Consider the following 72,089-nt stretch of genomic DNA (forward strand, 5'->3'; position numbering starts at 1 on the left):
AAATTACCAATAACACTTTCGTGCAAAAAGTTCATGCGCCGTTGACATACTTTGAAAACGCGACTGACGTATCCGCTTGTATCAATAGGATCGCTGATAGTATGATTAGTTCCATCAATATATGTAGCTATTACACTTTTCGTGGAACAGAAATTCCACCGTGATATTTCACTATATATTTTATATGTAGTTTCGTACACGGCATATATTGCATAAAAGCCAACAAATTGTATTATCGAAATTTAAATTAATTATCAAACATACATAAAAATCATTCTTAATTTTTAAAATAATTCCTTCAACTATTGTTGATTTAAACATTGTTATTTCATAATTTAAAAGGTATACGTCTTTTAAGCTAATTATTTAACACCTTGTACACTAGCATATAATTTTCTATGCATTATTATTATAATTGTGATACAACAAAAAATTCTTTTTCTTTTGTCATTATGTTAATTTTATTATGTATGCTTAAATAAAAATAACGAAATTAATATATAACGATATTAAATATGTGTGTTGCAATCTATAATATATATTGCAGCGAAAGATGAACGTAAAAATAAATGCTTTTCTTAGATGTCGATGAGTATTTGTGTCTTCGAGCTGATCCGCGCTTCGAGCTAGAAACCGCACGTATCGCGCAAGCCTTTTTAAGTATATCTCTCGAAAGTTTTATGCGTATTCTTCGTATTCTTCGAACGATTCCCTTCGCATTACTTGTTTTCTTATAATTCGTATTCCCGTTGCCTTTAGTCGAAGTAACCACGTCGCTCGAGCTCTGGAGTTACTTGCATTCTCGAAGCATTGTGTTCAAGTAGAAATAGTTTCGATTTTCAAGTAGAAATAGTTCGCGATAGTATCGGTTTAGATGAGTATATATATATATATAAATAAATGGGAAAAGATATTGAAGAATATATTCACGCAACGCGCAAAATAGGCATTTGCGTGGATCAGATAATAAATATAAAAATAATATTCTTGAGTACCTGAGATAAATATTCATCGATATCAAAACGGTTGATGCTATTTATGTTATTGTTATGTTATTGTTATTTCACAATTTTAAGCTAGCTTTTTGTTTTATATTTAAATTTACATTTCAACGATCCTCCAAAATTTTATCCGCTAAACATCAAAAATTATAAAAAAAAAAATAATAATTTTCCTATAAAAAATAAATAATATTAAACGCGTAAAAGGATAGTTTGTAATTTATTAAATTCACTCGGTGACATTGTTTGATGTACTTTTCGAATCGATTTGGTGACATCAAATTGAAATCTTAAACATCTAGAGACAAAATTGTTTTTATTTGTTCTGCGTACAAGTTTTATTAAAATTGATACACAGATATACCAACATTTTTATTTATTAATTAACGGCAAATCTTAGTTCAGGAATTCAGATTTTGAGATATCAATGGAAGATTCTTTTCTTCTAAGATTTCATTCGTTTGCTGGAACTTTCTGCACGTTGCCGAGAATAAATCTCTAGGAGATCGGCAGTCAGGGGTTCGCCATATTCGTGATTGGATTGACAAGTACGTGGAGACGCGAGTAAATCTTTAAGCCCATCGCAACATCTCTAAGAGCACCGTAGATTTCGTGCCTTGATTCTGCACTCCTTGCACGCCCTGCCACAGTTTCTGTCCGTGACACACAGTGCCGTACGTCCTGGAGGATAAGGAGACAGAGGGAAGAGAGAGAGAGAGAGAGAGAGAGAGAGAGAGAGAGAGAGAAGAGGGGTATGAGAGAAAGAGGAAGAGTGGAGTAGGAGGAGAGAGGGAGGAAGATGGGAAGAGAGGGAGAGGTTTCTCTTATCACACATACACAGTATGTCGTGTATGTGCGTGCGTACGCGCTCTTGGACGTGTGTCGACGTCCTCCCCTATGGGGTGAATGTGTGTTCATCGGTGTGCGTCTTGGTGTGCGTGTATCTGTGGACCCTCTGCGCGCTTCCATCGTCACAGGGGGTGGATCGGAAGCGCGCATGCTCCTACGGCCGAGAATCTCCCCAGTCAGGGTAAATCTGCCACCGAAACAAGACGTAGTGCGTGCCGTCATGCTATATACAATGTCGCGTACGCGAACGGTAGTCGTGACAATTTCTTAAAATAACGCGGCGTAACAGCTCGCGGGGCCGGAAGATCATGGAGATTCGCGGCGGGTGGAGTTTCGCGTCGATCGTCGAAACGTAGCCGGAGCGCGGAGGCAGAAGACGAGAGGAGAGAAAAACAGAGAGAGAGAGAGAGAGAGAGAGAGAGAGAGAGAGAGAGAGAGAGAGAGAGAACGACGGGAAAAGAAATAAAAGGAGGAATGAAACTTCGGGCGATGAATTATTAACCGTAATCGTAAAAAGGGGGGGTGGCGACGGATGCGGATTGGTGACGAATGCAGTTATGCGGTAAACGGAGAACATTTCTGCGACCGGGCCGCTGCGCGATCTAGAGCGATCTCGTGTAGAGCGACGGAACGAAGACGAGCAGTGTGTCCGGGTTTCTTCCGAGTTTACTGGTGAATCGCGCGCGATCGATCGGTCGCTCCGAACGATCCGGCGGCACGCAGTGTCGATCGCCGGCGCTTTATCGCTGCAGTCTAAAAGACTTGTAAAAAGAGAGTGAAAGAAAGAGAGAAGTGTTGTCTCGAGACATTCGTGTCTCGCTATATGTCTCGCGATACCACGGCGATCTTTGATTCTCCGAACGTTGCCGACGATGCGGAAGGCGCACGTTCGCGCGACGGAAGCTGGGACCGCCCTGTGAGGGGATTCCCCGATTCACAGCCGGAAAAATCATCTCGAAATCGTCGCGCGAGGTGTGAATCGTCAAGTCCTCCTCGAAACGATTTCGGTATTTACTACAGGACTTACCGTTCCAACAACCGGAAGATTTAACTCGTCAAGTGCGAAGACTTTAGCGAAGACTCTCTGGAGCTGGACGAGAGTATAGGTGAAAAGTTTCGTAGTACGCGGCACGTCGCCCGTCGAAAGTTTCGCCATAATCATTTCCGTGCACGTTATCGTATACGTGGCGGCTACAAAGAGATAGGCGAACACAAAGTGCGGAAAATTGTGCGGTGCACACACGTTATTTCTTACGAGGGAAATCTAACGCCGTCAGTAGTTAAGATAAGCCATTTAATATAATCCCGTGAACTTCGAACCTCATGACGAACGAATTAAAAGTCTCAGACTAATCGCAAATTAAATCGTTGTTTGTTTCGTTCTATCGCGGATAGAACGGCTGTGTGGGTCGTGTGTTAAATAATCGGCGTAAAAACCGGAACAAAACAACGTGATAAAGCCTGGTGTCGCCTGGTGGGGTATGTCAGTGAGTGGATGGTGATGATTAGCGATCTTGCTAAGAAGGATGTGAATCGTTTCAGTATCGAAGTGTAAACGTCTCCCGAAACAGTCGCGGAAATGGCTCTGAGATGGCAAGCGAGGCTCTCAATTGCTGCCATACTCTTCATGTGCACGGAAGGTAATTACTTTGCCGCTCTCTAATCATCTTGCATGAACAGGATGGCGTGCGTTCGCGGCGTTAGGTTGACCGTGGGGTAAAATCGTAAAAAAATATTTTGAATCGTGAAGAAGAAATGAGACAAACATCATGAAATTGTTATTAATGTGCTCTTATATATCGAATTTTTTCAACTGCTTTCTCGCAACTTCCAACATGAAAAATCTCAGATCATAAACGTTACTTTAATAACAAACGCAATCATATAATTTATAAAAATTTTTTTTGGAATAATTCTCTAAAAACAGTGAAAATGTGATAAATTTGCATTTTACAGTTAAATATTTCAAAGTATTGTTATTCAGATATGTTACTCCTTACCATTGATCTTTTTATAAAAAAAAAAACAAAATTGGACCGTAAAATTTATTATTTTACTTTACAAATGGTTATCTCAAAATATTTATGGATAATTAATATTAATTATAGTCATTTATAATATCACTCTACAATTACACTATCAGTATTGTTATATAAGAGACATAATATAGAAGACATGATAATAAGGAAGATAAATAGGCTTTTAATATAAGAGGCATATATGTATACAAATTAACAAAATGATACTCCGCAACACAGATAAAATCTCATCCACTATCATCCATGATAATTAAGATTCAGTTTAATTACGTTAATTGCAACACGACATTCCCTACTCGAAGAGAAAGAGAGATTTACGACTACTGTTCTAGTCAAAGAGTAAGCGAGAGGTAGGGGAAAGAAACGTAGAGATTTATGACTCATGTTTGCGCTTCGTAAACGCAGAGGAAGTCGATTGTTTGCTGTTTGCCTGCGATATTCATACAATTCCTTCACCACGTATGGTCGACGTAAACTGAAAATGGAAGATGATTTATAATTTGAGCTTTCGATTGCAGATGGGCACGTAGAATTGGAAGAAATCGTGACGTGAGAGAAACGTATTACGCAACTTTTGCTTAAAATTATAGATTTATCTTGTGAAAAAACTGTCTGTTCGTATATTTAAATGTGAATAGGAAATATTACAACATGCAAACAAATTTTTGTTTTGCGTTAATTAATTATTCCTAAAATAACAAAATTATAACAAAATTCTTTTGAAAATCAATTATCTGTATATATTTAAATGAGTGTGTGAAAAATTTTCTAGGCGCAAGAACAAAATTTTTAATTTGCGATTTATTCTATGTAAAAACAAAATGTTTCACATTGTTAGTAACTAACTAAATATTCACGAATAAAAACCGAAGTAATCTGATTTTGTTACACAAATATAAACATTTATATAAAAAAGTAAAACTAATTCAAACATTTCATATTGTGTGTATGTATATTACGGTTATAATACGATTCGACATGCGTGACACAGATATATATTATTGCAGAAAATCGATGAAAATACATAAATGAATAAACATATAAAACAAATGACATATTTTCAAATAGTAACTTTTATATATAAAATACATAATAGACATTTACACAATTATTTTAAGTTTTTAATATGATTTAGTAATCGATTAGATATATCATTTAATACAGAGAAGATACTTAATTAGAACTTGCTATATAAAATAAGCGAAATAATGAAACACATAATTCTTGTCATTTCGCCGATTAATTAGAATGATTAATGAATCGTTTCGCAGAGATAATAAGATTCTTGGTTGATTTGCGACGCAAACTAATATAAGATAGCTGTAGACTGTTATATTATGCAAGACGTGAATTATTATCTCAACTAAATTCTAAACTCTAATTAAAATTCTAAAAATACAAAGATAAAATTTTCCTTGCATAAAAATTCTAGATTTAAAGAAAACTTTAAATCTATGAAAATTGAAAATTTTCATTTAAAAGATAAATTTCATTTGAAGATAAAAAAATCATCTGTATTATTTATTTTTAATTTCATCTTCTTAATAATCGCAGTCAAATGTCAGAATTTCTTTGAACATATTACGAATTTTGGAAAAGAGACAAAAAGTTATAAGTAAATTAATAAAGTAATTCTATTTATAAGCAAAAATAAAAAGAAAGAATTTTAATAAAATGTATGGTTAAAATTTCAATTTCCTATAATCTATGTTTATTTCTGATTTTTATTAATTTTGTTAACTTTCCGTTTTTTCATTACTAACAAGAGAGTCAAATGATTGCTGTGCAGGAATTCACTGTAGATGTTAATAAATTAATTAACATGCCGCGCGACGTTTATCGCGCGCGAGAAATATCAGGATCACGTACTATATCCCGTGCCCGCCGACTTGTCGTGGCACTGGGTGGTCGTAGGGAATAACGGAATGGTACTTGGCGGCGTGAAAGGAGTTACTCAATTGAATCCACGGTATCGGGCGATAAAATGGTACAGCTAATGGAATTACCGGCGCGCTTGCATGCGTGCGACGCAAATTTATCGCATGCATTATTCATAACTCGGCCCAAGTCGGCCAGTGCCGTGCCGATGCTTGCGCGCGAGTAAAATGTTTCTCCTTCCGAATGCACGTGCGTGTGTGTCGATTTGACAGGTGAGAAATGACGTGCGGTATCGATCATTATATGAGTGCGTGGTAAAAAGTCAGAAGCCGGAGAAGCCTCTGGGAGAGCTGACTCGTCGTCGTCGTCGTTGTCGTCGTCGTTGTCCTCGTCGTTGTCATCGTCGTCGTCGCCATCGTCGTTGTCGTCGTCGTACGGTTATATTTCATAGCCTCGCTTCACACCTCGTTTGCGCCATTGTCGTTCTAGACGAACAACTTTCGCAATTTCATTCGGCGCTACGGACTGCGACAAGGACTTTGCGCGCGAACTTGGTCCAGGTAAATTAAACGCTTGTCTCCGCTCACGCGATGCCTAACTCGGCGATCTTCAACTGCCCGAGGGCCTCGGAAATTCAAGCAATTACCATCGCTCCGGGTATGAGATGATGAGAAAAAAAAAAACGCTAGTTGCTAGGAGAGAAATAGACTGTGTGGCGGAAGGGAAGAGTGAAATGTTGAAGATTCAGCGCGGTAGAGATTAAAAGAGATATAATTTCACTGATAGACGCCACAGATGGATGTTTCCATTGTCGTAAATAAATATAGAAACCATTTTCATGTGTTATATGTAATCGATAGATTGTAAATTTAAAATCCGACAATAGACAATATCGATTTTACAATATAATACCTGGTTGGAATCGGTTTGGGACAATAGTTCGTAAACTATATGTGCCTGCGTAACGTATTTTTACTTCTGCTTTTCAAATATTCATTTGTCGCACATTCGCAAATATTAACTTCAGCCATGGCAAAAATAACAACTAGAGGCGCATCGTATTTCATATCCTCCAAATAGCTTCAAATTTATTCGATTCGTCCTTTTTTTTACAAAAATATGTACAACTGCTAATAATTCACGAGTTATAAGCAATGAAAAGTTTTAAATGTTTTTAACAAGTTTTCACTGATTTTTATAAATAAAATTACAAACAGTCATTACATTGTTACACAAATTACATTGTATTATTATTCAATAATTGTTATAAATTTTTATTTTCATAAAATGTGTATTTTAAAATATATATTTAAGAAATTTTATAATAAAATTTTAATTTAAAATCACAAAAATATCTGAAGTAAAATATTAAAAAAAACACATAAATTATCAATCATCACAAAAAAATTGAATCAGAAATATGATAAGCACAAAATTCGTAAAAATATAGAAATTTGATATATAAATGTTTCATGAAAAAATAATTTTGCTAAAGTATTCAGAAATTTGGCCAGCTTTTAAAAATAATTTTGTTCAATTATACAATAATTATATGAAAGTATTTTAAAACGGTTAATACTGCAGAAGTTTTGTATATTCTAACAACAATATAAATATCCTAACTTTCCTTTTTTAAGCGTTATGTCTACAATTTTATTACAATCTTGGAACTTTCTCTTTACGATTTTAAACGAGTTAAAACATGCTAATTGAGTAAGATGTAGCGAGATAGTCATCGTGAGCGAAGGTGCTTTGCATCGGATCTCACGTTATTATAGGATCAAGGCAAGTTAATCTTCTGGAAACGCATCCATGGTTTAACAGATTTACACCCAGCAAACATTTCAGGAGATTTTCAAATTCCTGTAAAAGGATTGCTAAAAGGAAAAAACGATTTTGTCGAGCTTTTTCAAAAACTTTATTTTTTCTTATCTTCAATTTAGAACTAACCTTCTAGACAAAAACATATTAAAAAGGGAGATGATAAAAACTTGCAAAAATTTAGAACTGATTTTCCGAGAAGTATATCAAAAGCTGTCTTTTATATAACACATGTATATGTAAATATTTAATACTAATTTTGTTTATAATTTTATTTTTAGAAAGTTTTGCACATTTTTCTACGTACTTCTTGAGAGGAATTTACATTCAATTTTAAAAGAATAATAATAGAAATCAAGTTTATAGTTTTTTATATTTGGATATTCAAAATAATATCATTTTCCTACTTCATTTCTTACGAAAGTCTTGAACAGATCTTCTGAACTTTCGTCATTGTTAGCTAAATGCAAGATTGCTCTCCGCAAAAATGTTTGCATTATCATTTTCACAGAGCTTTACGAAGCTTACAAAAACTTTCCGACATTTTTAGAGTCAGCAGATAGCTTAGATAAACTTTTGAATTTCTTGCAGTTTTCTTGCCATTTCTTTCTCTTTCTCTCTTTTTTCCTATTTCAATATGCTGCTATTCCAAAGTGGAATGCGCTTTATTATACGCATTCTTGGAATATTTGCTTATCCATTCTTACGATTTATGTATATCTCATGTAAGTTAAAAACAAATCGGGACACATGTTTTCACAAAAATAGGATATATTTCGTCCAGTGCGCAAATATAATAAAAATATTAGCAGTGTATTATACAATTGACATTTAACATATTAAAATAAATGTTTAGAATATTAAAATAAATGTTTAGAATAAGAAGCAGAAAAACTAATCCAGGATTTGAGCATTGAACAATATTCTGTTTTTATAATTATAAAAACAGAAATATCAAGAATAACATTTCGACGTTAGATTATGATAAATGAACGAACTTATCAGTAACCTGATAACTTATAAAAATTAGCAAATCAACTGTTAGTGCAATAAGGTTATCTCTCTAGAGATAAATCGTAATATAAAATGTTAAAAAACAAAAATCCGATAAATTTGAAAGTTTCAAAACAAATCAGAACAAGAAGCAGAAAGCTAACTCAGAATCTAAACGCTAAACAATATTTATCATAAATATAGAAAAATATTAAAAATATTAAAAAATTTAAACATTTCAATCTTAGATTAAGTCATCCTCTATGTTACATTCTGATATTTAATTTGGAGTAAGAATTACATTAAGAATTACATTAATCGATTGAATAACGTCCAGGATATAAAATAAATCTGTAAATCTCCTATTCGAAAAATTACAGACACACCTGAAGCCTCAATATTTAGATAAAATTTACAGAACAAATTTGCAGAATTAATACAAACCGCAGTGGTATTAATAATACGCGATTAATCATGCGCGGTATAATAATGTAGCGATATTTATTTTCCTTTTGCATGCGTGATGTATCGTGACGTGTTCCGCGATAGAACGATCGCGGAACGCACATAGCGTCGCATAGCGCCGCAATATAAGTGCGTTAATTAGCGTATAGAGTATTCTACAAACAAAAACGACTTTACCTAATCGGTATCTCAATACAATAACGGATACAATGACGGGGGTGATATAGACGGCGAGCTACAGACCGATCGCGTTCAACGATAATAGCTCGACCGTGTATGCCATCAGTCGCGAACGCGAGTCGTTGACCCGCAGTACTTGAACCTGCAATAGAAGCAGCGTGCGTGCGGCTTATCGGTGAATATGTGGGCAAAGGGAAAAAAGGTTCTTTTTCACCGTGAAATGGGTGGAGAGTACGTCGGCCTGCGACGAGTCGAGACACCTAGGTATATTAGTGCCAGCGAAAAAATGGGCGTCACAATTCGTTTTTCGTAATATGCACGGTGATATTTTAAGTTGAGTACACATAAAATTGAAAAGTCTATCTTCTCCGGAAACCTCAAGAGTTGTTTCTAAAGATTTAAAAAATGTAATACTATTATATCGCTTTTGATTATTTAGTAAATCGTATAGATGAATTGTTTTAATTAAATGAACTTCAACTGGCTTATTTACTTATAATAAATATACATATGTAATTAACTTAAATTTGTTTTTAAATATTTTTGTACAAGATGTATAAATGTCTTAATAACAAACTTTTAAGGTTTCTTCAAAAATTTGATTACACATTTTTTTTAAATATGTGAATTTTAGTAATTAAAAATTATAAAATACCAATAATCAAAAAAAATTTTTTGCGAAATGAATTTATTATAAGAATAAAATAGAAGATATAAAAATACATGATATCAAAAAATTTTAAATTCGCAGCAAATAATAGTGCTATATTAAAAAGAAAAATCAATTAAAATGTATGAAGAATCCGTTATTAAAATAAATTCGCCTATATAAGTGGGATACCCTAGTATATTTATGGAAATTAATTTTAGAGAAGCATACATGAATATATAAGATTTTTCACGTGAATCGTTGAAAAAAAATCTTATGAATTATTCCTTGACACTTTCTAAATTCTAGATATCTGATCTCGTCAACGTGACAGTAATCAAAGCTGCAACTGACGTTAGTTATCGATGAGCGTGCTTTGACATATAGCCCTCTGGATCAATACAATTGTAAATAGAAGTATCTAGCCACAATTCGTTTAACAGACTATAACGAGGAGTATTTTTCCATTATGCTGAAAATTCCTTATAGAGAGAATTTGACTGTAGGGAAGAAATTATTCATTATGATAAAGTATGTAACATTTATAACTCTCGCACATTCAAAATTGCGCGAATTGCAAACATTTCGCAAATTAAGTTACAAAGATGCAAACTGATCACAAAATCTCGTTTTTAGTTAATTAACTCGGTTAATTAACTCTTATTTTAACATTAATTTTATTAGAGGATTTAATTTATTAACGTTTTGAATATAGAGAATAATAAATTAGCGTTATATTTTCAAAAAAAAGAATTAAGATTAATGATATTTTTTTATCTTTTTTATGTTAAAATTTAATATCGCGAAGATATGTGACAAGTATCGCGCGTCACTATAGCAAGAAAACTGTAGTGAGATCCGATACTCTGGACAGCAGGGGAGCAGGAATTTTCGATTTACCATCAAGATAGAAGACGCGGGGGTGATCTCCCCTTTGAACGATGTCGGATCATATTTTTCGAAACGTCCGCGGCGCGAATTCTGCCGAGCGACAAGCCGGTATAATAAGGTGAGATACGTAGCTCGAAAGTTTCGCACTTTTGCGAAACAGTCCGAAACGTATCATGCCTGCAAAAGCGCATCACCAAGAGACCCCCATAATAGTCATTTTCCGCTGGGACAGAGAAACATCATATAATGTGACGGCGCTGATGGGGAGTCGTAGGTTCGCCGAGGAAGACTGGCCTGCCCACAGGATATTTCACGTAATTTTCTGCGGTGTTTCAGTGTCCGCGATCCATCCCACGATAATATCTAGGTCGCGACACGTCGCGCCTGCGGCGACGGATAATCACTTTGAAGCATGACTTTTAGAAGTCTAATCCCTCCGTGACACTTTTCCGAAAATATAAATAATGCTTTCCGAAATAAAGTCGTTGAAAGAAACGAGGATTAAATCACTCATTTAAACTTTATATAATGCATACAAGATAGATATTAATTTAATATTTATATATAAGCAAAATTAATTTTGAATTTGTATATATATATATATATATATATATATATATATATATTTGTATATATATATATATATATATATATATATATATATATATAAACTCGATAAAAGAAAAATTATCAGATTCCTAAGATCGAGTTCACCGAGAGTTGCCCTCTCTATTCTCTAATTATTTGGTATTTAACTTGACATATTATATTGTATTGTTATTAATTTAATTTTGTTTTGCAAAATCTGCTATTACGATGAAAGAACTTTTTCTAAATATATTGTTACATATTATATAATCTACAATTATGTCTAATTTTCATATCGCTAATAATTATAAAAATTTAGAAATTGAATTTTATATAAAAATTTTATATAAAAATTTAGACATTGAATTTTATATATATAATAAAAATAAATAATTTTTTTTCTACAATTAAATTCTTTGTGAGAAAATTTTAGCACAATTATGAAAAATATCAATCAGTATTGTGGTAACTGTAATAAAAATAACCTGTTTATATCGTCGAAAAAGCATCGAAAATCTAAAATAGATCGCGTACAGTTAATTAGTATCGTTAATTTCATTCAAGGCAACGTACATTGTGCAAACAAACGGAAATTTATTTGAGGCAACATCGATACAAAAATTAATTTGATTACAATTTCAATAATACCTATCGCACAAGTATTTACGTCAATCGACATTTCCGTTTACTTCGATAAAATATTATTTCGAAATTAATGTTACTTAATGCACTTATTTATGTTTGTCCAGCAAACATTGAATGGATAAAATCTATCATTTAAAAATAGAAATCTATCATTTAAAAGTAGAAGTATGGATCATTATTGCAAGTGTGTCGGATTCAATTAAACGAATGGTATAAGTTTAGTCACGAGAATAGATATAATGAGTATAATTAAGCAGCTCCAGTTTAGATAAAGACGTTTCTATCACTTCACCTCGATGAAACGATGCCGGGTTCTTTGAAGAAGTCTGCTATTCTGTTCCTAGAAGTTTGTGCAAACGAGAAAGGTTATTCCTCGCGCGATCGAGGCGAAACTTTATTAATTAAGTACTACTAGTAAAGCTGTCGAAGAGGTTATTTCTGAAGTTTAAAGTGGCATTCATTTATACAAATTCATAGCAGCAGATCGTGGACATGGACGAAAGATAACAGTTCGTTCACCCAAAGTCATATCCTTGACATTATTAAAAAAATAATATTTCAAATATATTTTCTGCTATTTTTGTTCCAATTACAATTATTATAACATATAAATGAAGAGATTTTAATTTTAACATAAAATATTTCAAAGATATAATAAAAATTATTATTATAACGTTTTATCATTATCAGATCTTTACAATGAAAATATGAAAATGAATGAATGAATGAATTAAAATGAAAATATGAAAATTTAAACTTTTATTATTCATTTCATTCATACTTTCTATTTTATTTCTATATGTTTATCGTGTTTATTAAAAAATTTAATTTAACTTATAATATTAAATTTCAATATTTAAATGTTGAATAAGAAATTTCTTATTATACGGAATTTCATTTTATTTCTAGTTATGAATATAATAACAAAAGATCTTTTGCAGTTTTACAACAGTTTCTCGTATTCATAGAGCGCGATCTATTAACTTTCGCAGCTGTTTCCGGCGAAGATGCAAAATGTTCTCAACTGACTTATTCGATAAATTTAAATTTCGTAACGTTACTACTGCAACGAGATATAAATCTCGATGCGCGATGAGTTTGGATTAAGTGGAGCGGAAATCATTTCGCGACGTGGAATGCCGACGTGAATCCGGCGTAATCTCTGGAAGAATCGTCCTTTTTTTTTTTGAGCGCGGGCGCGGCACAGTCGGCTCTTAATGGAAACTCGGGAGTTTCGCACAGCGTGAAAATAATTACCGGGCACTTTATTCTTATTCGAGCTGTACTCTGCCGATCTGTACGTGGGGATACCCTCTAAAAAGAGATCCGACCGTAATAACGAAGGCGCTGCGCCCGCGGGGGTATTCCACTGAGGCGAGGAGCTCAGTTCCCGCGAACTTAGCCAAGCTCGTTTTATTATTGCGAAAAGTTATTTCAAGGTTCGTCATACTTTCCTTCCCATACGCGCGCGGACGGCGCGGAGGCGAGATAAAATGATTTCGAGATGGAGTCTGGCAGGTGAATTCTCGAGATTGACGGCGCACCTGCCAGCTAGTATGAAGTTCGCTTCGAAAGTAACACCGTTAGTTGCCCGAGCGGGTTCGAGTTGCGCTCAATTGACTCGATATCACAGCGAAAAGATTACGGCCGGCGCAACGTTACGCTACGAGAAAATAAACGGAGACGACGATTACGAAATAAGCTCTCGCGTGAGACAGAACCATCTAGGATTGACTTTTAATCCTCTTAAATCTTGAAAGACTGACCGGCGTATCCCCAGGGACGCCATTAGGAATTGTTTTCTTATTAAGGCCGCGCGCTACTTGCGTGCTTCGCAATTTTTCGCCGGGAGAATCCGGTTATAGAGCGCAGGAGGTTCTATTAAGAAGCAGAGTTCATTATACATTGCGAGTAATTACATTTTCATTTGGGGCGTAAATGGGAAAGATAAAAGAATATTTTGTGACATTTGTAATAAGCGTGTCCGTATAACACGCCATATTACAAAGTTACAGAGTAAATATTTTTACAAAGACAATACATGCGTGGCTAAGTGGGGTCGTTGAGATATATATATATATATATATATATATATATATATAAAACGCAAATCACCTATTATTTTATTTTCGAGGATAATCTCGTTGGAAATATTCCTTCGGTGGTATTCGTTTAAGTGAGACTATGCGAGCGCTTCGAATAATATCTACACGAGTGCGGGGAAAATTCAATACTATCCGAATATCAGTACAATCAACTTGAATTCAGGCTCAGAAATTGTTGTAACGAGATTCGTTATTATATTGTTGTGTTATGCAAATAAAGCTATATTTCATTGCTATTCCAATCTCTCCCCTACGAGAGTTCGCCCACCTCTCGCGTGCGATTCGCAAATGACGTCGCGCGCACGATACAATACGATTTAAACTAGACTGTACGGCGATCCGGAGGGTCGTTGTTGTTCGCGAACCCACGAAAGGAAGGAAACATTAAGTTTCCTTTCCTCCCCTACCTTTCCTTCCTCCCGTCCCTTCGTGTTTTAATTGCGAGACCAAAGTGCGAGCACCCCCGTCCGCTTTGGACGCAGTTCCTGCGGTTTCGCTGCATTTCCGTGTCACGCGACGGCGAGCGATAAACCCACGAGATCGTCGGCCATCCCGTTATTATTTCGCGACACGGCTCGCTCGTCCTATATTTGATATGCCATTTCGTTCAGAAGATACGAACTCGTTGTATTTATATGGGTAAAACGCTTCTAATTAACTGATTTTACTGCCCCGTCGTCCCACGAGGCCGCGTCGCTCTTTCTTTCTGTCGTGCGTAATAAGAAAGTTAGAAAAGAAGATTTCCAGAAGGTAAAGAAAAAGGCGAAATGTTGAAACGTTGAGATTAGGGGCTGTAACGAGAGACGTTATTACGAGGTTCGTATGTCAATAAATTGATGCTCATCTTGCGAGCGAAATCTTTTAAAGTTTTGTGATAACATAGAAGCAGGAAATTAAATAACGGGAATATAGACTAGCTTGTTATCAGTGTCGTTAAGTATAAATATGAATGTATAAATATAATATCGAAATACTTCTTTTATTGATTGACGTTGCATATAATGGGATGGATAATTATGATATTTTGATATTTATCTTTGAATTTTAACGATACAAAATTTTAAACTCTAAACAGCGAAACGAATAGGATACTATATACACGAAACATACTTTTAATTTATGTAATATATGGATTATTTTATGTGATAAACGGAAATTTAAGTGACAAACGCAGAGCTGTATAATTTATTTCAAAATGGATTTATTGCAATTCACCCAGATTAGTACATTGTGTATATATAACACATTCGTACATGCTCTATTATCGAATAAATTCATACAATCTCCCGATATTCACGGGATATCACTCTCTTTTATTCAGGTTTCTGTAATAAAAATCATAATCGCTTAAATTTACGAGCGGAATTTACGCGAAAATATCACGATGAAACTCCGCGTGGTTCAAAATATAATGGCGCTAGAGCTTGCATTTAAATATCGCAATGCCTCGTAAATCCATGCAGTTATTAACGAGGAAAATTCCATGTGACGGTACACCGTACGCGAGAAAACGATGCGAGCAACGAAGGCGAGTAATCTTTAAAAAAAAAAAATACACACACATACACATAACAACGTAAAACTGACGCATACTTCAAGTTTGGCAGACGTAAAATGCAGCTCTCGATGTTGCGGCTGCGGATATTCGAGGAAAACGATGGTTGTATGCAGTGATATCAGCGAAGGGCTGTCAGAACATGAATAGGAACATGATAATAATGTAATAATAATAATAAGCGTAATAACAGTTACATTTTGTATTTTCGACGCGATCTCCATTCGGCTGCTGCAACTTTCGTAATATTATTCGATTAGAGAATGCTAAACGCGCTCTTCCTCTTACTGGCCGCTGGACAGCGACCGGTGACGCAACTTTAAATTAAATACATTACATTTACATGTTACGGGGTAACTGGGAGATACGGCAGTTGTGTTCACTGCCGAAATAGTGCCGAGGACAAAACTGGCAAATTTAATATAAGGCATAAATGCATTGTATGCAATATGGCATGCTAAAATCGAAAATTACATCACCAACATACAAAAAAATATCACATTAAATCTTAAATTAATTTAATTATTTTAAACAATTGATTTCTATTAAGGATTAATTTCTTTTTTGTCTTACATTTTTGTATTACATAAAAAACTTAATATTTAAAAACTGGTCGATAAAACTGATCGATTCCAGAAATAATGATGATTATGTTATAATTATCTAAGATAATTTTTTAAATAAAATATAAAAAATATTTATTAATAAATAAAAAATGCTTTGTTAAATTTTTATATGTTATGTTACGTTAATATCGCTTTAAATCCGAATTCAAATTTTTATTTGACTAAATACAACTTTTTGTACAGAACATATGAAAATATATATATATATATATATATATATATATATATATTTATTTATAGGCAAAAATAGTACCTCGTTTTATTATTAGATAAATTCTCATACGCTACCTAACGGGTGGTACAAATCCCGGCTTTTCGAATCCAGAAAAATACTCATCTAATTCCATTATTAAAAAAAATATCAGCGCGTTTCGCACGCCGTACTATCAGCCCGTTTTATTCCGCTTTCGTGCTCACCTACAAATCATTTATGTCGCTCGTTACCACGCGCAAAAGTTATGCTCGCGGCGCGCGTACGAACGGGCGCGATTTATTTCGCGCAATCTCGGGCAACGAGAAAAAATAACGCGTCTCGCATATAACGCCGGCGTATAACATCGGTACCGACGCAGCGGCACCGGGAAGACAAATCCGCGATGCAGAGTCACGCGACTATGCCGCCGCCGGTGTGATTAAATTACATTGCCTGTTTAAAAGATAAGGGCCCTACAGGACCTTATCTAACTTACTTATCGAAGGTACGAGCCGTTCGAGCGACCGTTAAAGAGCGACCGAGCTTCGAGCTTTGAGCCGCCCCGAGCTCGGCGGGAGCCTCGTGGTTCCTCGATTTATTCTAGATTTACATACCCACGCGTTCCTGCGCCTCGCATAGATGCATAATTTAGGAAATAATGGCACGCAGGCCCCACTGGGGCGGAATTACGTTTCGGCGTTTCCGTTATTGCCTGAAACAGCACGCGTTCCGCTGATCGTAAATCTCGCCGAGCGTATCGAGCTTTTGCGGGGATTTTATTAAATTCTGCAAAAACAATTCCGATACCTCTCTTCCCGAGCAAGATTTCGCCAGAAAGAATATTGCAGATCGTGACAAAACAATACACGAAACGTCACGAGCTATTGCGTCTTCCTAGCGGAATTTTTTTGCGATAATTGTCGTATTTCGCGTATTTTAAAATCAATTTAATGGAAATGTTAACTTCGCACAAAAATATGTGATAATTGTGAACTGAGTGCTTACAAATACAAAGTGCTCGTGCGACACGCGAGTTTCTCGCGCATCACTAATTCGTCAAAAAAAAATATTTCAATCTCGCTTACTGCACAACTGTGCCTATCCGACTAGGATAATTTTACGAGTTAGATGAATAAAGCGATACTTTCAAGAATCGGCTTCTGATTGAGCCATGACCCAGATGAACCGAAAATATATCAAATAACGGCAGGGTTTAAGATAAAGCTGTGTGTTTTATAACTCATAACGAATAATTACTCAATAAAAGACGTGGAAAAAAGTACAGCTATGTGAAGTGAAGTAATTAGGTTTGCGCGACCTCATTTTGCTTGAAACTCTACGAAATACAAATATAAATGGGGAAAATAAATTGGAACGAGAATGTACGTATCTCTTTGAAATATGTATCGGAAATTAAAATCGTTACAAATATAATCACCACGCCTTTAAATATGTATTATACTAATAAAAGAGTTTTAATTGGATTAATGAATAAATGTATCTGCGCCATATATTCTCCAATTTTCTAATTTCATTGAACCAATTTTAAACGTTTCAATATGTTTACATTCATAGAATTCTTTATTAATTTAATATATATTTATTTTTGAATAATATAATTTGGTAGATATAAATTTATTTATTACAAGAGTTTCAAATTGCTTGATTTTCCTTAGGGAAATTTATTATTTACTAGATTTTTTAATTTTTAAAGTATACATTTTTATAACTAAAATTAATATTAAAATTCTTTTAAAATAAAGTCTATCTAAAATTTATGAAAAAATTTGATTTTTCATTATTATTCATTTTTCCTCCTAAAACTTTGTTCGCCAAACATCCCTTATTTTTAATTATAAATCTCTTGAAAGCCAATTATCTTTGATATTTTCGTTGAAGAAAAAAATTGATTTTGAATTATTAAAGAACCTAAAAAAATACATAAATATACAATGAATATATGAAACATATTTTATATGTACAAAATAAATAACATTTATTATAAAAAAATAAAGATGTACATACATTTCAGAATTTTATTCATTGTTTATTTCTCAACTCCTTTTAAATTTGTATATAACTTGTTAATTTTTAAATAGGCCTGTGCCGATACAACCTTGTAAAGATATTAAAAATGAACCTGGTCTACTTTCAATGTAGGCGGAATGTTAGCGCACAAAAAAAGATACCTGACGATGAGACCTGAATATTCTATTTTCACACTCATAAAAAAATTTCCGATTTTTTCGTTCGGTTCGTCGAGTCTACAGAGCTACAGAGCCGAATTGTCGAAACGAAGGCGTCGAGCACAAATTGCGATGAGCTCGAAATAAGATCGTAACTTTTACCGTCCACTTCCACGGAGGCGGAAAACGATCCTCCCTCGCTATTGCGAAGGTCATTCGCCCGGTGCCCCAGAGATCTAAATATTCAGATCGCTGGGTTACGATGGCGTACCAGCGGTCTGAAATCCTCTCTGCCCCTTTTCTCTCTCTTTCGCTCTTTCTCTCCTTCACCGTGTCGGGAAATTACAACGAAATGCGGGCGAAAAGACAGCAGCGATCCTCGCTCGTTTAAATACCTTAATCCAGAAGCACCGATGCGAGTCGCGTGCAAATCCTTCGGGGTCACGTACAGCTACGCCGAGTCGGCGTGAAAAGTGATTTTTCTGTCCGACTCCGGATTTTCTGGAAAAAGGCGCGGCCGCGAAGATTATTTTGTGACGATCGATACGTTAGTAACGCGAGAAATATGTGCCCGCTGGAGGTATCGTTATTCCTCCTCCATCATCGGCGTTTTATGATACGGCTGCGGTTGCTGCAGCCGTTACAATATATCTATCGATACTTTCGTATCGATAACTCTATGCCATTCTTTTTCGCGGCCGCATCGCGAATCATTTTCCAGCGTAATGAATTCTGGCATCCGCTGCTGGCCGCGTGAACGAACGGCTTGTAGCAATAACACGCTAAATTACACACGATACCTAAATTGCCGGTGGAGCGACTGAAAAGATCAGTAAACGAGACTGATTCGCTGAAGCTTTTAAGCTCATTCCGCGATATGGCATACCTTCTCCTAACTAAAAAAATTACGAGAAGTTTCGCATTGAGAACGAAACTGGATTTAGTAATCCCTCGAGTCTAAGTTTCAGAAAAATTGTCTACTGAAATTGATGTTCTCACTGTTTCACTCAGAATTTTCACTGGATATCTATCTGTATTTATTGTGTTTTTAGTCGATATCTCTCAATGATTGATCTCTCCATGATTGATCTCCATACCATAAGCTTTTTTTTTTCTTATGTTATTAAATCTCTTTCGAGTTGTATAAAACGAAGATGTGTGATCAATAAATGTCGGTCTTTAAAATTTTAATCTCTAAGAAAAAGCTGGAAAAGTTAATAAATGTATCAACTGTAATATATGAATCATATATGAATCAACTCTGTGATATTTTTGTTTGCGCAAATCAGCGCTAAAAGCATATGATTAAGTAATGCGAAAAATATAAAGCTAGTTTTAAAAGCGCCACGCCTTCTCTTTTTCTCATAAAGTCCAACCAAAGTACAGGGAGTTATTCTATTGCACCTGTCGTAAACCTATGACCTCGGGTGCGGCCGTAATAACAAGAGTAACCACCCATGTCAAATGACGTCAAGTGACAGAAGGTATAATTATTGGGAATCGTTCTGAAAAAAAAAAAGCGCCAACACGAACCTGCCGACAAATCCAGCTTTTTTCTCAACTCCCTGAGAACGAATGGCCCGTAATTTGCTGAACAGCTCGTCTATAAATCGATGAAAATTATCTGAGTTTTACTTCGAATTCATATTCAAAGAATTTCCCTTTGCACATAAAAAGCGACGGCTGGATTGAACTATTTCATCAAACATGCAATAATAATTATTACGAGTGAATGTAACACGGAGTATATAAATTAATAAAATCTAAACGACAGTTCTATGTAACGGTTTGATATAATACATTTCTCGAGAAACATGTAAGTTGCATGTATTTTCGTTGTAGTATATACGCGACGGCACAATGGCGACAAACAAGATATAAGCGAACACCGAACAATGTCTTAGTCAAGTTATGCGGGGAGGAAACTTAATCTTTATCTTAATAATCTTTCTGCCAGTCTTAAGTGCACTTCGACACTCGTAAGAATACATCCGCCCGCCGCTCATTATCTCTCGCGAATGATGCCGCACGCGAATTCACTATGCAACCAACAAAAGGACATTTCTTGATATCTCGCGCCCGCCTGAGCGAGCACTTGCTTTAATTAATTTCGTAGCGGCAACTAAGACCGAAGAGCTTATAACGAGCTTTTCCATGCACTCCAGGGAGTCCTTCTCTTTGGCTTTCCCAGAACTCGCCCCTTATATATCATCGTGGCTGTCTTCATATATCGAGATTCGAGAAAGCATCCACTGTACACACATACATACACACGCCCGCACTATCCTGCTACACGGATATCACATTGTTGAAGCTCCGCGAGCATGAGACTGCCGCACCTGAGGCGTATCTCGGTGGAAAGCTAATGAAGTGCAAAGTTTTCCACGTAGACTATCAGCTTTTGCTCGCTCGCTGCGATATGTCCTCGTTAATTAGAGGGGGTTACAATCTACCGTTTCCATTCCGATGCGTTGACATCAAACTAACAACTCGACTCCCCTCTTCTCCCTTGCCTGCTGCCTTGTGAGAAAACAAAGCTTCGATAATTTCATCGTTAAAATTAAAATAAACAAGGAGAGCGCAGTGATCTATTTTGTTTAGTGCACATGCATATGCACATATATACAAATGCAAATGTGATTTGTCATTGTCGCAAATATTAAAGACCGATGGCAGAAAATGTGTATTATTCCTTTTCAATTAATTCAAAGGTATAGAAATTTTTGAGCGTTAATTTTAAAAATGCAAATTGATAATAAAAAAAATAATATGTAATCTATTTTTAAATATATTTAGAGCAATCTCTACGTTAACAAATTTTTTTTTTGTACAGCTTGTTGAGAGACAATTCAGAATAACATTTATTCGAACGCGCGAATGTGAAAAATGTATTTGTTCAAATTTATTCAAATTTTTATTAGATAAGAATATATATTCGAGATAATTATCAGTACGAAGAAACGCGCTGCTCTTAATATGGTCTATATCTATCAGATTTTGCAAAGATGCCAAAGCTGAAGAGTTATATCAGGGTCTTAAAGCTCAGTACTCGGTGCTCCGTAAGACAAGATACTACTACACTGCGGCATCGCCATTGTCTTCAAGATGGCAGTCTCCATTATCATCAACGTGATGTATTATGGGAAAAACAATGAAGAAAGATTTATCTTAACCGGAAGCCGAGTCCTTTACCCGGACAACCCACCCTCTATCTAATTCACTCTTAAGCTGAAGCGTAATGAGCTCTGATCTAATCTAATTCCATCCAATCTTCCTCTGGCTATAGATACATCCCGCAGCTATTACAGTTCTCTGATTACTCAACTATAGATACTTTGTATGCACTTGGCTGTTGAAACTACTCGCCCCTCCTATCCGCGCATTGAAAAGACGCAGTCGATCGTCGTGCTTCAGCCTCATCATCTTCGAGTATTTCGAATCTCGTCGCTGGGGAAGTTTCAAGTACATATCTAAATTTGTTAGCTTTCTGTAACGAGATTACTCAGAATATTAAGAGTATCAAAGCAATAATATTTTTACTAGTTATTTATTTGTTTTATTGTTGTAATTACAAGCGAAGTCTCAAATTAATGCGAATAAAACCAAAATGAAGAAAAGAGTGAATTAAAGATCCTAAATATGAAATTTGCTTGCTATCTTTCGCCATTAAATCCGGAATATGCAGTGGAGTTAGTTTCAAACACTAAGCAAACACTTCTGCTACTTCGAGACATATATCGACCGTTCCTGAGTGCATTTCTAACTCAACAACTTGCAATGCACAAAGTACGCGGTGCTATAGACCATTTTGCAGCATCTGAGCATAGTTACACTGACGTCACGGGTCTCGAATCGTCCCATTAAATTTATTTAGCAATTAACTACAATTTTATCAAACTAAATTATGGTTAAATAAAAATCATGATTATTTTTGCAAATTCTTCAAAAGTTTAAAGTTTATATATCACAAACATATTTCTTCTTCTTTTATTTTTAGTTTTATTTATAATTTTTTCAAATCTTATTAATTATTGCAATAAATTATTATAATGAATAGCTTAGATAGCGCATTTAAACATTCACAGTTCTTACATTATGTGTCATTGTTTAAGAAATGAAAATTTAAACATTTTCGCTTTTGTACGATAGTGACTATAGAAGCAGTGAATAGACTGAATTAAAAATGTCTTGTCAATATTGTCAAATGAAATGTTAATCACTTTCTATTCTAAGAAATATTCTAAAAAATTTTATTCTAAGACTCGAATCATCACTTACGTATCAAAGTCCCTCTTTATATTTAGTTTCCGTGAATATTGAATAGTCGGACTCAATACAAATTTTTAGAATCGGTTTTACAAAAGGATTCAACTATTTAATTAGAGTTACATTTAATTAGAGACTACATTTAGTTAGGAATTGTATTTAATTCGAATTTCAACGATTTATTCAAGAAAAAACAGGCTAGCCACAATATTGAATATTTCAAAGAGTTGTAAACGTTTAGTTGGACGTCAATGCTTTAAAGCTTTGTTATTTCTCGCTCGTGCGTTTAATGGCTGCCATTACAGATTTCAATTAACCGGAAATTTCACTAATCGCTTGTTTGGCTATGAAATTTGGTTAAAGGCTAATTTGTCAACCGGAAATTAACTCTGATATAGAAATTAACATGGCTCATGTTCTAGTAGTAACTGAAGTTCTCAGAAGTAATTAGAAACATCCATCAAATATATTTTTTTATCACTTTTCAAGAAATAAAATGCTGAAATAAAATCTACGTCTTGATGCGGTAATGCCGTATATCTCATAAAAAATACAGTACATAAAGGTATGGCGATGAAAAGGTAAAATTTATATTTTTGCTTTGTCGCGGACTATAGTGTAACATTAATCACTCGGCGTGTACTACGACTTCTGAATACTCAATCAGCGAATTTCTCTCTTGTTACAGACACGCTGAGTCTAGGAGATCGAACGATAGATAACATGGACAGACACGCGATCCAGACCAGACCTCGGCAACAATTGCTGGATCATTCTTCCGGCCCGAAGTCAAAACCGGAACCTACCTTCGACCAGTCGCAGAATACCAACGTGACGGCCCTGATTGGAAAAACTGCATACCTCACGTGCCGAGTTCGCAATCTGGGCGACAAAACCGTAAGGCTTTCCCCTACATATCATCTTGAAATATGAAACAAGGATGTTATCTCTGTAATCTGTTTATTTTATTCGGAATGTTCTTACAATCATTACGCAGAATGAAAAAGAATTGATTTCATTGTAAAAATACACACACACACACACACACACACACTCTCTCTCTCTCTCTCTCTCTCTCTCTCTCTCTCTCTCTCTCTCTCTCCGGAAGCATAAGAGGAAACCGATTTTCATAATAGGATCTTAGAAACGATTTACAGAAAATAATTGAATCCCGCGGGATCGATTGAACGTTAATTGACCTTAGAAGTAACTGGAAACTCAATTCTATCGTAGACGTAGTACTACCATTATGATCATTATTGAAAGGAATGATCAGAGTTATTACATGATAGAATTGATTTTGCACAGGTTATTATCAATAATCTTTCACGAATGTACAACAAATATCTTTAAAATATATTCAGTTTTATCGTTTCGATTATATCAAATAAATATTTACATCTGTTGAATATCACATGCCGACGATTATCGTTTTCGTATTTACTTCAATATAGCATTTTCTTGATAAAAACTTCAAGAATTCAATTATTCTGTTCTAACGATGACAAGAATAAAAATTCTTGTAACAGTAAAACCAACAATACTTCCTATTTCACATTTATTTTAATAAAATAATAAGAATAAAATAATAAGAAAATGAAAAAAATGTTTGACAGAAATAAAATTATATAGGTTCTTCCCAAACTATCATACTTTTCTTCCAATAAACTCTGATTGACTTGTATTGAATTGAAATCAACCTTTCTTTACTAAAAAGAGTCACTAATAGTTTTAGAACTCTAAGTGATTGAAAATATAAAAACCTTCCTCTCAACTTAAATTACTCACTCACTCTTGCTTCAATAAAAAAAGTTAACAAAACTGTATTTTATTTCAAATGGATTTTACTTCAATAGTATTTTAAAAAGTCTCTGGAATAACTAAATGTTAAAAATTAAAGATTAAATATCTAAAAAAAGAAACAGTACTTTTCATTAAAGTTTTCTTAAAGATGAAAGAAAAACATTAAGTAGTATAAGCATAAACTGTAAGTTAATAACATTTTATAGTATATCTCGTAGAAAATATTTTATTTGAAAAACTATTTAATTGCAACGAAATAATTAAAACAATTTCAAAGAAAGAGAAAAAGAGGGTGAAAAGGAGTGAAAAGGAGAGAGACTTAATTGAAATGCTGTTGCAATGCTTGTAAAAGCGTCGGTTGAAATATTATATGAAAGAAAGAAATTGACTTTGCACCCCTTTATAGTTATTTTGCTGCGTTACGTGGTAAATGTGTTTAATAATAGAATCGGGGTTTCGCTCGAAAATTTTTCTGCATTTCTGCTTTCTCACAAAGCAATTTAATTATTTGCGCACTAGTGGTTAAGCTATCGCAACGCGAAAGTCAATTTACGAGTTAGTTTAGTTTTCCCCGAGGCTGCTTGTTGCAAAGCCAATAAGTAAGTATTGCTAAAGTAAGTATAAGCAAGTGTTACCAATTCATTCTGAAATCTTAAAGATGTGTATCTTTAAGATCTCAGAGTGTAACTCTCGCATTTTCCAAATTTTAGATATTATCCTTATTCTTTTGCAATGTATATAAATTAATTCCAGAGCAAATTGAAAACAAATAAATTATTTCAATATTTCAGTAACGCTCAAAATAAGCAGAATTTCATTGAATATTGTGAAGGAGAACATTTAAGATAAATACCGTGCATATTTAAAATATCTTTTTCATCAATTCTTAACAATTCAAAATTGCGAATAAAAATACTTTCCCTTTTGATCATTAAAGTTTTATAAGATTTATATAGTACGTTTGTATATAAGTAATAAATGTAAAATTTTTTGAAACTGATAGTCGGAACGTGATGGACTGGTTTTGTAAACATTTATATAGGTCACCAGACATAACACCACTAGATTTTGTTTTACAAAGTTACACAAAATATCAAATTGCAATTGTGCGTGTGCGTGTGCGTGTGCGTGTGCGTGTGCGTGCGTGCGTGCGTGCGTACGTGCGTGCGTGCGTGTGTGTGCGCGCGCGCGCGCGCGCGCGCGTGTGTGTGTGTGTGTGTGTGTCATAGCAAAAGAAAACGAGAATTTATATTAGAGTCAATCAATAATTGCAAGAATGTCAATTCGTGACAGAAATAATATCTGAAAAATTATGAAATAAATGTGTAATTTTCTAAATATTTCGTGAAATAATTCTGAATGTTTTAAATTTTAAATTTAACATTTAATTATTGATTTTTTATTTTATTTTGTTTTCATCAAAGCATTTTTAATAAAAAACATTGTTCATTCTATTTCTTTAATTACAAAATATATTATATAAATATAAAAAATTTCAATAAATGTTTTCAATAAATGTTGTTTATAATTAAAAACAATATCTAAACAATATCTAAAAGCATTTTTATGTCATTTTGCTTAAAAAATTAAAATAATTACCTTTCTAATAAGAATCCTATTTATTTTAATAGGATTAGAAAGAAATGCGGTTTTAATGATCCTTAAAATACTGAAATACTGAACAATTTGTAATATTTTCTGGAATCTTTTTTATGTAATAACAATTTTATGTAATAACAAGTTTTTTATCGAATATACAGATGTTGCATATATATTGCACTTCACATTTTCAATACCTAACTGAAAGAAGGCAATAATGTTTCAAATGTTTCAGGAAACGCACAATAGCAAAATTATCTTCATTCGATGTCGATGGATTAAATTCTGATACACATTTGATGCAGCGCGATATCAAAAGGAAAGAGTTTTTAATCGTGTTTTATGATACAAATGCCTGTCTGATTAGCGAGCTAACGCTATCGAATTATTGAGAGGAAAACAGTACAAAATTTCGCGTGTAACTCGTATGGATATTAAAAAGTCAAAGAGGCAAAATTACAGAAACGGAAACATTTCACAAATTAATGAAGAAATAAGAACGTTATTATAAAAAAAGCAATTTAATTATTTATATTATGAATATAATTGATACAAGAATTTACATTGCTTTCTGTTATGATTCATAACATCACGCGGATTACAATATTGAATTTAAAATCTCTTTTAAATTTATTATTTGAATACTTTAGATCTGCAAACATATATTCTATATGTATATGTGGAATGTAATATATTATTTTATTTTAACTAAAACATGTACTTTGTTTAAAATGTGTTTTTTATCATTAAAAAAAATATTTTCACGATTTAATTTCAACAAATTAATTTGATGATCATTCTCAACTTAAGCTATTTTAAATAAAAAACTAATTTCATTCATAAACAGATTCAAATAACGTTAAATAAAATTCTGAGTAAGATTTCCGAAGGCAATGGATGTTTTCGACTTTTCCACTATCGAAACTAGGAATGCATTCATTGCGCATACGTTATCAATTACTGCATCGACATTGCAACGGAATGACAGTTAGCATACACATGACAGGAAAGGAAAAAAGCTTTTGCGAGTAAAGCTGTATATAAACGACTAAATTCCGTAGGACAAAAATATCAAAAAAATTATCGACTAACAGGATCAATATACTGCACTCAGCAATAAGAGAGCAAGAGCATGAAAAAGAGACGATTGCGAAAACAAAATAGTAAAAGGTGAAGTTCACACGTATACGAGATGCTTCAGATAAAATGATACCAATCTAAAGATATTCCCTTTCCTGATATTATCGAAAGACACGTAGCACTTCGATTCTATGCAAAATTTATGTAATATTAATCTCATTAGTAACACTTTAACTTCTGGATATATCAATTTTCTGAATAATTCTGATTTTACAATTAACACTTTAATTATTATATTATATTATGAGTATAATTAATATAAAATCACCCAGAAATTTTTAATTGCGTCGAAATATTTACTTTTTTATATTCCAGAATAAAGTAGTAATTGAATTACACTATGAGAGAAAGAATATCATACAGAATAGTAGACTCTCGCGACTCCTCTGACTTGTTAAACAAAGACACGTACGCGACTAATTTACGCACGGTGCTGATAGCGGTGAGAAACCACCGTTTGCCACCGTTCCCGTTACGCTCGCGCCAGTTTCACTTAATGTTCGACATTCATCATTCGACGTCTTCTTGCAGTTTCACGCGGATGCAACGTTCGCTCATCGTTTCTCACGCCGGCGCGTCCGCGAGTCGCCCCATTCGTCCCGATGGATAAGTTGGGAAGCGCTAAACTGCTTTTGTTCCCGTGCAATAGCTACCGCTAGCCAGACACCGCGAGAGACGTAAACTTCGCCGAGTAAATACGCTAAGTGGTGCCAACTGCGGGCACATATGTAGTCCGCGTTTGTACGGCGCGTGTGTATGTGTGCACCAGGAAACGATGTGTCGAACCGACACATTCCCGGTCTCACTCGGTTCATATACGAGATCGGGCTCTGTGAAAATATCGACGAACAGCCAAGCCGCCCTCGCTGCTAAAGACCAACCCCCCTCCGTAGCGGAGGTTGAAATTTCCCGCATTGGGGACGCGCGCCCCGGCGCGAAAACCCAACGTTAATATGCGTCGAACTTTACCATTACCGCAAATTCCAATGTTACGGTTTTGCTCTCGTTGCTTGCTTGCGATTGCTTTCGAGATGGATGACTGACAGACGGCAACGATAAATTATTTTCGTGCGGGTATTTTGCGCATGCGACTCTTTAGACACCATGATTTAGTAGCATTATGATTCACGTGCATGACGAAAATGCATGTGTAGAAGCTCAAGTTGTGTAACGAACCTATAAATTGCGTATTTCTTCAATTAATTTTCAATATCATGTTCATGCATTTAGTAATAAAATATATAATAGATGTAATCTATTATACATACTAATTAAATTTAATAATATGAGAATTGTTGAGCGAAAAATATTACTTGATCTTCTCACAGAGAAATGTAATATTATATGTATTATATATAATTTTTATTAATATCGCAATCTTTTTTTGCATGCAGACTTTTCTTATGATTTTCTCATCATGTTTCATATCTGAAAACTGCAGAAAAATAAAAGTATTCACTTCGCTGGAGCAGAAATGCATACACTTCATTGAAAGCTCGACGAGTCTCTGTAATAGTCTTTGGGAATATTAAAGCAGACGGCGAGCTTCAACGAGAAAGCGTAGAGAAGTGCCTTTTCTTACGGTTTAACTTTTAAGTGACCGAACTTTCTTCGCTAAAATTTAATTTCTCGTCCCTATTCACTTATCGTCGCGTTGTATTCTCCGCGAAAGAACGGAGAATATGATTAATCCGATCCTTTTACTGCTCCTTTTATTTAGAACGATAATTACAATTTTGGACAAAGTGTTTTGTCAGAAGACTTTTCTTACAATTAATAATTCGACGAATCAATTTATACATAGAAGAAGAAGCGAGAAAATTGATTTGTACAAATCGATCCTTAATCCTTTAAATTCATATTATTATTCTATAGTTTTATGTTTATAACATCTGCAATCTAATATAATTCACTTAGGACTAGTTCAATCCTAAAAGATTAACAATATTCCTCGGTGACGTGTTAATCCTGTTTTCAAGATAAGAAAGTTAGTCGCGCGAGAAAAATGCAGAGGGCTAAAAAGGGACGGAGAAGAGATGCAGCCCCTAAGATAATATTATTTCTGAAGAATTTCCGAGAGAGTCTGGAATGTAAGAAGACGGTTGAATCGCTTCGCGTTCCGCGGAATCCTTTTATTTTCCATTCGAAGGTTTCCACGGAAAATCGCCGAAGACTCTCGAAGTCTCACACTCCGGCACCGGCGCGTGAACGCGCGCGCGTTCGTGGGAATCTGCTTTGCGTGCACCGACAACCGGGGGAGGAAGCACCCCGAAACTCTCCGGAAAACTTTCTGTATTCCTCCGCGCAACTTTTTCTTACCGTTTCGACACGGCTCGGTAGCTTTTGGCGTTCCGCGGGCATGAAAATAGACGAATCCTCTCGTTCGGTCCTTCCGTTCCCGGAATCGTGATAAAGTTGATCAGGCACTACTTCATGATGCAAGAACTTCGATACTGTGCGCGAATGGATTATCGAGATAAGCTCCTATTTCAATGAATGTATTTTTCCAAAAGTTAAATCACTCTTTTAAAGATGATTTTAAATAACGCGTAAAATTCGCGAAAACAAAGCTTCATTTATTCGAGATATTACGTGTAATTGTATAAAAAATGATTTTATTATTCGCTTTGTAAAGATAATATCAAAATTTCAGTATTTTGCGAATTGCTTTCCGTTTATAAAGTGCAGGAGAGAAAACATGATATAATGAAAAATAAGACAGTTATTTATGTAAAGACAAGTGAAAAATACATGAAAATATTTTTACTCAAAGGTCTAGAAACAAATAACGTCTGTTTCTGTCCTCTTTAAACGTTCAAGAATACGCTTCGTTCATAAAACATTGGATATCGAGATCACTCGTTTGTTTAAGTAAATATAGTGCGGTCGATAATAAGACAGTTTGGATACTCCGTACATTGGCTATTGGTTTATCATTTATCACCATTATTGCCAACTTTGTTTGCGAAGGTATCCTGGGTCAGGCACAGGGACATCCACATTCTGACGGCGGGAGCGTACACATATACGAGCGACCAGCGATTTCAAGCATTACACAGACAAAATACGGGCCACAACAGCGAATGGTCCGAGTGGACCCTCTGCATAAAATGGGCGCAGGAGCGAGATCAGGGAATCTACGAATGTCAGATTTCTACTATACCCATCAGGTCGCATCAGTTTCGCTTAAACGTCGTTGGTAAGTCCCACGTTTGTTCGATTTAATCTCATTCATCGTTGCCCGTGATGTCCTCCCATTCGATAAAATGCCCGAAACGCTGTACCGTACGTTTCAGCCTCAATCCGCGTAATAGCTAGAGGTCCGCGAGAGTGACGCGTCCTCTTTCCAGTTTTAAAAAAAAATTTTATTTCACGACGAAACTGAATTAGTAAATACATGATTAATGAGAAGAGAGAGGAAAAAATAAATCCGTGGAATAAACGTAAAAGAGTATTTATTCATTCCGATATCAGAATGTATCAAATATATGTTACCTTAATTATTAGCCTTAATTCGCGCGCTGTATTCAGATCTTGAATCAAAGTAATAAATATATTTAACAAAGAAAGACGCCCTCGAGGATTAAAATACAATTTAACGATGATCCCAAAGCGAAATTCAGCGTCAGAAGGGGCAACGTCACAGCGTCACCCTTATTATTTCAATTACCGTGACTTATCTACATTTGTTGAGAGAAGCTTCAACTTGTTACTCCTCACGGATCAGAGGGCGGCTTTAAAGAATCTTTGTTTCCCTCGTTCGCTAAGTATCACTTCCAAAAGGCTTTTATGCGAAAAGCTTTCACGACGCACAGATCTTTGAGTTTATCCGGACGGAGAATAATGATTGAGAGGGGAAAAGATAGAAGATAGGGAAAAATGAGGAAAAACAAAGAAAATGCGGGGAAAAAGGGAGAAGGAAAGCGAAGGAATAATCTTCTTTATCGCAGTACCTACGGCGACGATACTGGGCGGCCCCGAGCTGTACGTCGGTGCAGGCAGCACGATAAACCTGACGTGTGCCATACACTTCAGCTCGGAGCCACCAGCCTACATCTTCTGGTACTACAATGAAAACGTCCTGAGCTACGATAGTCCCAGGGGCGGCGTCTCCGTGATAACCGAGAAGGGTGGCGACGTCACCACCTCCTGGCTTCTCATTCAGACGGCGCAGCCCTCGGACTCCGGGGAGTACAGCTGCAAACCCAGTAACGCCAATACGGCATCCATCAGGGTTCATGTCCTAAATGGTGAGTCTTTGCTCCTGTGAGTCCTTTGCTCCATCCTCAGCGACACGTTTTACGAGCAACGCGAGACGACGGCTATGAGAGATCATGCGCTTTCGGCGAAAGCGTATGCCATTTCTCTGTCAACAAAATAACTTGATTAGAAACTTTACGTTTCGTATATTTATTAATATATGAACATTCGTATATAATATATTTATTAATAAAACACCTTTCAAAAGCGAGATGCTTTAAATATATTTATTATTCAACTATTTGATTAGCGATTGCAATTAATTATTGCATATTAAATCTACGCAAGTATTAATTAAATGTGTCTTAATTACATTACCGGAAATAAATTTGTAATAACGGAAAGACATCGTATCTCTCTACCTTTCCGTGTCGCGCAAACTGCACAAATTGGTGCTAAAAGATTAAATTAATTTGGAAGTAATAAAAATGCGTCTGTCGGACTAAATTTCCATTTGCTTGAGATTTTGCAGAATTAATATGATTTCTCCGTGCGACGATTAAGCGTCGTGTCGTACCGAGGCGCCAGAATTCCGAATCGACTTGACCATTTCGTAAGTTGCAATTTCCGTCCCGAAACGAATTCCCAAAGCGTACCGGCTGTCGTCGTGCCCTTGCTTTATAGCGTGCAAAATTATTTTATCGGTCGCTGCTGTTCGGGTGTCGCGCGAAGGAGCTCTAGACGTTAACTATTCACACAGCCAACTCGTAAACTCGAACTGTTCCGCGTTCACAGTCGTTAAAACTACTCAGGACCGATAGTCGGATCGGAAAAGTTTCGCGGCATCGAAACGCGCGAATAGTTCGTGTGTCCGCAATACGGACCATAAATCGCATCGATAAACGGACAATAGCGAAACGGACAATAGCGAATGAGAATACACGGTCTCTCACGCTTTCTTATCACATATTTTTTATCGCATATTTTTTAACTCTTTTTCACTCTTAATATCTTTCGCTCTTAATTCTTATCATTCTAACGGTCTGCTACATTCTCGGATAGCCGGAGAATATCGGCCTAACTGTACGCTGGCAGCTGTCCCTTCCCAGCTTTCGGCCGTGTTCGGCTGAAACTTGCCGTTCTATCAAACTCTTGGCAATTATGCAGTCGCGAAGTTCGCGCGCGCACTCGCGCGCATGTACATATAAATATATGTATGTGAGTATATATGCGAGCGTTCGTGCGAACACGAACGCGAATACGAGGCGCCGGTTTCGCATAATAAGGCCCTTCGTCATCCGCGATGAACCAAGGAGCCGCGGAGTTGGCGAATGCTTCAATAACCCGGCTTGAATAATTTATTAATGAAGCGCATGCGGGAGACATTGAATTATGCTCGTTATCGCGGCTTGTTTTTCGCGACGCGAGAACATTACGCGTCGGTAGGGAGCAAATTTCGCTTGGTGATTCGCGAATATTCCCGTATCTCGTTTGATGAAACGTGTAGATTATGAAATGGAACACGAAAATAATCCGGATATATATTTGTAATCATATATTGTAGTCATATATAACTAGCGGCCATTTGTGAAATGTTATAAAAAGGGAACCAAATCTTTTTATTCAAATCTCAACTTCCGGATATATTTTAATGTGAAGCAATTTATCCAATGGTTTTTCACTAATAGAATTAAACAAAATCTGTCATTGAAGATTTATAAATCTCTGTTATCCTCCATTAAAAATATATTGTGCATGACAGGAAAGCGTTACCATTATTTAAAATGTATGACTGATAACCATGTAGGTCATACATTTCCTACATATCCGATATTTGACTTTATTTGTGTTCAAGTTTAGAATTTAAAAATGGCAAAATTTAAATGTGATTCGAATATTATATATTTTAACGCGTAATAATAATAATTTTTGCTTTTTAATTATTCGAATTTTAGTTCAATTTATTTTTTAAATTTTAGTTTTTACATTTTAACATTTTCAATAAAATTATAGTACATGTAATAATTAAAAATAATATTTATATTAAAATGAGGACTGTGCATTCTATATATAATTTTACGTTAAAACACATAGGAAGTTAAATATTACAACATATTATATTATAACAATATTAATTAAAATAATAATTTGTTTTAAATAGAAAAATTCCTAATGCTTAATTTCCATATCATATAATTTTATGATGTCCGTAATAATTCGGTTATCTTTCGAATTAGTCCGATATCAATCGCAGCAATTAATGCGGTTATCGTAAAAAAAAATATAACAAATCACGACGACAAGAATAACTCTTAAGTACGCGCTTTTAAAATTTTACCGTCGAAATCTCGTCCGTAGAATACGACATCTTAAAAGCTCGCAGAAATTTACAGCTACCCGCTTGATACCTCTTGAACGGGGCGGAAATTACTCTTCGACACGCGTAGAACGTAGCGCGCTTGCTTGGCTGGCGACCGATATTCCATGTTGGAAGAAATATATATATATATATATATATATATATATAGAGTAGGTCCCCGATTTCATGAAAACTTTGCCATTAACCGCGCACCTCGGGATAATCCTTCGGAATTCCGGTTACAATGTGTTAAAAACAATTTCGTAAAGTTTACTTCCACGTTTCCGCCCACATCGTCTCGTCGGGCCGGGCCGCCGAAGAATCCTTCTGAAATTTCCTGCGTCGCGATAAGAAACGCGGATAACGGGCAAACAAACGAACGAACGAAACGGACGGACGAAAGTTTCGCGTGGGCGCAAAACTTGGAAAATTTATGAGGACCGAGTCGGAAAATTCCGCGGGCAGGTTGGGGGAGGAGGACGGGAGGGGGGGGAGAGGGAGGCGCGTCCGGAAATTGTACTTCGATTCGTTTTACGAAGTGACCGATATCCGATAGAATGTTGGAGATAGGAGGACGCACCTAATACGCCGTTCAGTCCGCTCAAAACTTTTACAATGGCGAAATCGTCGCGGTCAACATTCCCAGCGTGGCGATCGCACGGCCCGGCGGTCCGGTAAATTGCGCGCCAGAAAACAGGATCATTTATCCGAATGTATCGCTCGCAGTTGACATTCATTAAAAAGTTTCGCGACGCGCATTCCGCGACGCGGAACGAACGCGCTTACGAACGAGTGAGCGATTCAATTAATTTCAACAGTCACACCGACGGAGAAACTTTCCTCGCGGTACACGTCACTAGTATTTTAATAACTTTCCATGTGAAAATATCCGCGGTGGCACCAGCACGCGCTGCATGGTAAAGCTCTCGTTATCCAGATCACGCCCGGGAACTCCGGCCGCTTCCCTCTCCCCCTCCCTTTTTTGCCTTTCCGGTTCGCGTGAAGTAGATTATATTCGCTGAATGAGACTTGATAGATTGATGGATGGTTTATTTATTCCCGTGGCATAAATCCCGAAGAATCTTTTGTAATAATGGGTTTACCGCGTAACACAGAAGCAAGAGTTGACGTAATAAAAATGTATAGCCGGTTTGCCGAGTTCCGGTCGGAAAGATAATGCAACACCTGTCACGACGAGATTTCGCAAGAGAAAAAAAATAACGAGATACTTTCTTGCAATATCAATCTCTCTTTTTCCGTCTGATGGCGTTTGCGTATTAACGTTGAAATGTTACAATGAGATTTCACCACTCTTGAGAGAGAGAGAGAGAGAGAGAGAGAGAGAGAGAGAGAGACTCCTGTCTTAACCAAGATGTCTTTGCATTACAGGCGAGCGACCGGAAGCGATGCAGACCGGGACCGCGGGGCCGATATTGTCCTCGAGTTGTCTATTGGTGTCCCTCATCATTTTGTACATATCCTCGGTGTAAACGAAAGCGGAATCAACATCAACGGTTGAAATTCACATCCGTCGCGGTATGTTCCTCTTACGTCGAATACGTTTTCCACGTGCGTCCACCCAACAGTTGTGATCGCGGATTCGAACCGCAATTTGTAAGGGACACAAAAGGATCCCGCAAGAATGGGTTAAGGTAAAGGAACGCGTTGCATGCGATAATTCATGATGCTTTTAAAAAAAAGGAGAGAAAACTGCCAATCAAGAAAAAATAGTGATTCCTCTTGTAACTAGCAGCTCTCAGTTAATTGATTATTACTCCTCACCAAAGGCAATGTGAATTATAATCCGTCAGCGATACGCCAGATTACGTGATGCGTACCATATAAGAAGAAAAGTGTAAGAGACAGACGTTTACGAATGTAAAGATCCCATGAATCCAATCATTTTCTTTTTTGACGTCAGGTAAGGCGATGTCGCTCATTCCTGTTATAAAAAAAAAAAAAAAAGAAAACGAAGAACGCTCACTTCATGAGCCATTATATTCTCGACCTCGCGCCGAGCTCGTGCGTCGGAAATCAAGACGGAGAAGTCGAGTAGGACGCATACTTTTATCGCACGCATTTCAACCGCGGCGGAATCGTGCACGTTATCGACGTGTTCGGAGAGGGAGTCTTTCGGTAAGAAAGGCATTTAGTTAAGCAAACATCGATGCTAATGCCGGAAGCGCGGGCGCTTCGCGGTAGATCTGGCGCGCGAGATCCGCCCTCTCTCTCTCTCTCTCTCTCTCTCTTCTCCGCAAACGGGGAGGGAAAGGGCCGCCGCCGACGAGGTCGGGCCCACCGATAATCCAGGTAATCCGCATCGAGAGAAACCGATTTACGAGAAGCGTTAAAGCGAGGAGCGATTGCCTTACGGTTTACGCTTTACGAGCAGTCGAATCTTGGGAATGCAAGCTACGTGGATAGGATTCAATGGAAAATAAAACGTGACTGGAGTGCTCGATCCGGCAATTTTCCGTATTTCATAAAATTGCCGCCCGATAATCGGCTGCGGACGCTCACATACTCCCCGATGCCATCTTTAGTACTGGCGACGCTTCTCGCAATAAATTTCATCGCGATTTGCCGAGCTGGCGCGGACGCCAGTCCTCTCTCCTCGCGATTAGTTTTATATTGCGTTTGGAGATACCTCGAATTTTGACACTTTTCCAAAATCGCGTTTTACTGTTATAGATTTTATAGTCGTCCTGATAGGATTTCGTATAGTCGGCGATCGAAGAGTTGATCGATTTTATCGTCCTTTTTGTTACATTCAATTCTGTGATTTTTCTTTTCTTCTTCGACAATCACTATGATCGCATAGATTTATATTTAATATATTAAATACAACATATTTTTGTTAATAAAAAAGACATCTATACTTACTTAAAGAATATTTATATCGCTTACATTTATTACCGCTAATACTAATAATTTGAATTTTAAAAAGTTAAATTAGCACTAAATATTATTTACATGTTAGGATATTATTTCATCGTAATGGAATATTATTGATACTATACATTACACATAAATTCTAACATATGCCATAAAGACTGAATGAAATATCTATTTCATGTTATTGTTTATACTACAAATACTTAGTCGCTCTCAAAATTAGATTGATTATAATTATTAAATACACATTAAATAATACAAAACGATTAATTCGAATAATTAAAACCATAAAATACATTTGCTATAAAATATATTTTAATGTGCAAATATAAATTTGAACTGATAATCAAATAAGACATATTTTAATATAAATTTTAAGATTAGATGCATTCGCATATTGTGGAAAATGTATCTGAATTCATGCTCGTTCGATTTGCAATTGGATTAACAATACTGAAACTCAATAATTCAATGCAATCAGCATACACTCAGTTTAAGTAGCCTATTGTTACGTACTTTGATTATGGCCCAATTTTCTATCGTCCTCGATTAGCTGTTGATTAACACAGCATTGAACAGTAGAGAGATAGATTGTCAAAACACACTTGACATCGGCGTTTCATTGGAGTAAAATTCAGTTCACTGGAGTAAAATTAAACGTTAATAACCAAGATTTAAACATGTAAAAAATATGAAATATTAAAGAATTCTCAAATATATTAAGTACACAAAAATATACGACAAATAAAATTAAAATATGTCACAGTTGAATTTAAAGTTTAATTTAAAAAATTAGTGTTCTATTATTTTTCTTATAATATAATTTGATAGAAATGAATTTTATATCAATTTCTATTAACAAACGAAAAAAGTTTTTATTATTAATAAATGAAAAAGTTAAAAGGAATAATAAAGTTTTATCGAAATACATGCGTTTACGAGAGATAACACGAGTTTAATGCAACAATGTATAGCATCAATAAATATTTGTAATTGTTCCATTGCAACATGCCAAAAATAACTAGATGCGGTTATTGACGCGGTGCGTTGTCATGTGTTGGTGGAATGTAATTACCAAAAATAGGTAGCAATAACGCACACGGTAGACGCTGTGTAAAAGTTAATCTTACAATTGCATATAAATGTGAATGAAACGGTTCAATAATCGAAGCGAAGCCCATCGTGCACGCCAATTGAATACAATAATCGCCAGCGATTATTGTAGGCCAAGCATAAATAAGCGTTCCGTCATTGGTGGCAAAGCGCGTTTTAAATTTTGATCATTGATTAGCTCGGAAGAATCATATAGACATAATTATTTCTCGATATGTTTTTACCTTCATTTTGCAATCAATTTTACTCATTTAGTTTCATATATTAGATAATTGCCATGTCTCGTTGTATTCTATTGTATTTAAAAATAAAATAATATGGTATACTCGCACAGGTAAGTGGTTTCTTAAAAGAATACAATTTGATAATAGCTGTTATTGCTGCGTTCTTTAAAAACGAGCTGAATACAATATTAAATGCTGTTTGCATAATGGTATTTCATTAACACGTTATTATTCCTGCGATGGTTGTCTTATTACATTCTCAATGATGCGACTGGATTATCAAAGAGAAACATAAAACGCTTTTTTATATTCCATATTTAATTACGGACCACGCTTAAGATACGTAAATTGTTGTCCTAATTAAATTCGCAGATATTGCGAGAGAGAGAGGATTATATGCAGAGAGAGATTCTGAAATCGGCGCAACAGAGCAACGATATCAACGTATCGATATAATTTTTGCATGCGTATCATTTCGTCGGCAGAAACCTCAAGAGAGTCGTTGATCAAATGTCGAGCACTCCTGTCATCGTCTGTCTAACGACATCATCAGTCTAACGATCGTATTGCAAGACTGACGGAAGAACCGAGATATGAAATGATGTAGACAGATGGGCGCGATAGTCAGATAGGGTGGGTAGAAACGGAAACTGAAAGACGGAACGCGCGGGAGGCTTCACCGTGTGCAAAATACACAGACACAAACATGACGCACGTGTTAACGCGTTCATCGGACACATGTTGAATTCACCTAGCCGTGTGAGTACAAACGCACACCGTCTCGGGCACATGCTTTCTATCTAGCTACATACGGATTAAGCCTAATGGCGACCTTAATCAGCGACGAATACGTCGAGTCGGCCGGTTTCGCCGTTCAAGTAAGCGCTCGCAATCGCAACGCTGCCGGCATTAGCATCGGCACGTACCAAAGCGAATTTGTATATAATGTCTGTATTATAACTTGCGCGAACATCACACTCACACCGCCTTGCGAGCCTTTCCGCATGGAGAAACTTCGAAACGCGAGCCGACCTCTCTCCTCTCTGGCTCTCTTCAAACGCCTCCGGGCCGAACGTGACACAGAGACATCATGATTCAATTTTACAATGAGCGATAGAAACAGAGAAGAGAGAGAGAGAGAGAGAGAGAGAGAGAGAGAGAGAGAGAGAGAGAGAGAGATAATTTCACTTTCCATTTGTGTGTTTCGATGTGATATCCTGCCGGATAGCACTGGCCAACGATGATCGGCTTCCCTTCCTGATCGGAAAAAGCTTTGCTTCCTGCGGAAAGAGCGTACCAATCATTTTCCTCCAATTTATTTTAAGTTTTTCTACATCCTTTTCTACTGTAAAAATATCTGTGCAACATACGGTTTTGTTTAATATAATTCTTAAGTATGTCTTTTAAACAGAAATGTTGATACAACATAATTTATTGATATGATAATTGAAATCTATTTTCTTTTTATTAAAATATATTAAACATAAAATTTGAAAGAAGGACGTTTTTTTTAAATATATGCTGCTTATAACATTTACGAGATGAAACAAAATTAATATATTTTCTAATTCTAAGTGAATATTATCGATGAAATTAATAAAAAGAAAAAATTTTGAATGCGCAATTTACCATGTATTTAAATTTTTGAATAATGTAATATTTATAAAAATATTTTCAATTATCATTCTTATAAAATTTAAATTTTTCTCATCTTTAAAATAATACGTTGTGATGATGTTTTATTATTCAAATATATCTAGCATTATTTATTGGGTGTATTATTGAGTAACCGTATATTGGACAGACAGATTAAGAGCAACAGCACGTGGATAAAATGTGTCGCTCATTTATTTGCCGGTGTATTTATTTATTTTGCCAACATCGGCAGAAACGTCGAATTTGCTAGGGTCATTCGGAAAAGCCGATAAGAAAAATCTTCCGTTGCCGAGCCAGTGCGATCGGACAGTATTAAAATATCGCTCGGGCCATTTGCGCTCGATGAAACAAAGTCGCTTGCATCTTCGCCCTCCTGCGCGACTCCGATACATTGGTGAGGTGAATGTCCCCGTCTGGCCCAATAGAATTTTTTAAAATTCGGCAAGGATAGTCGCTTGTCAAAAGCGATTAAGTAATGTAACGAGTCGAGAGAGAAGCGATGAAGGATAGAGATACGCCCATCCAGAAAAGTAAAATATATACTTGTAGTCTTCTTTTTATTTGTTACAATTTTGTAACAAATTTTCTTACAATTGCTAAGGTTTTTTTAAATTTTTGTATGAGATTGCGAGAAGTTTTTACAAAATTTCAGAGTAAACTTTTTTATATGGAATGGCGGTGTACTGTGAAACGCGTATCGAGGTCAGTTGTCTTTTCGTCGGCGCACACGCACAATCGTTTTCGTATATGTGTCACCACTTGAAATCTTCCTTCCATTTCGTTATTTGCATCGCAAGATAGCTAGCTTACTCTATCCGGGTAGAAAGATCTATCACAATTTATCATGAAATCTCACGAAGTTCTGTAATAAAAATATTTACATACGACCATCACAGTTAACAATGTTAATGTAAACTTCCGTTTTAAGAACTTTTCAGAATCGTTATTTTCTCGCAATTATTTCTTTTAAATGCGCTTCTAAAAAAAGGGGAGGGGGGTCAATAAAAAGGAGAGATGGGAAGGCTCATAAAAAATCTCGAGCCAGCACCTATCAGCACCTTGCCACGTGACTACTACAGAAAGAGCACATAATTTTGAAAGAAGAGCGCGAGAAGAAAGATAATATTTCGGAAGTTCTCTCAAGGGACGAACTTGCTAGAGTCACGCTTACACGTGTGGTTCGGCGGTGGAATATACGGCCCCCGAAGACAATGAGAAGTTGGGAGAAAAATAATTGCACGGACGGGAAGGGCGGGCGGGTTACGAGCGTCGAGGCCGAAACAAAAGTTTGCTGGCATTTTTCTTTCTTTTCGGCGGAAACTGGGTGTAAGAGATAGGAAGCGCGCCGTTGAGTCGCGGAACCGAGTCCGCAATGCGTGCCGCATCGATTTTCCCGTTATCGGGCGGACGTCTGGGAGACATATCGATGACCCTGTTGTTCCGGTTAAGTGCAAGATGTTTGCAAATGCATACAACAGAAATTCCTCACTCAGTTCGCAGACGATTTTTTTTCCCTCCTTTTTTTTTTTATATAAAAAATAAAGCGAGATGAAAATACTATCTAGGTTATAAGCAATTAACGTAGTGGGCCGCGAATAAATTATTTAGCGTTTTGGATATTGGCACGTTTCTGTGATTATCACCGCGAGTAATCCGAGAAAATAAAGTGAGCGCATTACACTCTCTTAATTTCATTTGCACGAACCAAAATAAATGCAGTCTCTGAAATTCAATGTTTTGTTACACGTAGGTATTCTATTGCGATTCATTTCGTCCAATGCGATACTAATAACATTGTTTATACTAATGTTTCTTTTGTTAATAAATGCTTATATTTAATCGAAGAACCTGATCCTTAATGAGGGTTAATTAAAAGACAATAATTAATAGTTTGTAAATGAAGTTATTCGTTGTAAATGAAGTTATTGTTTAATATTTATATGTATATTCTGTTGTCATGAAATCATAAATGTTAAAGTACATTAATATGAATTTAAATTAGGAATATAAAATTCGGCTGTGATTAAATAGCTTGCAAATAATATTAATGTTGATCCTATTTTCTTTATTGCAATTTACAATAAATTATAAATGATTACAAGATATTTTTAAAATATTTGTAATGTAAAAATATCAATTCTATTATATAAAAGAATCCTAAATTTAACGGCCGGTTGTTCTTTTCGGTCGCTTCGATTGTGATAATGCTTCGTCTATTTCTTTCCAATATAACTTCGATTCCTTCAGGGCAACGATTAGCCGGGTTAAATCCATTGGGATTCGGGGCAAATCCAAAATCAAACGCGATTTCACGCAAACCATTACGCGGCATTCATCATCTTCCAAATGTAACTCGGGCGCAATTATTGTCCGATTCGGGCGAAACCGCTGGCAACTGCAACGGCGCCAAGCGCGGATCGCCTACCTCTCTCTTTCTCCGTTCGTAATATTCCTTCCTAATAATACGAATTATTGGATGAAACACCCGTTTTATTACGCGGCATGTACACACGCGAGCGAAATCCCGTCGACCGCAATCGAAGTGTCGTGACCGAATATCGTACCAGGCATCGCGTGGCCTCGCGCAAAAGTTGATCCATAAATGAAAACGAATGGAACTTAAGTTAAAATTATCTACCATCCACGAGCGTAACAGAGTAATAATTTCTTCTAAGTTTTTTTCAATTACACAAGGTGCAATAAAATCACCACACGTTGTATTAATCGCAGTCTCTCAAGCCAATTTCGAGATAATTTTCCCTTATTGAAAACTTATTCGTTTTGCGACATGCTTTTAGCATTTCATATTGTGTTCTCAATTTTATAATATTAAAATTATATTTATATATGAAATTAAAATTAATCTAAAATTGAAGAATGTAATTTCATCTTCTACTTTCCCAAAGCTTAATTCCGATTTTAGATTAATTTTTGAACCCATCGATACCTCGAAGTTTGATTGATCAAGTCATTCCGCATTGGCTGAAGAATTTGTAGTGAATAGGACACTCTAATGCGTAAAGTAAAGGCGGATACGTCCCGACTCCGCGAGCCGCAAAATGAGGTAAACGCGGCACGTTGCCCGCTCGTTGCCCGAATTCGGAAAGATGAAACGAATTCGAATTTTGTTCATTCCACGTGGCCGGCCGAGTCGAGAATTGAATTCCAGGCGCGATCGGAATCCAATTCGAAGTCCATGGTTGTCCGCGAGCTCTCTCTCTCACATCCTCATCCTGATCTCCGAACTCGGTGAGGAACTTCGCGCATAGTCAAGGCGATCGTTTTCCTCCCTGCATCTTCATTTCCAAGCTATCTTTCTCTTGGCATTGATGGGCGCAATCTTTCTCCCCCTTTTTTTTTCCTTTCTTTTTTTTCTTTTGAGTGCTAGAAACGTTCTCGTAAATTCTGGGGCAACGGCACATCTAAACCGCAATTATTTGTTTGTATTTTCGTGTATGAGCTTTGTATAAAAGATAGAGGGAATATTTGTCACGTGCACTATTCAAAATGCGATTTTCACTTTTCACCAAAGAAAATTAGAAAATGGGGAGTTTTAGCGATAAAACATCACTCGCCTCTCTCGACTCGTTCGCATCGTGATGCTAACGTTCAATTTGCGCGGCGCAACATTTTACTGCGGACACAAATACGCGTCAAATTTCGCGATAGCGAAAACAGGTGATAGGCGCCGAGAGAAACTAATCATTAATTAAACTGTAAATTAAATGTCGACGAGAATGCGCTCCGACAACAATGCGACGGACTGGAACTCGACGAGCCGTAGATTCTAATCGACGATTTTGCTAAGTGCAGGCGTAAGACGAAAAAAAAAAAAAGTGAACGCAGAAGAAGAAATCCGTAATCGCAGTGATATCGTTAGAATAGATAGGTATATTATTGTACATACTATGATATTACGATGTTTACTAAATAAAAATGTTGAAAGGAAATGGAGTGGTGGCCTGCTCTTTTGGGCGGAGCTTGTAGAGCCGCATGTACATAACGTATCCTAAAAAATAAATGCTCCCTCTGATAAGTCTTCATCAATCTCTCTTCATTGATAGAAAGATTAATTCTATTTTTATGATAGACATAGTTTATCGTATTTTACAATTACACTTATTTTAGTAAATTGCATTTGCTTATTGATTTAAAAAATTAATGTATTGTATTTGTGATAAATCTTTTTTATAAACATGTTAAGCTAGAAAAAAAATTAAATATTTGAAAAGGTCTTTTCAACGAAGGAATAAGAATGTCTTCTTCTTACTTGTACTTTTATTATATACATATATGTGTATGCGTGATAATATATACTACATGATTTATCATAAATGTCAATTTAATTCCTTTGCTATTATAAATTGACAATTTAAGAATTTATTCTATATCTTTGATCATGTACGCGACGAAGAAGCGGGAGAAGTTTGTTACAAAGGTGATGCCGTAACACCTTTAGAGACGATCAGTCTGAGAGTATATTTCCTTTGTTACAATCTCCACCTTTGAGGACATCTTGATGCAATCGTGAAAACGAGCGGGTCCTCCAAGAAATCCCTTTGCTTCTTTAGACCCGCGTCTTCTTTATCTCGACGGCTGGGAATCTTTTATCGAGAATGCTCCTTTTTCGTCAGTGATAAGCAACTAAGAGGTTTCAAGGGACGCTGTCGAGCAGCATTTCTGACACCATTTCGCCAGGCAACCGCATTTGAAACACACGATGGCGAATTAAGGCCGAGGAAAAGTAAACGCGGAACATCAAAGCCCATCAGGTAAAGCATTCTCGCATTATTTATATCCGTTGTTGTTGGCATTACAGTGTTTTTTCCTTTAACCCTTTGTGCTCATACACTAACGTAACGATCGTAAACACACAGAAAGCCGATTCTTTGTACAATCGGGAGTATTAACGCGCACGCCCGCACCTCTATCCGGGATGCCCGTATTCACAAAAAGACTTCACAACGCGAGATCCATCGATTCTCTTCGTTCTTTCACGAAGTAAAGAAATTGAGTTCTGCTATTAATTGTGTGAGCGAAAAGACAAATAAAGATGATAAAAAATAAAAGATAAAAGTATTTTCTGAGTATTATAAAGAAATTTGTTCGCTAAGCGTACATGTTTAAAAAAAAAATAGATTTTGTAACATACTTCGTTGAACATAATTTGATAAACAAGAGTACCGTTGTAAAGAGCATGCATAATGTAATACATAAAAGAGAAAATTTAATTTAATTTAATAATTCCGATGTTATAATTCCGATATAATTAGTAATATTAAAAGATAGACAGTACAATATTTACAAAGCTTTATATAAACAGAAAAATTTATAACTTTTTTTCATATTATTTCCTTCTGTATTAATTCATTAGTACACAAAGGAATAAATGAAAAAGCGAGATATGTATAAGGTTCCACGAAAATGTTGGTGTAATTAAATCTGAAAGATGCTTGTGAAATTAAAAAGTATAAATCGTATCAGGAGAATGTATAAATAATAAAACTCTGAATAAGATACGAATATCCTCTTCTGATGGAAAGAAAAATTTAGATGATACGAAATACCTGTCGTCTGTTAATTGAGATCGTTCTGAGAGAAGTTTCAAATAGCATGTTGAATATAAAGTGCGTTTTGCAATTCATTTGCGAAAGGTTATTTTTATCTCCAGAGAGAGCAGCTTATCACTTGCTTTAACTTTGCTAATTAACTTTTGTACAGAAGTTTGTAAAGATTTGTCATTATTGATTTTTCAAATGTAGCAAAAATGAATCGACATTACTAAATAAGAAAGAAAAATAAAAAGGGATAAAAAGTAAATAGATATATTGCAAGAACTTTTAATATTCCGCTATGAAAAATACGAATAATTTTTCTCCTTTTAGCCTTTCACGCTTGTCAGAAAATTTTACCCGGCTAATTTAGTTCTTTCTTGAAAACGAGTGAGCTACAAAGCGCACTTTACATACAACTGGCACAATCGTTGCCTTTTTCCGGCCGTTTCCGCTAACGGAATCGGTATAGGACTGTAAGATTATGGAAATTGAATATTTAACTACCACAGTACGGTCCGCCAACTTTTAATAACCGCGCACTGGCATTGCTCCAAATTAAGGTAACTGGTCACTGGTGGGATATCTTCCTAAAAAAGTTTTTCATCGCACTGAAAATTTCAGCGCTTGTTGCACTTCTCTTTATCAAAAAGAGAGAAAGGAACGTAAGCACCAAATGCTACTTTTATGTTATATTAAAATATTATGTTATATTAAACAACAAGATTTTATTACAGGCGTTATCATAAAAAACAACATAGCATATATCAACTACAAATATTAAAAATTCAATAATCGTATATGACAAATAATTTAATTTATTAATTTTTACAATACATATAAACATAAATTTACGCATGATTAATTATATATTAATTTATAATATTTATTTAACTAATGAGTTTTTGAAAATTGTTACTTTGTGTTAATTTTTAATAGATCTAATTATAGAATATTAAATTTTATAAATTATATAATTTTATAAATCATATTTAAAACCTTGTGGAATATTAAAAACAAAATATGAGATTCCATATAATACTTTCCCCATCCTTTCTCCTATTACATAATCTTATATTTCTCTTACCATTCTATGTATCTCTTCAGTATTCATTAGTACTTCAATTTACCCGCTTCGTTGCTTTACATTTTGCAAACAGCCTCAATTTCTCTCCCAATTTGCAAGAGACAAATCCAAATCGGCTGCGATCAATCACTCCGCACTCATCCACTTGTAGATGCTCGACTCGGCGAAGCGTAACGCGATATCCCTTTACAGTTAACGAGCGTCGTCTGCCCGAAGCTCCCTAACAGTGTGTCGAGTTTCAACGTTTGCAGCAACCAAGGTGATGGACGTTTCTTCAGTCAGAGAGAAAGACCTAAGAAGCGAGTTCGCGAGATGCCAGGCGATTTTGTGCCTTCCGCGACAAAGTGCCGTGTTTCAAGCCACGACGAGGACACGACGAGAACGCAACGATCCGCTGAATGCGTCACAAAGGCGCACGACGAACTCCCGGACGTGTGGATGTAACACGAAATACAACCGCGAAAATTGTTACACAGCCAACCAGCCAACTATACAACTAGAGGAGACAAAGCAAACATGGAGTGGCACGTGCCTTTAGGCAATCGCTACACAGCGCACGACAAGACAGGAAACTAAGGTATTAAACATGACATGCTACTAATTGCATTAAAGTAGTCTTTATATGTACATGTGCATTAACCGAGTTTATGATAAGTCTTTACTTTTCAAAAAGAATTATGTCACAGCCAGTCATGCTTACGATAAGATTTAACAAATTTCAAATTACGCGTACGTATTTGTCACTTTTGAACATTGTTGTAAACATTGTTTCTTGATCGTTTACCAAAAAAAAATTTATATTATTAGTTTTATGTATGATAATTATGTATTTAACGAGGAATTAACTTTTTGATAATTTTTTAATTCACACTTGATGTAATTATTTACTATAATAATGTTATTATATCGTTTCATCATTATTAGCTTTATCATGATATATTCTACTGCTACTCGATCGCTCAACTTATCGGCTCATTAACTCCTCGTACCAATAATCCTTAAAGCTGTTTGAGAGGCAACTCTTCGAAATTTCGCATAATTTATACAACAGAGAAGAATTAATGAAATTAACTTTGCGAAGATCAATATCAAGAGGATAAACATCTATGTATATCTAATCAGCAAGAAAATGTAAAAATATATCTTTTAAGGTTGTGTACAAAAATAATTTTGTTATTATAAAATATTTTAAAATATCAGCTATAATAAAAAAATAATAATATTTGTATAATAACGTTATTATAATACAAATTACATAATAATAATAATAATAATAATAATAATAATAAAACGATGTTCGATATTTATTCAACAAAATCATTCTAAAATTATATCTCGCACATGAAATTAAAAATATTCTACTGAAGTCAAAATGCAGTGCTATATCCTCTTTTTATTCCTGACTCTTTCAACTCTGAACTTTCTTGGTTTTTTTCGAATGAAGGAATTCTACACGGCAAGTCGATTTTCGCGCAAACATGGAGATATAGTCGACAATTTGTAATTCTATCGTGTGACCTTCTCCATCTTTTTCTCCTCCTCCTCCATTTCCTCTTCTCGGACTGACGGAGATGACAAAAAACTCTAATTACATGGGAATAGTAAAACTCTAATTACATGGGAATAGTCGAAAATGCAGTGCTCGATCAGGACGACAATACGCGTACGGTCGACCATAATCCTTTTTATCCAGACGGCTTTATCGCTTTCCTGCACGTTTGGTGAAGAACGAGAAACGCCCGTCCCAGTTTCGCGGTTAACTACGAATATCAGTCCAGCTTCAATGCAGAAGCACGCCACCAGGACGCCCCGTTTCGCGTACATGCTTCGAATATCTCGCTATTTGCGCTTCGGACTTTACGGCTCCCGTGTGAAACGGTCTCGGCGCTAAGGACACCGAGAGTAGGAAAGGGATGAAAGACGTTCGCGCACGAAGAGTTAAACAGAGAGGAGGATACTAACGTCGCTGTAAAACGGCACGTTTGTACCGGAGATGTATGGCCGGGAGAGAAAACGGTGGGAAAAGGGTGAAGCGAGATAGAGGGAACGTGGACCTACACGAGAATCGGTTGGAAAAGAGAGAAGGGAAGAGGAGGGAAGGGAGGAGAGGGAGGAAGAGAGAGGCAGGATGGGACGGGCAGCGTTTTATAGCCTGATCTAGATGGTCCGGAACGTGGGGAGAGAAATAAAAAGGATAGGGAAACTATGTCGGGGCTGCTCGTCGTGAGACGCCTGTTGTGCAGATACGCTTTTTCCATTAAAATCCGTTCCTAACACCCGCCGGCAAATGTACCCGGGGCGAGGGGTACACACACGAGTCGTGAACTTGTTTGTGACACGGGGGTGGGTGCTCACGCACCGCGATAAACCGTGATAGTTAACCGCCTGAGATTCTTGCCGGAGAGTCGCGCGAATTTATCGCAACGAAGATACAGTTTGCGGAGAAATTGCCCGATTCGGCGGCATGGGCAGGAAGAGGATGTTATACGACGGGAAAATTCACGATGCGATATGATCGCAAGCTGATTAGGCCGTTAGCGAAGGAAAACTTTAGTTTTCAAGACTTCCACTTCATTAACCCGAATGCAGAGCGACGCAGTGCCGCGTTTGCATAAGTTCCCTTATGAGACTGTTGAAATCATTTTACTTCTCTTCGGTATAATCCCTATAAGACGTAACCTGTTTGTCCCCAATCTCTAACGCCGCATAATTTCACATTGCCTTAATCGTAATGTGGCCTTTAGAATCGTTAATATGTATTTTCCTAAATGTTTCCTTCTTCCTTGTAATAAAAATGTTATAAAAATTTTTAAACAACTAGCGCATTATTTTACCTCTCACGTAAATATTTGTACATTAATTAAATAATTTAATAAAATTATCTTTTCGTTGCATGCGAAGAATCACATATCATATATTTTAACTGAATAAAAAAATAATATAATATAAATGCAAAGAAATTTGAAATTTTGAAATTTTTATGAATTAATATTTTTGTAGAATTCTTGTTTTTAAAAATAATATAGCATGTATTAATTATCTAATTACAATACATTACAATATATTTTTTTTGTTTTAATATTCGCTTCTCAATGCTGCTATGATAATACTTTGTTTAGCATAACGTCGTATTAATTATACTTCTAAATCAAAAGAGAAACTCAATCAAATATAAGTAGAAACAACGATTTACAACGAGTAGATGAATCTAAACAGAACATAGGGGGGCAATATACGGTATAGTTTATAACCCGGCCGCACTAAACCGATATAAACTTTCTCGTATATACTGCCAGTACCCGTTTCATAGATGAACGTTTACGTGTCCCTATATCTCACTCTCTACGTTTGCGGAATTACTGATAGGCTATAAATAAGGCTATAAATAATGCTATTATAAGTATAATATGATAAAGAAACTAGATAAAATCGGTAGCCTCACAAAAAGCAGGAATAAAAGTAGATCGATTCGAGTAGATAAAATGATATATCTGATTTAGATTGAATTTTTAAATAATGTGAAGTCTTAACAGCCAACCATATCATTGCTAACGATTATACATTAGTATCATTATTTAATTACAACATTCTTCTGTCAACTGTTATTGGAGAATTTTTGATTAATTAATAACAATAATTGCAATTTGCTTATTTTAATCTCCTAATATGTTCCAATAAAATTGACATATTTAGAATAAAGCAAATCACTAGAATAATCAGTGAATATAAATTTCCTTGGCAGCATTTTTTTTTTTATAAGGTAAACATTATTGTGTAAAGAAATATCGCTTTACTCTACTTCTCATTTTATATATACATAAGTCGGCGAACACAAATCGCTCGTAATTGAGTTACACAAGAAGTTTGATAATTTCACTTGGTTACATAGAACTTGGTTCATCTAAACCTGAGCAAATCACAATAAAGTACTACATCTACTCGCGATGTAAGAGTGTTGTGTAGAGACGTCAGCTTCGCCGAACAAAAGGTTATTAGATCCTGACGATTTCGCTTGCGGGGCCGATCCTGAGGCAATCCGTGAAAACAAAGTTTCGCCATGAAGTTTCGAGGGAGGCAGATATCATCTTCTGTACATCATCGTGTAAGAGCCTCGGGAACGTCAGAGATAATTAGAGTTTCCGGGCAAGGCGATCGCTCCTCCGTGGGCGATGATTCACTGAGAGGTAACGGCACGAATATTATTGCGTCAGCAATAAGCGATTCGTCACTGGTAACAGCTACGAATATGTACTTTGTCATCGATTATGAGACGTTACACTCGGTCTCTCAAATTGGAACGTTGCGGACGGAATATTCGTCGTAATGTACGATGCCTGGACGTCTTGATCAGCTTTCGGTTAACATGCTCGCGCATATATGTACATGCGAATGTGTATGCGCACCGTAATAGTTCCGCACGTAGTTGCACGTAGATGGGAGCAATTTATGCAAGTTATTATGCCATTGATATTTCCGCGTCTGAGAGATAGAGAATCATACAATGCATCACGCTGGATGAGTCTCGTGCTTTACGTGTATCGGAAATGGAACGTAGCAACCGCGTCTACTGCAGCTTGCAAAGGCGAATACGCGGGAAACCTTAGGGAACCTTTTTTTCATTAAAAAATTAAATTAATTATGACACATATAAGAAGAAATTTCATTTTAATTCTCAAGTCTGGAAATGAATAATACGAGAACATTTCTCAAGTACTTCGTGAAAAAGGACCAAAACGCAGATGCGACTGATCGCTTTGCTTTCCGAAGTGTCTTCGAAACTGTCAAGATTCCTTTGTTTCATCGTGGTTGTAAGACGCAAGCCTTGCCCTGTGTATTCCTCGGGTTTCTCGATAACTTCCGGCATGTCGGTGCACTGGCTGGCGACGACGTGCTGCGGGATTTCTCTCAATGACGCGCACCCGACGACGGTTGCGTCTCCAAGTCTCGAAGTACACGCCAGAACTTTGTTTCGATGGGTCGACCGAGGAGGAGCCATAACGTCGCGTGTAAGCGAGCCGCGAGAGAGAGAGAGAGAGAGAGAGAGAGAGAGAGAGAGAGAGAGAGAGAGAGAGAGAGAGAGCGGAGTCGTCAGGACTAATAACCTTTTGTCGGGTAGCCGGATGGAAACTCGCGCAGTTACACGACGTCGACGTCGTGCCGTGTTACCATGTAAATGGACGTCTGAATGTCCTTGGCAGGGATAAACGAGTCTGTAGTCCGGCTATACATGTAGCGACGACAAGTTCGGTGCCATCGATCCAGCCGGCGAAAGCAGGTCGGATACTTTCTTTGGACGTCAACGGAGTAACCCGTGGTTATCTCTCAAATTCGAAGACAGCCTAACGATTGATATACCCGTCCTTCCCGAGAAGCGAGCCTTTTCATTCTTACCTGATTCCGCGCGTGATCGCTCAGTCGCGTGGCATTAGTACTTCGTTTGTCTCTCGTGGAATGGATGTTATCGCAAACGTAGGTTCCAGCTTTTCTATATTGAATAGCTTATTCGTTTAATATTTGAAACAAATATCTTGGATATATGTATATAACTTTGTTAACTTTGTAAACGTTACTAAAATATTGAGGAATGTATTTTTAAAAATTAAAACTTGAAGAAAATGCGACAAAAAAATATCTCTCAAAAATTTTAAAATTTTATATGATCCCATTATATAATTCTGTCAATGCCAAAAAAGTTTTTTTTTAGAACGGAAGGAGCAACTAATTACTTTGAGGGAAGATGACGTTTAGATAGCCCGTAATTAGCAGCAGATGTTACCGACGAACACTGATTATGATCTTTGTCAAATAAAGCGAATATTTTTTTTAATTATAGAATCATTTTTTAACCATCGCAGATTTGTGCTGTGGCTCGAAAAAATTATCTCTTTTTAATCCTTCTTCATATAAAATCTTTTTTTTAATTTTGATCTAAAAACTGTGTAATATAATATTTTTAAAATAAAACTTTCTTCTCTGATAAAGAATTAATAGCCTTGTAACGTTGTTAAAACATTAAATTTACTCTGTGCTTTACTTGCTACGGAAGAAATGTTTATAAGAGTGTGACGTAAGGGATGAAAGACAAAGGGTGAAGATCAAATTCGCGTGATTAAGTTATTCGTGTATATGTACATGGCATGCACCAGCGCGCATGAACGTTGGGTAGGCAATGTGCACGTGAAACGATAAGCGTACTCAATTAACGATTCAAATCAACCGTGAACAATTGGCACGGGACTGAAATTTACTCGTTGAATTCTAACGGCGCGTTGCAGGATATGAAGAGATTAACATGGGATAATCTGTTAGGATACTAGAAACTCATAGGTCGAGCACTCAAGTAAGAGAAAAGATTAGAAATAGTCTAATGTTTTCTAAAGTATATTTATGTCTTAGTAAACTATCATCTATCGAAAAAATTAAGCTCAGATCTGTGCGTCACACCAATGCCTATTAAGCACTGTTAAACAATCTCGAAATTTTGATAAAAAATATAATTATTTTTTTATTTATATTCTTCATAAATTGTACGGAGAATTAAATTTTTATTTCTTCTCTGTAAACTTTTTTAATATTAAATTTGTGGACAAATGAAAAATCTTTTTTGCATCAAAGCAAATCTGTTATAGCTTTAGTTAAATTATTAGATATGTGGTTAATTAATTATACACCTAGTAATGAATTTACAAAACATTTTTTATTACTTAACTATAATTTTTTGTGAAATATTTTTATATATTTTGTGAAATATATTATATTTCTAAATTTTTCGAATATATAAACGTTTATATAATATTTCTATCTTCTTTGAAAGTAAAATGCACGAAATATTCATTTACGATGTCTTATTTATATTATTTTGATAGATTCTTTTCCTCTCTCTTTTATAGTGACTTAATTAGGTTATGTAAGCTTCATTTTGAAACATTCTCATCCTTCTTTGAGATAAGAAAATCATAGGAAATAAATGGGAAATTGCTTGCGAATCTATTGATGCCGATGCATCATTTGACTAGTTTCAAGGGTTTGTTTTCCAATCGAGGCACGTCCTCCAGATAATAATTTCGCGAAGTCGACGTTTCTATCTGACAATCCTGAAATTGCGCTTAGATCTTCGTCGTTGACACAACGATGGAAACGTTATGTGAAACATGACGTTTAATGGAAATAGATCGTGTGCGTATACGTCCGCCTGAACGATCGATTTCGGTCGAAATGTTTAATGTAGCTGGCTATTTCGACACTGAAGTAGAATGGCATATCTATGATCTTGATACATTTTACTTACTCTTTTTATATTTTCGTTACACCATATTATGTTGTTCAGACATAAAATGACATTAATCGTTTCATAAAGTAAACAACTCAGTTTTCCTTCAAAGGAAAATACATCTTATACATTTTATCTAATATAAAATAACTTATTTTTTAATACATTTTAATTCTTTTTCTTTATCTTCTTCTTGTATTTAGAGTGATTTTAGAATCGTAGAATATAAGCCAAGTTGTTGTAACGATTTTAAAGAAGCTACGGAAAGTTAGTTTTCTTTGGTGTTTCCTGATTTTTTTTGAAATCCTTTGAAGTATCGAAAGTCTAAGGGCTTTTGAACAACTTCATGGCTTGACTTGGTGGAAATGTCGTTCGCGGCAGAGCAAACATCTCGATCCGGCCACTAAATCGTCATAAGCGCATTGCGCGCAATCCCAATCCCCCGTTATATAGCACTCTCGCATAGGATTGCCGACTGTACGGAATACGTAAGTGAGCCTGTGTCGCCGATGTGTAGCTTTACATGGTAGTTTTGCGCTCGAGCGGGAAGGATATGGAGGATGATGGATAGAAGTGCCTCCTGTAGCCAACGGAATCACTACCGGATAATCCGGCGCACTTGATTGGACGCCCCCCTCCGCAAAATTGATTGTTATACAAGTGGTGTTATTGAAAGCGTGATGAAAATTTAATGAGAAATAGCTCGTCGGAAATATTGGTCTTGCGAGCGAGTGCGAGCACTTCGTGCCGTAAATTTTCCTCTGCTTTAGCTTGCATTAGAAATTAGAAAGTCAATCGTAAAGAAGATGGCTCGTCAAAGATAAAACGTCAACGTTTTCTCAGGTAAACGCTACGATCGATATTCGTAGTCGACTCTTATATTTTTAAAATCGTCTCAAGATGTCATAAAATAAATGCAAGGCCGTGTCTTAAGACTTAAGAACGTGAAATAAGAACGGATTATGAATGGATTGTAAGATAATAAGATGAAGTATAATAACTGCATGTGCATCACGAATTCTCGCTTCAAACGCGTTACTTCGCTGGCCGGAATACGGAGAGCATCGGGAAGAAAGAGGAAATGTGAATTATTTTATTTACTTGTTCACGGTGTGCTGTCACAATTCAAAGCGATAAAGGCTCACGGAAGCGAAACGATATGAGGCTGTGGAGAAGTGGTGCGAAATAGGACGAGGCGGACTGGAGCCGCGAGCGGAGCCGTGTCCCGAGGTACGGGCTCTTAAATGGGCTGGGCATAACGGCGTGAGAAATGGTACTGTTTTGACAGTCGTCCGTTACGCCTGCCATTGCCCGTGTCGATATTAATTCCGATATACCGTATATATATCTCCCTATTTTCCGTCCCAGATTTTAGTCCTACAACAACGCTAATGGTTCCGTTAATCACGCTTGTGTACGTCCTTTTGTCTCGCGCGGCTTGAACAATGCTCCGGTGAGCAAAAATCCTTATATATCTTTGTCTGCGTGACGTATTTAATATAATCGCAAAAGTCATTAATTGCCACTTTTAATTGTCCCTGATGAGTTATAAGAGATTTTATCCAAGTCATCATGAAAATTTAATCTTTTTCGACAATTTGAAATTTGAACAACGTGGATTTCTGATTTAACAGGTAATGAATATTTTTAATAGACAATGACGGAAGATATTTTAAAATCATTTTATCTCGGATGAATCGTTCATATGCCCGGTAGCATCTTAGAATGTAATTGAGGTCAAATGCGAGCTTAAGCAGACCTAAGCGGAGATTTAACAGACCTATCTCACATCTGAATCGATCCATTGGAAATGTACTTGATGTGCTGTATTACATGGTATTGATTAGACAGCTGTAACACAGGATAGAAATAACTTGTATCGATTTTATGTAAATCTGACATAATTTTCGATTGTCACATTTTTAGTGGTTTCTGCTTCAAAGATAATAAAATATAATATCACTTTGTTTTCTATTCAACATTTCATCATATAAGTTAAAACTGAAACTATAAAAGTAAATTAAAGTTGTATCCATGTTACATTAAAAAAAAGCACGTTAATCTTTTCATCATATAATTGAAACTAAAAATTTGTTTTTTTCCTGATAGTCAAGTAATAACTTTGTGCACTTTATTTGAAAAAAAAAATACATTGCAAAAATTCTGATTGCACTGCAAATTGTGAGTTCTGTTTTTTTTTTTTTTTTTTTTTTCCTAGAAAAAGAAGATGGACAAAACGCACGAAATATTGCGATTGATGCCTCTAATCTGACCGAACCGAATGGTAAATTCGCAGTGCAGTCGCGCGCAGCTTCCTCTGCCTGTATCAGAGACGAGAATTGTTTTTGCGAACATAGTTATTGAAATATAATAGCATCGCGATGAAACGCAGCGGCCACCATTTGCGTTTGCCGACGACCGGTCTAAGTGCATCCACTGTTGTATACGGACTAAATGCTTTATGTATTAACAACGAGATCGAACTTGCGCATGAAGCAACATCTTCGAATATACTGAACGTACGGTTGTATCCCCCATGGTAATTGCAGTTAATTAGCATTCGTTTGATATTCTCCGCAAAAAAGAGAATTTATTAAATGAATGAAAATAAGAGAGAAACTATCTCGTGTTTACATCATAATAAGAATAATTACAAGATGTTGTTCTATGACGCTGACTTGTAAATTGAAAACAATTTGAATTGTTTTTGAATAAAAAGGAGCCTTGTTACACTCAGATACATAATAATTGCAAATGCAAATGATCGAAACCATTTTGTTTGCGCAATCGCAAATCTGGAAAAACATAATTAAAGCTGCGGGCGGCTTTCGCTCGAGTATTAAAAGCAGGATGATGTCTTTGCGAACGATGATCACGGGCGATTTCATGCAAAATCTTTGTATATGCAATGACAAATTTAGCGAAAAAGTACGCTTGCTCGCTCATATGCAACGATATAGCAAGGCGCGCAATGTTCGCGGGCTATGCACGCGCTTGTTATAAATGAGCGCTTTACGAGGCACTCGGAGCAATTACAGTCTCTGCCGTGTCAGCGAGTTTTATCGTACCGGCTCCGAATTTATGGGTCTCTGCCTCATCCGCCGTCGGAATATTTTTAGCTTCATCGGTTTACGAACGACTTAACAACCCTACACACATACATACACACAGAACCCGCCTAACTCTTTCCTTTCTGCAGGTTCACGCATGGGTTAGGCAAGCATAAAAAAAACTGCGAAAAAAGCTTTCCCTTAGCTTCTAATTATATATAAAATGCGAACAGACGTGGTGAATGTAAATAAAAAGCTGTAGAAGCTTTTCATTGACGATAAAACAAATTTCTTCTCGGAAATTCTCGGAAATCTGTAAAAAAATCCCACTTTGCTTTCAGATCGTGCTGTCTAGATTTGTAGAAGTTTCTAAATTTATTAGTATGTTTTATTAAATATATTATCTTAAAATATAAAAGTCCAAATATATATATGTTATTTAATTGTTTATATTTATATTAAATTACTATAAGACTTGTATACTTTTCATTTAATTCTTCATGATAAAATTTATTTGGTTTGACAAAAATAATTTTGCTGATTCTTTCATTTCAAAAATTTTTCACGTATAACAAAATAAAATAATGAAAAAATTTATGATAAAAGAAGACTGCGTTACTTACAAAATAAAAGACAAGTTTTCAAATGTTGCAATGTTAGTTACAAGTTTGCTGTAAAACTAATTAAAAAATTTGAATTATACTTATAATCAAAATTACTTTTACTCATTTGAGTGTAGAATTGAAGTAACGTAGGTTTTGCAGTTTCAATTGTGTAAATAGTCCACGTTGTTTGTGGTACACCAATACGCATGCCTCGATACCGCGTATGTATGAAAATCACTAGAAACATATGTCACAGCTGTAGATACGTATCGCCAACATTCCTGAAATGTTTAACGCGCCTGGGGGTAATGATATCAAAGTGCAGGCCAAAATGCATGGCGCGATGCAGACGAGTTTTGAATGCATTTCAACGGGCCGAATTCCGTTGGGCGCGGTCGCTCTCATGAGGCTAATTTCGTTTTCAACCTATTAAACATGTAATTGAATATGTGCGACTCTCGAAATACCTTTCACAGCCTGATCGAATATTGTAGACTCAAAACATTTCTTATAACGAAATTACGCGTGAAATAAAGGTCATGTTTAATCGCCACCAAATATTTTCTGATTGTGAAACCAGCCGCGCGATGAGCATAACAAAATTATTCGGCTCAATTATAATCTGCATGTTTATCCGACATTATTATATAAAACAGCGAAACAATATCAGTGAAGAGAAAATCCTCTTTTTTTTATACGATTTTTACAACAAAATGAAAATTATTATAATTAATGCATTATACAATAAAATATTATTAAATTAATTATTTAATATTATTATTATTTTATTTTAATATTATTTTAATAAAAATAATTTTAAAAATAATAATTTTAAAAAATGCGACTTTTTTAAATATTAACTATTTATCAGAGGTATTTTTCTTGAAATCTTTGAAAACATTTGGGAGAACCATAATATTGGCTTTTTTTGCTGTTGAAATAATTGAAATGCCACAAGAAGACAGATATTTATTTTTACGACAGAAAACATCTAAATATGCCCAAGAGATTATACTTTACTGAGATTATACATACCACAGCATGTTGCGGTATTTTAGTGATTTTGATCGACGCGCATATAAACGTTCATAATATTCTGGTCGTACGATATGCACTAAATCGCCCAAGAGTGGACATTAATGTCCACTTTGATACAGTACATGTATAACGATGGCAACGCTTGTTTCTATCGACGCTATTTACCTGCTTATTTAATTAGATAAAAAGCAGTTAAAAACTTTTCAAGACAACAATTTGAAATGATTAAAAAAATGCCTTGAAGTGGTTAAGTGCAATATAAAGTTTTGATAATTTATCTTTTTTTGTTTAGTATAGTTAATAATAATATATTATATATTATATAAATATATATATATTTATATATAAATATATATATTTATATATTATATAAATAACTCAATGCTGAACGATTAAATTTAATATGCATTATTAAGAACGTACGTTTATGCACGAGTGCTTCCGACGTGCTCAAGTTAATAATAACGGGGTGCGTACGAAGAATCGCGCGTCTTTAATTAAATCGCGAATTATATTCTGTATCATGTCTCGGTCGAAATCTGATTTAAAGTTTAATCAAATGACACAATGAAAAATTGTAAGATGACAGTAAGTCATATTGCATTTTATATTTTCTTCAATGACAAAGTGTTCACTCGCAGTTCGAAGAAACCAACTTAGAAGCTTATCAGCTGGTGTACATAGAGGCTTTTCTTTTTTTTTTTTTTTTTTTACTATGAAATATACGAGACTCTAAACTGAATTGTTCATCCCTTGGGTACTATGATATTCTGCCAACTTGCACTAGGAAAATTGGGTCACACTTGATCCAGCATATTTCGCTTATAAAAGATATTCATTTGTGAAATATATAATATTCTTTTTGATAGAAGCGCTTAATAAATTTAATTAAAAAAAAAGCTTTAAAAACAAAATATTTGAAAAAGTTGAAGCATTACGTCTAAAATATTCTGAGTGAAGTTTTGACATTTTCAACGATAAATTAACATTGCTACTGTGAAAAATTTTAATATTTTGAGTAATAACTTTCTTTTGTGTAAAGAATTGCCATAAAAACTTATAATTATAAAGACATAATTATATCATCATACATTTGTTAAATTTTTATATTAAAAATCGGCGACTGTATCCGTTACGGAAGCACACTCTACTTTCAAAGGTATACCGTAAGCTCTGCGAAATGTATGACCAACTTTTTTATGATGAAGTTCTACAGAATGGAATATTTTATACATTTATTATCCCCGTTCAAAGGAATCGCACACGTTTGTTTAATTATGCAAGTATTGAAACAACGAAATAAGTACAGGCTCTCTCTCTCTCCAATATAATTTGACAACATAATTAAATTTCCGTTCGTGCAATCAGCGAAATCCTACCTGACATTCGATTCGCAAAAAATGATAAGAATAGATTAACTTCCGTAAATATCTTCAATCGATCCAAATGAAATGAGTTTTATAATTTAAATAAACATGTCAGATTTAATGTCCAATAATAATATATTCATTGAAATTAATTTAAAATACAAGAAATGCAGAATATATGATGATTTATTTCATAATGTATTCTATTTCATAACGGCAACGAATTGACTAATACACGATTCGCACGATCCGATAATATTATATATGCAAGATTACTAAATTGTCATTTGCGAAACTTAAACAGGTTGCCGCTTATATATCATCATGTTATTTTCCTTTGATTGATGACCGTTCGATCAATTAATTTCTACGATTGACAATTAGTAAATGTCTTGAAACAGATATTTTGCAATTTATTTGAAATATAAAGTTGAAACAATAAGTGATTTGGGTGATTTGATAAGTGAATGAATTCAAACAATAGTGAAAATTTTTAATTATTATTTTACAAGATATTCATAGGTAGATAATTATTCTTTGATACGGACAATGCTTTGATACGAATATATCTTGTATCGGGTTTTGAATTTTTCGTCAATTAAAATATAATTTATCTTATATTCTTGTGCATCGCTTTTGAGCATTGAATTACACACGCCTTGCTGAATCGAGCGAGTTAAGCATTGAAAAATCGATTGCTTATTAATAGTACTGTATCAAATATGAATCAGTATATTTCGATTGCATATTTTCGGGTCAACTTTAATTTAATATTAAATAAATGTTAATTTATTAATTCTATTACACACATTAAAGCTGTGAATAATATTTCCGAACTTTTTGATCATTAAGACATTATAGATATAAAACTAACAACTTTTAGTAGTAGACACTTTGAAAATTAATTATAAAATTAATTATTAAAATTAATTATTGAAAATTAATTATAATTATAACGCAAAATGATAGAGAGAAATAATCAGCCGTGATTTTATGAAAAACGATAAAGTCTTAGCTTTCTGACGTCATTTTTTATGATTTTTAATAATATTCATGATTCTTCGACTTGCAATTTTGATGAAAATAAAAATCTCAGAGCAAAAATTTAATTTCTTTTTTTGTAGTAAATTGAAAATATCTTACTAACAAGTAAGGCGAAAAAATCAATCGGGCATTCATTACAAGTGAGTAGAGTTTTAATTTTCTAACGAGATCAAGATCATTTCGGTGCAATTTTTTGCGAGAAGTTATTGAAGATTATCAGCCAGGTGATCTCGATCAAGTTCTATGATCAGCCAGCACTCCGTGTGATAATGGCATGTTTCAAAGCACGTGTATTATACATGTTTTCGCATTTCTTTTCTAGTCTGTCATCTGAAGTGTGAATTTACAAGCAAAAAATACGCGCAACTTTCTTTCATATGTGATGAATGCATTTTCCAAACGCTGTAATTAAACAAAAAATGGATATTACGATATGTAAAGATTGATCAAAGTGATTTTTGTTTCCCATTCCGCAGATATCTATACACACATTCTTATCATAATACTTATATTCATATACAATGAAATAAGACAGCCATATATAATTGAAATATAATATATAAAAAATACTATTAAAGATGTAAAAAAGTGACAATTGTATTTCTTTTTATTATAAAAAGTAATGTTATCATTTAAAAGAAATGCCAATTGTTATTAAATAATAACTAGTAAAAATCAAATCCTATACGCAAGATCGGCGCATGAGTATTTTAAAGAATTACTGCAATTTTTTTATAGCGCGTGACATAAAAGTTTTATTAAATAAATATAAAAATTCGCTGCTGAACCAAGGATTAATGATCAATTAGTATCTCGCTCGCGAAAAAGGGAGACACAAAAGAGAAGGTGATACAGCGTGTTATCTATCGTCCTATTGTATAAATGACACGCGCAAAACGTCCCGGTGCAGTCCAACATATGTAGAGAAAAAGGAGCACGCCGCCAGTTAAAATGATGGCGGTTGGATTGATAACCATTATTGATTGCACGCGGTTTTCACGGAATCCGTTCTAAACTGTTCTCTGTTTTTCTTTTATCCCGGTGATACGCGCGCGAGCGTACGCCTCCCGCACTGAACCGCCGCGCCGCGTCGCGCGATCGACTGTACGTTTAGAAAGAAATAAAAAAGATTAAGCGCGATCCTATACAAATTTGTTTTCCGGAGCGTAAGTTAGCGGTTCAGCGACCTGCTCGAATTTTACGGTGTAGACTACGGCGCGGAAATTACGCGCACACAGCGTGCGTACATCTCACATCTACGATGCTGTTGTTTCGATTCCGTAATTCACCCTTCCCGCGGGGATCGATACGTAGGAATTGCCCTCTTCTCTCCCACGAGAGTTGCGGTAATAATCTCCGCAGAAATCATGGAAGAAAAATATCGTTGCGCTTTGAAACCTTGCACCGTAGTGCCTCGCTTTAAAAGTTTTTATCGAGAAAGCGAGTCGTAACGCAAAACTTTCGAAATTCCGCCAATGTCTTATAAATGTTTTACTCTCTTTCTCATAACTTCCCTCGATTCCTTACTTTAGCTGTAATCAAAACGCTCTCCTTTGAGTTATTCGCCAATATGCCTGAAATAAAACGTGCACTAATATCTTACGTCATAGTCACAATCAAATGTGAATTTTAAAAAGGAAACGTCCGACGTTTATTTAATTGGTGTCGTTATTAAGTTTACAACTTTAAGAAAAGCTTGGCAGAAAAGCATTTATTCTTTCTGATTGGGGTTTTCTCTGTGTTTTTAATTAAATTTTGTTCTTTCTTAAAATTACTGATTATGTCTTGCAAGAATTGAATCACATTTCTCGAGATGATTGTTTTCTTATTCTAATTTTCACAAACTTTTATTGCACACTTAAATAGCACTTTTTTAAGATTTAAACAAGAGAATAAAAATTACAGAATACGAGAATTCTTTGATTTCATTTCATAATGTGTACGTGTGTGTGTGTGTGTGTGTGTACAACAAGCCCCAAACTGTCTTGATACCTTTGAAAGTATCAAAGTTACCAAAAGAAAGTCGGCAAGCTGCATTAGACGCAGTGGTTGGTGGTCGGTGGCAATCGGACAGCACAAGCCGACGGATAACATACGAGGTTGAAAAATTCGTGGAAAGTTATCCACTTCCTTATTCTCTTATTTGCGCTCTATTCGGTCGTCGCACACGTCGTACACGGTAAAATTTATGAATTTAATATTCGCGCTTTTCCTCGCTGATTTTTGTTGCCAAGTGTAACAGTTCCAACCAACATGTCTTGCCTTCAAATCTAAAAAAAATGAGATATTTCTATTCTGTGAATCTTTAAAGTCTACAAAAGGCTTTGTTATCAAAAAGAAATTTTATTTCTTAACGAAACGCACAATGATCCTTTTGATATCGAACTATTTTACGGATGAGCTAATTCGTACGATTTTATCTGCGAAGCATCTCTCGCAACGGGACAAAAGCCTTTGATTAAAAAGGCCAATCTCGTTTCGCTCACTTTTTTTTTTCAAAATTGTTTTCAGTCAGCTTTCGTTCGATCGCCATTTTTAGTTGATTATCGTCCTTTGCGCGACGGAATTTCGGTGCTTTCGAAAGCTTAATCTTCCGTGACGTGCTGACTTCGGCTCATTGGGAAGTTACCTGGTGTCTCGAGGGTGCGCTCGCATCTTTTGCCTCGCCAGACAAGCCTAGCGATAACAAGAGGGACGAGGGATACCATTGCCGCCATTGCCAACCCATTCTCCTGGGTGCCATTGTTCTGGGAAACCCTTCGAACCGATAAACCATCCGAGAACGGATTCGAGCCAGAAACTTTTCACCGCTTTGGCGCGGAAAATGCGTGCAATTTCGCGAGATACCGTCAATTAACGTTACAACGTCGGCGCGCGAATCAATAACAGAATGTTATTATTAAAAGTTCCGAAAGCGCGTTGCTGCATTTTTAATATGCATTAACGCGTACGTAAAATTCCATCGTCGGAGTCTAAAGCCCGGGCCCTTCACGCGCTACAAAATGAATGAATGTTCCAATATGGAAATATGGAGTTAAGTAATGAAACGCGGTTCTACGAAATATGTTGCTCTCTCTCTCTCTCTCTCTCTCTCTCTCTCTCTCTCTCTCTCTCTCTCTCTCTCTCTCTCTCTCTCTCTCTCTCTGCGCGTCGCTTTCCGTACTACTCCTCGAGAGCTTCCACTCGACACATGGCAAACTAAATTAAAACGTTTCCGTTGTTGCTTCCTATGGAGATGAAACGACAAACAAACGCCAACGGTGTTCCACAGTGAGAAACGAAACGAAATAAAATGGCTGTTATTTGACTCGCGTCTAGAGGCTCGCTGAGACCTCGGTGTCAGTGCTTCTGTGTTCCGGTTTTTATTGTCCGTAGACCCATGCCAATAATGATAAATGTATGTACGTGCGGAACGTTCCTCGTTGTTTGTGTTGCTTTAATTTTCCGGATGTCAGTTTCTCTTCTTCCATTTTACTCCTGGTTTTCAACTGCGATGTTATAAACGCAAATTAAATTTTTATTTGCGAGGCAATTTTGCAAGATATACATCTGTGTGTTGATTCTAAAATTAACATGCGACGTTATATGTAGAATATATGATTTCAATTTAGCTTCAGTTAATTTGATAAGCGACATGACAAATACATCTCTAGATAGGTAGAGTGACAAAGTAAATATAATAATGCGTCTCTTGCGTTCCGCATTGTTACATAATCGATATTACGAACGGAATAAGTTTAATTGCAAGTTGCAATTAAAGCTCACTTATCGGATTGAATATTTTTTATTTAAAATGGATCTCCTTTATTTTTAGAATAGATCGATAGTTCCATATTAATCTCTTATCGACTTATCAATTATTCGATATCTATATTTCTATATTTAATTTCTAATATACTTCGTTAAAAATAGCATTTGTAACAGAGTTTTTTCATCAAAAAAAGAATAACGTGTTTGTTTTTAACTAACATTGGTTGTTATAGTAATAAAAAGGTAATCGAACGACTATAAAATCGCTGCACTAAACTGGATTTTAACTTTTATGTAAAACTTTTTGTGACACAGCAAAGGAAATCGATGTGTTGTATTTAAGCCTCAGACGAACACGTTAGAAGCGTTTTTCTACTTTCGTTCAATTAAACGAGAACAATCTCATCAGAATCACTCGATGGATCGAACAGGGCTAGTCCAAGCTCGATCCTCGGGTGGCATTGCTCGCGGTGTTTCAGAGTAGTGAATCGTGAAAAAAGACGAATCCCAGCAGCCGTGTGCAAAATATCTGCGAGAAAAGGACAATCATCCCGACAGAGAAGACGTGAGATAAAAATGTACAGAAAACAAAACACGAGAAAACGTCGAAGCGATGTGTGAATGAGAGATGCACGTCGCGCGGTTTGTGAGCGACCGCAATCGCCAGTGAACAACGGCAACGGTAAATTGTTTTAGCCGATCTAGAGCCGTCAATTATTCAGTTGGATACAATTAAAATTAATGGAAAGAATCATTACAGTTTTTACTTTTGGCTATCTTGTTATTCAATGATCAGCTAACATGAATTTTCAAAGTAGTCTCTCTAGAAGAATAATATATTTGGTTTAAGAGAACAAATTGTTTAACAATTTATAACATGAAATTTAAACGTCAAATATTTCAATCTTTTGGCTCTGTAAACAATGTAATTAATATTATCAATAAATACTCATTTTTTTCGCAAGATTATTTTCTTTCACAATATTTTTTAAGCTTGTTATTATTTTATTATTAGTCTTCAGCATTTTAATTACCGAAGATGACATCGAAGAGAGCCGAACAGAGAACTCAATGATTTTAAAGTGGGCTATAGTCTACCTTGATTCAGTCTTAATGCTATTGCCGAGGAGGAATGGGAAATTCAATTTTATCCTTAACCCCGTTAGTCCAAGGCAGCGTTTGCATCGGCCTTAATAGAAGTGGAGGCTATCACGAACGCGGTTTGCGCCTTTCGCGACGGCATAGCTCGAGGATAAATCGAGCGCGAATGTAAATCTGAACTGGATTCGTTTGAAGTCTGCGAATACTAGCGTGGCGAATTAATGTTAACGTCCAATCCGCCGAAGAGACTCACTGGCGTTTCCGCAATCGCGTTTACGTTCGCATCCGCGTAGGCGACTGACGAGAAACACTACGAATGAAACGACGAGTAACGAGATTAAACTCACGATAGCGGCGGCGATTGTAAGAATAACGCGGATATCAGCAATAACAAGACGTAATAGACGTGTAAAATAGACAATGCTTTTTTTCTGAGACTACATGAAATCTGTTCTCTCCTACATTTAACTCGTATTACTTTATCATCACTTGTTTTACAGTACGTCGTAATATTTCCCTGACGCTGTTATATTTTTTCCTTTTTGTAATAATAAAAATTATTACTAGAAATAGGGTCAAGTTTTATATAAATCTCAATCAAATAGCTATTATTTTAGCTATTATTTTACTAAATAAAGATTTTTGTTCAAAGATATAGATAAAGAGAAATAAAAATCATAATATGTTTTATTCTATTTTATTCTAAATTGATAAATCATCAAATTCTTATCATTAAATGTTAGTTTTAAGTATCAATTAATATCTTTATATAATCATTTTTACTTGTTTTATAATTGTAAAACAAAAAGATATGAAAAAAAAAGAATTACTTAACAAATATAACATCTGTTTCTAAAAATATCATTAGAAAATGAATTTACATATATATTGAACACTTACTTTTCTGTGACATTTTTTTATTTATTTAAATTTTTTATTTTTTTAGTTTAGTATGTATTTATATGACAAATATATTATCTTTCATTCCTACAGAACTTATTGATAAGATAACATACTACATATTAGAAATACAACAATTTACATTATTTGCAGTAATGATAGACCAAATAATTTGAAATAAGGCTACAATTTTTGTTTATCAGTTAAAGGTTTTTCTGATAAATATTTCTAATGCGTATTACATTAAGATAAAGTTATCTAATATTGCGTTCATAACGTACGTTATTTGTTTTCACACGATTACACATCTGCCGATAAAACTTATTGTCAGTTATATTTTATTATACATAAGAGTGATCATGTTAAAAATAATATTCATTATTTGTGACATTTATTTTGATAACTATATCAATGAGTTCTTACATTGAACTAGAAATCGTGTATGAATGGAAATATGTTGATTTTGTCTGGAAAAATCCGAATCACAAGAAGGAAATGACAATGTCTCATATCATTCTAGATAGTTATATTTTATTAACGTGGATATAATAATTGTTAGTACAACTTTAATTCTTATAAAATAAATGTTAATTATTAGAAGACTATCGTAAAAGATTCCAAAAAATTGCAATTTGCAAGTAGATTAAAAGTTACGGAAGGAAGTTATGGAAAGAAACTAATGATATTGACAAACAAACTTCAACATATTTTAGGTACACTAAATTCAGACGATATAAACTTTCGCATTGCTCGTACGGATATGGCAGAAATATTTATGAAAACAAATTGTTTTGATTCCTGTAGTTATTACGATAATTAACATCTTGATATCTTAAATAAAAATCTTCATAAATTTTATATTATAGAAAGAAAATAGTTTTTTTAAACAGATTATTATCTAAAAAACATCCAGAAAATAAAAAGCGTTACATAAAATCCGCTATTTTATTTCAGCATTGACATAACATCAATGACTAAATATTTATGTAAAGCAACATCTTTATTTAAACACTTGTCATTGTATATTTATCTCACAATTATAAAATAAAGAAAGAAAAAAACAAAAGTTAATTGCAATACTCGTTTTTATATTCTTTAGAATTTTATAGATAACAGATGTAATTTATTCTGCATTATATGCATCTGTAGTAGTCATTATCAGCAACATTCGATCAATGACTTTAAATAAAGTCAAAAGTGTTTATCGCTAGTATAATTAAAAGTTTTTCCCAAGAATATTTCCATATGCATTGAGTTGAAAACTCATCGTTAACATTGCGCAAGCTATATATTAATAGATTTGCACTTGCGAAATATATGTCTACGGCTAAAACTCAGTTATATTCTTGTGTCGTATATTATAACAACCATCCATTCGCTGCAAAATGAGGCATCTTCTATTTGTTATATTACTTCTAATTATTGCAAATATAAGTTTTGGTGTTGAGTTAAATGTGATGTACGAATGGAAATATATTAATTTTACTTGGGACTCAGAACAGCAGGAAACGGCTATAAAGTCTGGCGATTATGATCCTAACGTAATTGCTTTATATGATGTGGACGTGGCACCAGGTTGTATTGTTTGAAAAATTAATTAATTAAACTTTAAATCAAAATATAAAAGTAATTATATTTCATTTACGTTAAAATATAAGTATTAGGTATCAATAAATATAAATTTATTAACACAATATTTAATAATTGTTGTAATTAACATCTCATTAAATATATTTTAACAGTGATAAAAAGACAAATATCGTTACTATTGTAATAGAATAATATATTCATTATGAATATTTCTAACAGCGTGCAAATTCCATGTAAGAACAAAATTCTTGTAGATGGTAGAATGTTCGTTACTTCAGTAAGAGAGAAGGGTGTACCAGCTTCTCTGATGACAGTATCTAAAGAAGAAGAACTAAACGGTCTACTTTTGGCTCCATATCCAGATTGGTCATGGTATCAGAATGATAATGATAGTCAATGTAACGGTATTATAAGTGTTTATCGAGTGGATGTGAGTATCTTCTATATCGATATATTAATATTATATTTTAATTACATATATTTATTATATATTACATATATCTATATTGTTTTCATGATAACAATACCTAAAACAGAATTATTTTTATATCAGATAAAATGCAATCATCTATTTGTTTTGGATTGTGGCAAAATCGGGGCTGACGCAGTTTGTCCCCCGCAACTATTGATCTTCAATTTAGAAGACGATTCGCTAGTTGATCGTGTTATCATCCCACCTGACATAGCTAATAACAAAAATGGTTCTGGATTATTAGTGACACCTCTTGCTGACGTTCGACATTGTAACATAGATAATGCGACTGTAATATTTTTTTAAATCTTACTTTAATTATAACACATACTCTTTGTAATTTTTGTAAGAATATTAGTTAATACATCATTGCTATATAAATCAAGATATGATTGTTATATTAATTAAACAATGGTCTAACAAACATACATACGTACAGGTGTTTATGGCTGATATTGAAGGTTATGGTTTGGTTATATATAAAAAACACGTTGGGTTTTGCAGAATTGAATCTGATTGTATGAAACCGACTGACCCAAATTTTACAATAGATAATGAAAGTTTTTATTTGGAGGACGGTATTCTTGGTTTAACAATAATTCATGGAAGCAAGTATTTATTTTTTAATATAAAGAAAGTTATTCGGATCATACTATATAAACTTATTACATGGCAAATGTTAAGAATTTTAAATCTAGCTTTAAATTTGAATCATACTGTACTTTTATGTTTTTTTTTTTTTTTAATCAATGGTTATACATATTTATATTTGATTGATAAGAGCAAAAAAAAAGATAAAAAGTTTTCTTATAAGTAATCAATTCTATTTTGTTAGTTTTTTGTGTTTGTTAATATCTCACAAATATTTTAGAGTTATACTATGCTGCTTTGGCAGGAAAAAAAATATGTAGCATGAAAATGTCTGATTTACAAAAATGTTCAATACTAAGCGACGATGTAGCTGATGAATTAACTCAAGTAGCAGGTATATTAGATGGACAAACGGCACCGATAGCATCCGAACATTACACAATATTTTTTAGCAACATTCCAGAAACATCCATTCTGTGCGCGGACGCTACTAAAAAGTTCGACTCCAATAACACAGTAAGATATTTAAACATAATTTGTATTTATGCGATAATAAAGTATTTTGAATATTCGTATTTTACTAGTATTATTTTAATTGTGTTAATATCATAATTGTTAGTACAATTACAGTTCTTATAAAATGCCAATTTTTAGGAAATTATTGTCCAAAATGCGGAAGACTTGCAATTTGTAAGTGGAATGAAAGTGAGAAAGGAAAAACTACTGGGGTTATCAAACAGATTTCAACGTGTATACTCTGGCACATTAAATCCAAACGAAACAAACTTTCGCATTTTTTCAATAGATATATCTCAAATACGAAAGGAAAAGGAAAATTGTTTCGCTTCCTGTAAACATCATAATCATAGATCTTGGATTAGACCTAATAAACCGAAACCTTGGTTTGAATCTGATAAATCTTGGTCTCATTGGATACCTTGGTATCTTAAACATTGGTTTAATGAAAAGTGGGACACTTCATCTACTTTAATCTTTTCAAAAAATCCTTAAAAAATATATGTGACACACCCTAAGTATATGAAAAGTTTCACAGGCAATTTATGTGTAAAAAGTATAATACAAATACTATGCAACACGAAAATGTATTCAAATCCGCATGCAATAAATAAAAATTTGAAAATGTGGTAAAATATATAATACTTTTTGTGACCCAAATACGCTAGCTTTTTATTTTAATCATAAATTTGTTTTACTTTTATTTAACATTCGTGAAATAATAAATTGTTTTACAAATTACTAATTACTAATTGTAAATATTATTACAATTATAAATTTATAAATTAAGCGATCCAAGTAAATTATTTATTAAAATAATCTCATATTTATTTTTTAATAATTAATTTTAAATTTTCTTATTTTGTTAAATTTTTATTGTTTATATATTTTTTATTTATAAGCATATATATTTTTTACCTGTTTGACACATGTGCATATAAACATATATGTATATATAAATATACACATATAAATTAACATTTAATACATTTAGATCTTAAGATCAAGCTTGTTAATTTTATTTTATCAATTAACATTGCATAAGAAAAAAAAACAAATATTTTTATTATAGTATTAGGTCTGAAATATATCGTTGATGTTATGACAAAAATAAAATTTAAATAAAGAAAAGTGCTAGTGCTTGACAATGGACAATAAGATAAGAACATAGTTACAGGTTGACCTCGTTACTTGACTATGCACTTGACGTCAAACACTATCGTATTCCTTGATATGCAAAATATACTTTATTTTTTTACGTTCGTGTTTTTTTCCCTATAATCAACTTTGTTGATTCATTTAAATATGACTTATTGTTACATTTTCTCTTTAATAAAAAATAATTTATTAAAATTCTAGGAAAATATTATTTAAGAATATAAACTATTTTATTCAAGATATGTTAAAATAACATTACGATAAAAATTTTACAATTTAAAATTTTAATAACGATTAATCCATTTTTCGCTACATTTAACAAATTCAAGTAAGAATAAACCTTACTCCAGCATTAAGTGGAATAAAAATTGTTGCACGTAGAAACGTGATGTTACTCTTAACTTGGTATCAAACATTTCGTAAGTGCAACATTTCTGCTGCACTTAATGGAACCGGGTAAGCCGCACGAGCGGACTTTGCTGTTTGCATGGATGCACGCCGTCGAGGCAGGCTGCCGCCGTTGACATAAATCCAGATTCGTATGTTGCCATGCTGTAAATCCTCCAAGTATGTATGCACTCTGCGCAGATCATGTAGCGCGTCTGCCATTCGCTAAATTATCATCTATACTTGAGAACATTAGTCTTCGTCATTTTGAGTACGTAATATTAACGTATTATTTTTTTATATCAAATTAAAATATTTATACGTATAAAAATGTGATTATAACATAATAAGAACTACTAAAAACTTACTTTTGGAGTTATTTTTTTGCTTTTTTCTTCGCAATTTTTGCAATACTAAATCTTATTAATTGCTTTTTAGATTTTATATATATATATATATATATATATATATATGTATATCAAATTAATTTAAAATTAATGGATTAATTTATTATTAATTTATAGGAACATATTTATTTGAATTATTTGTATTTCACAAAATATTAGTTTCTTGATTTCTGAAGAAAATATTTATTTTAGCTAAAGATCCCATAGTCGAAGAGAAATTTTTGAACAGCCTGTATATATCAGTATCAAATTGTTCGTTTACCAGAGAGAGAGAGAGAAAAAGAG

The 72,089-nt window shown here is 34.8% G+C and overlaps 2 protein-coding genes across 2 annotated transcripts; both read left to right on the top strand.

Moving 5' to 3' along the window:
- The first annotated feature begins 2,010 nt into the window (after positions 1-2,010).
- Positions 2,011-36,001, top strand: LOC112552727 (zwei Ig domain protein zig-8). The gene is made up of 5 exons (XM_025218602.2): positions 2,011-3,490; positions 23,619-23,827; positions 30,443-30,671; positions 31,423-31,722; positions 35,421-36,001. The coding sequence occupies exons 1-5, from the start codon at positions 3,430-3,432 to the stop codon at positions 35,519-35,521; spliced, it is 900 nt and encodes a 299-aa protein (XP_025074387.1). The 5' UTR covers positions 2,011-3,429; the 3' UTR covers positions 35,522-36,001.
- A 30,523-nt stretch (positions 36,002-66,524) lies between these two features.
- Positions 66,525-70,480, top strand: LOC105428534 (royal jelly protein-like protein). The gene is made up of 6 exons (XM_025218601.2): positions 66,525-68,258; positions 68,528-68,703; positions 68,827-69,036; positions 69,185-69,353; positions 69,617-69,852; positions 69,991-70,480. Exons 1-6 carry the CDS (start codon positions 68,069-68,071, stop codon positions 70,345-70,347), a joined length of 1,338 nt encoding a protein of 445 aa, XP_025074386.2. The 5' UTR covers positions 66,525-68,068; the 3' UTR covers positions 70,348-70,480.
- The last annotated feature ends 1,609 nt before the right edge of the window (positions 70,481-72,089 follow it).

Source organism: Pogonomyrmex barbatus, unplaced genomic scaffold, assembly GCF_055798465.1.
Source record: "Pogonomyrmex barbatus isolate J1 unplaced genomic scaffold, ASM5579846v1 scaffold9, whole genome shotgun sequence".
Classification (NCBI taxonomy): Eukaryota; Metazoa; Arthropoda; class Insecta; order Hymenoptera; family Formicidae; genus Pogonomyrmex; species Pogonomyrmex barbatus.

Coding starts and splice junctions, on each gene's coding strand:
- LOC112552727 (XM_025218602.2), top strand. CDS start 3,430: ATGGCTCTGAGATGGCAAGCGAGGCTCTCAATTGCTGCCATACTCTTC. Junction 3,491..23,618: donor ACTCTTCATGTGCACGGAAG/GTAATTACTTTG, acceptor CTCTTGTTACAG/ACACGCTGAGTCTAGGAGAT. Junction 23,828..30,442: donor GCAATCTGGGCGACAAAACC/GTAAGGCTTTCC, acceptor TTGTTTGCGAAG/GTATCCTGGGTCAGGCACAG.
- LOC105428534 (XM_025218601.2), top strand. CDS start 68,069: ATGAGGCATCTTCTATTTGTTATATTACTTCTAATTATTGCAAATATA. Junction 69,354..69,616: donor TTTAACAATAATTCATGGAA/GCAAGTATTTAT, acceptor CAAATATTTTAG/AGTTATACTATGCTGCTTTG. Junction 69,853..69,990: donor AGTTCGACTCCAATAACACA/GTAAGATATTTA, acceptor GCCAATTTTTAG/GAAATTATTGTCCAAAATGC.